The sequence below is a fragment of the Lactuca saligna genome, chromosome 2 (assembly GCF_052625555.1).
Source record: "Lactuca saligna cultivar CGN05327 chromosome 2, ASM5262555v1, whole genome shotgun sequence".
Lineage (NCBI taxonomy): Eukaryota > Viridiplantae > Streptophyta > Magnoliopsida > Asterales > Asteraceae > Lactuca > Lactuca saligna.
The window spans coordinates 183,631,741-183,703,829 of record NC_136418.1 but is presented as its reverse complement, the minus strand read 5'-3'; the positions used below and the strand labels follow the sequence as shown (position 1 = coordinate 183,703,829).

Sequence of the window (72,089 nt, the reverse complement as noted above, 5' to 3'; positions counted from 1 at the left end):
ACTTCGTAATATAAGAGATGATGTAGCGACATATCTCAGTCAAATTCCACGTGAGAAATGGACCAGGGCGTATTGCCCTACCACGAGGTATGATTATATGACCTCAAATAGTGCGGAGTCCATGAATGTTGTATCAAATAAAGCAAGGAAGTTGCCTATGTTACCACTTCTTGAGTTCTTTCGCGCACTTATGCATAAATGGTTTTACAAACGGTGGATGGTTGCAGGTATGATTATGTTTATTTTTAAATTATATGATAAATGTCATATATAATAATATATGTTTGTTTTAATAGAAAAAAGTACAACAATACTTACGAAGTGGGCTGAAGATATGGTTAAAATAATAAAGAGGGGATTCAAGGATGGTCGGTATCCGATGTTGATAATACAACATATCAAGTGCATGACTTCAAAAGTAGTGGCATAGTGAATTTGAGGGAAAAGACTTGTTCTTGTAGATATTGGCAACTAACTGATTTGTCATGTGGTCATGTGATAATGGTTTTAATGCACTTGGAAATTGATCATTGTGGGCATATGGCTATAGATGCTTATAAATCTGAAACATATCAAAGAACATATGAGCAGGCAGTATACCCTCTTTCAGAACTTAGTGATTGGGAGGTTCCGAATGACCATGGTTGTTAACCCTCCTGTAATGGAAATAAGTCAAGCCAGTAGACCAAAAAACACCAACCGTATTCCCTCTCAAGGTGAAGAACCAAAAATAAGAAGGTGTAGTAGATGCCATACCACAACTTATAAAGCAAGGATGTGTAAGGAAATCGTTCCAAATAACCAAAGTAAAAGTAAAAAAACGTACGGGGGTATCAGGGAGTGGGACAAAAGCGAAAGAAGAGGTAACCGAAGCAAGCGACCGAAAACCAATGGCAGCATGAGCCAGAGAACCAATGGACGCAACATACCGAACAACAATTACAGCAGCACCCAAACAACCAATGGGCACAACATAATGAACATCAATGGCAGGAGCAGCCAGGCAACCAATGGACACAAGAGACCGAATATTAATGGCAGAAGGAGCCACATAACCAATGGACGCAACAGACTGAATACCGACCGCATGAAGAGCCACATAACCAATGGCAGGGTTGCACCGAGTACCAATGGCAGCAACAACCACATAATTAATGGATGCAAGCGATAGTAAACCTAGTGACACAAGTAACAGAAAACCCATGGGCGGAATACGAAAACAAATTAAAGTTTTTGTGGTTCGATTTGAATGAATGGAGTTTATTTCATAGTATGTTTATTGTGAAGGTTGTATGTTTAGGTTTTCTAAAGTATGTTTTCTAACCTATAAAAGACATGGAATATTTGTATAATTTTAATTAGGTTATTTATATGCACCGGTAACAAACGTATTACATAAAATATTTCATTATTTTTAATCTTTTTTTGTCAATTTTTTACATAATAATCACATAAGGTATTAGTGTATTTAAAAAAAATTTAAAAAAAAAAATAATATTAATAAACGAAAATGAACAAAAAAAAAACAAAAAAATGAAGAAAAAATTAAAAAATTAAAAAAACCCACATTCCGCAGAGCTGTATAGGGATCTGCAGAGCTGTAGAGAGATCCGCAGAGGGTGCTCTGCATATCCTTTTATCATTTTCCGAAATCCATTTTATCTTGGTTATTTTCTTCAAACCAACCTCCTTTTTCGGTTACTGTCCGAATTTTCTCTAATTTAAAGTGTGTGTGTGTGTGTGTGTGTGTGTGTATATATATATATATATATATATATATATATATATATATATATATATATATATATATATATATAAAACCACGGTTATAAAATTAATAATCTTTTTCTATTAAAAAATTAAAATTATTAATCAATTATTTTAAATAAATTATTACTTAATAGATATTATTTTAGCTATATAAAAGTATTATTGTTAATTTAAATAAATACATGAACTCACCTTATTATATGTATTAACTTTTATTTTATTTTTTAATCTAATGCCATTAATTTAATATAATTAATGTAAGAAAATTTGAAATTTAAAATGAATAATTAGTAGGTTGATAAGTGGCTTAATATGTGACATATAATATTAATAAGGACTTCTAATAATATGACACTTGTCAATAAGAGAATAAACATATTCTTATATTAGAATACTAGGTGTGAGATCCATGTATTACATGAGTTTAATTAAAAAAACAAATATAAATTTTTAACAATTTGACACGTTTGAATTTAAAAGAAAAATGATAAAAAATTAAATTATTAAAATTAATGACACTTTAATGTATTGAATACATTACATATATAAACTCTTTCTAATTAATACTTTACATATATATTACCTTACACATTAAATGTGGAATTTTAATTTAATAAAATAAAAAATACAATAAAACGACAAGTGGAAAATAGAAATTTTAAAAATTCTAGAAAATGTCATGTGTCCAAATGAATGAGAAGATGACATGTGGCAAAAAAACCTTCATTTATTATAGGATATATATATATATATATATATATATATATATATATATATATATATATATATATATATATATAAGTTTAGGTTATAATATGAAAGAATAACTATTATACGGACATATAAGTCTAGGTTATAATGTGGATGAACAATTATTTTGCAGATATGTGAACAATGTTATTTTATGAGAATTACTAAGAGAATATGTTGTTTGTTAATGTGAATACATTCAACTATCGTCATTTTCGTGCATTCTCACTCATTTTTATTTTTTTGTTCTCACGGATAGTTTTTTTTTCTCATTTTCATTCTTACAGAATACGACTCTATAAACATTCTGACAGAATGAAAATAATAATAATAAAAGTCTATAATAACATTATAAACGATTTAATTAGTGAGAATGTGTGATAATGACAATAGTTATGTAAGATTAAGCATATTCATATTATCAAACAACATATTTTCTTTGTTATTCTCACATAATAACATTGTCTACACATCCACACAATAGATGTCAATCCACATTTGAACCTAGCTATATATATACTAGTTGAATCCTCGCACGTTGCGCGTGAACATAACTATTTAATTAAAATAATAACATTTTAACAAATTGTGATTTAATACTTATGTATGTAAAACCAATGTCAATAGCAAAACAAACTCTATGGTTAAAACATTAGTTTTATTAATTTTAATAAAGTTATATCATTAGTTATTTTCACTATTAATTCATGATTTTATAGACCGTTTTATGTTGTGCAAATTATATATCAAATGTATATTGATTTCTATGTATAAAAAAACAAAGTTGTATGAAAAAATAAATATTACAACTTTTGATGATTTTATAGAACATTTTAAGTTGTGAAAATTATACATAAAACCTATGTAGATTTGTATATAAACAAATAACAAATACCATGAAAAACACTATAGCTTTTAATAAAATAAAAATATTACAACATTATATCATTTACATCAAACAAAACTTATTAAAAACTTATAAATCATTCAAAATGAATATTTGAAAATCAACATACATTTGATATATATAAACATTGTTATAATTTTTTTTTGTTGAAATAACCATTGATGCGACAATTTTTTTTTCAACTCTTTCATTTTGAATAACAAATCTTTTCAAATATATGATTTTTTTAATCAAAAGTTACTTGTATATAGTGAATATAGCTACAATGTATATAATAAATAAGTGGAAAATAAAAAAACATTGCACATTAATAGCCATAAGTTTAAAAAACTTTTGAATGTAGTGGAAAATATAAAAACAAATTACATTAAATTTGAAATCATAATTACATTTAAATAAAAAAACTATTGAGTTATAGTGAGAGTTTTAAACTATTAATTTGTGCCCAAGAATGTGATATAAATATTAACAATTATATGTTATAAAAACAATATTATAAGTAATTATCATTGAAATAATAATTTTTATACTAAGTTGTAACTAATATTATAATAATTTTAAGTATACGATAAGAAAAGATATACAAAGTTGTATTTGAATCAAATTGTATAAAGTTTTTGATTTAAAATTATTTTATATCAATTTATAAATAACTTATTGGAATATTTTTATTTCCTATATTATTATTATTATTATTATTATTATTATTATTATTATTATTATTATTATTATTATTATTATTATTTCAAATAACAATAATTTTTAAATACAATATAATCTATTCTTTACTTTTATGTTATTTTAAACAAAATTATTACTTTCTACTAATTAAAAACTATTTATTTGAAAATTTTCATTATAATAATAATAATAATAATAATAATAATAATAATAATAAGCTATCAAATGTTTTTATTGCACTTTCAGTTTTTCTTTAAAGCAATGAAATATTGGAAGAAAATGAATTGTCTAATAAAATGATGATTTGAATTTAAAACTATAGTAATTGTTATGTACTGTGACCAATTTAAAAAAAAAAATGTTAAGAGTGACTTAAGGGAGGACGAGTGTAACATTTGAGGTATATTTTTACCACTTATAATTTCTTATGAAAATATTAATATTTTGTTTATTTTTCTATAGAACGAATATGGAAAAAGAAAATTGACAAATGTAATAAGATAAATTAATTTAGTACTATAAAAACATTTAAAATTGGGTACATCCACATAAGTTTTGGTAGAACATAAAGAATTCATTTTTCTAACACACATAATTATTGATTTTCAACAATAAAGTCACATCATATTAAAAATCATTCGTTCTAATTCGTCATTATCACCAACAGTTTGGAATAATAATTGTAAACTCTTTTCATCAAAATCAATTATAAAAAACTCTATCGATATTATTTACAACAAAATAAACGATAGAAACTAACATAGTACATACATAGCATAAAATACATATTGAATAATGTTCTATTTTACATAAAATATATTTTCTTAACATAAAAAAGAGAGGCAACATAAAGATACATACATGTTAACAAAGTTAATTGCTCTAACGGATAAATGGCTTGATCGTTGATTTATCAAAGCTCATTAGAAGTAATTATCAATCTCACTTCATCATTCTGTGATTATAGAAAGATGCATAACACATAAACTTAAAAAATAATATCAAGTATACATTTACAAACATACCTAAATTTAAACATCGGTTAATATCTAAAACTTTACATGCACCCAATTTGAGATTACGTTAGTTTATATTTGGAAAAGTTGCAATTGCTTTCTTACGTCTATATAACCACTCACATAACTCTTCAAACCCTTCAAATATAATCTATCATTTTTTGTTGACATACAAGAAAATAAAAAAATAAATAAATATACATACAAGTACCCACCCCTCCCCCTTCCCCCTCTTATATCTTCCTCTACCTTTGTCCCTCCATTCTCAGCCACTCCCGATGCCAACGAAGCCCCATCACCCCCACATTCACCTTCACCTTCACCTAAAAGAGATAAACCAAAATCGGACCAATCGATATTCCTCCTCCTCCGATAACCTCTATCAAACCCTATAACTCAAGAAGGGATTGTACATGGAATTATCAACAATACCACCATCGACGGTGGAATCATCAATAACACCACAATCACCACCACCATATCATATCTCCACTCAACCCTAAGTAGCCTTTCATTTTTATTATTCTCGGTTTGCAGCAAATTAGAAGATTGAAAAGAGATAAGGAAGTTGCAATTTAACCTTCCCCCAATTTCCTTTCTTCTTCTTCTTTGAATTCAAGCGGTCATATCTCTCGCTCTCTCACACTGACCACCAATCATCACTCAAACCTCAAAAAATGAATCCTAAACCTACAATTGAAATCCTAAATAAACCCTAAACTTATAAGTCGAGGAGGACGGAGATCCAGATCAGAGAAACGAGTTCAGATCGAACCCAAATCTTCTCCATCGACAATAGAGATGAAGAGGTGATCACATTCCAGACGGTGTTTATGATGGGTTTTAGGGGTTGATTTGGATGGAGATGGTTACTTGAAACATCCCAAAAATACGGTCCAAAAATTTCATTTTTAATTATTAATAAAACCATAGCTATTAAACATCATAAGTTATTGTTTCTCAACACATCATAAACATCTGTCGAAACATATCAGAGTAAAAACATCCCAGGCTAAAATCATGGTGTGTGCACTACAGTCATCCCGAGCACTTCCCCTTGCTACCGGAAGTACCTGAAACCAAAACTGCAAACTGTAAGCACGAAGGTTAGTGAGTCTCCCCAAACTACCACATACCATATACATAATCACATAACCACATAATAACATATCATTGGGCCTTGCCTGCTACATCGGACCTCGCCTAGCATCGGACCAAAGTCTGGCATTGGGCCCCGCCCAACATCGAGCAAAGCTCGGTATACATATAAACATATCAACAAATACATATAAACATAATCACATAACATAAACATAAAAACATTCCCCAGGCCTCGCCCGACATCGGACCAAAATCCGGAAATATATAAACATTCCTCAGGCTATCCCTGGCATCGAACCAAAGTCCGGAACATATAAAACAAGCACGTGCAAGAATCATGAAGACATCAAGCATACAAACATTCCTCGGGCTTTCCCCGGCATCAGACCGAAGTCCAGAAACATATAAACCTACACTGGGCCTTGTCCGACATTGGATCGAAGTCCGGAACATACTAGCATACACATACGGGCTGACATTGGTGCCTTCGACCCGTTCATACAGGAGGAAACTCACATCGCAAAGCTAAATATAGAATCTCTCAGTAAGGAATCTCTAACAGGTGCTCAAACGACAACACGACTATCATTGTCACAACAACACTTAGTCAAAATCCCATAATCCTTTTTAGGGTAAAATGACCATTTTACCCCCTGGTCTAATTTGGACCGTAACCCAGGCCCAATTCCATCTAATCTTTCCAAGCCCACTAATGGCCTGATTTTCTAAATTGGGCTCAACTCCTCAAATGGTCCTTCCCTTACGCCCAAACATGTCCTTGTTTGTTTTATGCATTAAACTGTTTTAAACGGTCTCTCCAGTGTTTAACCTCTTCCACTAGCTTTTTCTATAAATTTAACTAATCTATCCATATCCCCTTAAAATGTTCTATCTAACCCCCTCTATTTAGTTAGTCATTTTTATACACACATTGTATTAAAGGCATTTTTATAATACCTCTAAAAGTTCGTAAGATGTCATAAAATATTTTATAGATCAATTAAATAAAGTGACAAATCAAATTAACTAATAAATAAATTGAAAATAAATATGATAAAAGGGTAAATTAAAATATAATTAGAAGATGAGGGGGTAAAATATACAAAAAGTTAAACTATATTGACCACTCAAGATGATAAATCAATAGTAATAAGTTAAAATTAAAAAAAACAAAAAAAAAACCCCTCTTATGGAGATGTTCTTAGAATATTGTATTCAAGATGATATGATTTTCTTTTTATATTTGATATGTATTTATACTAGATATCATCCTATTTATAAATTATCAAAATAGTATCAACAGGAAAAGAAGATTATTCAAATGATGAAAATTGTTATATATATATATATATATATATATATATATATATATATTATCAAAATAGTATCAACAGGAAAAGAAGATTATTCAAATGATGAAAATTGTTATATATATATATATATATATATATATATATATATATATATATATATATATATATATGGAGTGGTTCAAATGAGAACCCAAAAAGATTAAGAACTATAAGAACAATTTTTTTTAAATGTTTTCATTCATGACATTTTGAGCAAATCCAATATTTATATTGTATTAAGCAAAAATATTCATTCCCTAGCTTACAACTAGTTAAACTTGTCGTCGGACCGTCGTTGGATCGCCGTCGGACTAACATAAATTTAGTGACATTTTTTGGTTGGTATCACAATTTAATAGATCAAACATTATAGCTCTTATTTGATTGGTAATACTTTATAACACAAACATTTCATTTTTTACAACCAAACATCCAAAAATTAATAAAAAAAAATAGAATTGTCTTGACAAATTTACTTTTTTCTTTTCTCAATAGAAGATTTCTTTAAAAAAAATATACCGTTTACAAGACATAATCACAATTTTAAACACTAGATTCGCAGTTTAATAAACATATTAATTCAATAATATACAACTTAATATTTTCATGCATACATTGATTCATATTCTAACACAAATATTATATAAAATATACAATTTAAAATAGTTCTTTATTAGTTTAATACGTAAAATTCATAGCATAATACAATTCATTATACACTGATTCACATATTCAAAAAAGTTAAATCTAAACTTTACAACCATCAAATACTGAACGCAACCACTAACCACCTGTGCCACCATCGCAATCATCATTCGTTCAAAATCAAATTTGTATATAAAATCATTAGTTGACGACTTAAATATCATGTTCACAAATTAATAAACCAATTAATTATCTTATTTAGAGTTTAATGCAAAATAATTATAAAAACTAATACATTCATACATATTTATACAACATAAGAAATAAATATATTCTCAAGAAAATTAATATAAACATTCATACATAAATCATTCACATTTTAATACAAAAGTCATTAAAAATTCACAGCTTAATACAATAATTTCACAGTTTAATACAGTCAATTTATAGTTCAATAAACAAAATTCACAGTTTAATGCATAAAAATTATACACTCACACCTATATTCTCAATTTAAAACTTACATACATACCTTCAAATATATACGCTAGTGCTATTTTCACAGTTTAATTAAACAAATATTCACAATTTAAGTTTTGCTTACTTTATTTATAATTAGATTAAATTTTACATACTTTAGCAAATAAAGAATTAATAAAAAATTTTTTTACAGTTTAATAGAATCAATTCACAATTTAATACAGTCAATTCACCAATTAATACAGTCACATCATAATTTAATACACAAAATTCACAACTTAATATAATAAATTCAATTTTTAATACACAAAAATTATACATTCACAGTCATATTTTCAACTTAAAACCTACACTTCTAGACTTTAATTCACAATTTAATAAAGTGGTTTAGGTCTCTCATTCATAGTAAAAATATAATTGATTTTGTTGAAGCGTTTCATCAAATACATTATGTGCAACACACAAATTCACATTTTAATATAGCATTTCAAGACTTTTATTCACACTTTAATAAAACAGTTTAGGGCACTCATTCATAGTATTCACAACTTAAAAACATATTAATTCATTTATTCATTGTTAAAACTAACTTTAACACACATTCTAAACTCAATGCACAACATAAAAAACATAATACACAAACTATGAATAACAATTTTGTACAAATAGTAGCAAATAAGAAAACAAACTTGGATTCACAACTTAATAACAGTTGATTCACAACTTAGTATTTTAAGCAAATATTATAAAAAAACAAACAAACTTAGATTCACAACGTAATAACAGATAAATCTAAGATTCACAAAAACAAACAACAAATTAGATATTTAAATATTAAATTCACATTTTAACAAAAGAAAAAAACGATCAAAATAGAAATATTTTTTATGACTTGGTAGATCAAAGGTGAAGCAAGAGTTTTAGAATAATAGAGATTATATTATATATATTTTTTTGAAAAATCAAACTCAAAATATGTATAATTAGTAGTTCAAAATTTTAACATTAAAAATAGTTAATTCTTAACGAAACAAACAATAAAATAAAAATAAAACTAAAAGAATATAAGAAGCAAAAGTAGTAAATATAATGTATGTATTGTTCTTTATAAATGATAACTTTTTGTTATAAATATATTATATCAAACTCTATTATGTTATTATATTATGGTTATATATTAAAATTGAAAAAAACTTATAAAAGAAACAAAAAGTAGGAATATGATTTGTAGAATATAATTCTATGCTTTGATAGTTATTTAAAAAACTATGTATCTTATTTTTTTATCGTATTATAAAAAAATATAAAGTATTATCAAAAGAGTTACCTTTTCTACTCTATTTTTTTTAAACTAAGTCCTAAGTTAAGTGATAAAAACAAAAATACATATAAAGCTAACAGTAAGCTATTACCTAATGCATAGTAACACAATAGTAGACTATTACTTAAGTCATGTTAACATTGACATATGTCAACATTGACAGAAAATTAAAAGAAACAGTAAATTAAAAATTACCTTTCTCTTTCTAAAATACTAGTTGTTGACTTGGTTATTTACTAGCAAAAACACTAATTAACCAACATGAAACACATCATTCGCTTGGAGCACATGAGCTTTGAAGTTTCTTCTTTTCCAGCGAGTAGACAAAAAATAGAGTGAATGAGCCAGACATATTATTAATACTTCATATATTATTAACACATAATCTTAACTTTGGTTTTAATTACAACTTGTAAATAACACACATCCTCATAATATATACATACAAAATAATGTATATATATAATTATCACTAAAAAAGTTACTTTATATATATATATATATATATATATATATATATATATATATATATATATATATATATATATATAATACTTGCATTACATATACATAGATCCACTGCATCGTATGTTAATATATTTCCTTTATTATATTTATATATATTCAACCTATTTAATTAAAACTAGGGAGCTATAACTACAAAATGAGTAATTAAAGTGTGAATGCAAAGAGTACTGGATAAGTCCAGCATAAGTCCAACAGGTAATACATATCTATTTTAAAACTAATACATAGACTATCTATTATATCCATGATTAAACTATATTTTAACCAATTCAAATAAGTAATTCAAATGTGTGTAGAAAAGTACCTACACAAGTGAAGCAAGCATGCATGTTGTCCTTTATATCTTTTTCAGTTTTGCAAAAGTGAAGTTTGTATTAAACATCAAATCTGAGATTTTTAATATGTATGATGAGGATCAAGGTTATCAGTGGTGATAGAGTAGATGTGAGAGTGCCATTGACATTAGCTTTTGATCCATGAGCATCACAAACGAGATCAGACCAAATCTAAGTTAAAATATAGGGATTTGTTGACTTCAGAGGCGGCGACAGTCGGTAGCTAGAGACGATCTGCAGTCGGTTGAGACAAAAATGGTAGTAGTTTAAGCTTAGATCTAGAGGCAAAAAGTGGAAGTGAACCAGATCTGAGTAAGCTAATAGATTCCAGATGTGATACATTCCAGATCTAAGTGAAAATCCGACGGTTTTTGGTGGATCCTTGCCGGAGCAAATTTGAAGCAGCGACGATGACACGGCAGTGTCTAAGGGAGGTGTTTGACATAAAGAGAAGAAGTGGAAAATGTGGAGTAGGAGGACTTGAGATCTGGTGCTCTGCTGGTGGTAGCGATCTCTGGTGGTGGTTATTGTCTTGAAGCTTTTAGAAAAGATTAACAGAACTTGAAATATAAGAGATAATATAAATGAGTAAAAGGAAGTGGGTTTGTTTTTGTAACGGTGATTTTAAAATGGACAAAAATACTCTTAATAAAAATGATTCTTAATGGTTAATAACTTTTAGGGATTCTCATTTAAACATTTACCTATATTAAATAAGAAGAGTTATAAGTTGAACGAATCAATAATAATCCATTCCCATAAAAGGATAAACAAGTACGGGTCATAAACTGTTAAACACATCATAAATTAAAATCTAAACCCATAAAAGTTCTTAGGAGTTTCGAGAAAATAAGGATTCAAACACGTCTCATTTACAAGTCTAAAAGGATAAGAGTATTTAAGAAAAATATATATTTCTGTGCACAACCGCACTACTTTAACATTTTTAAATATTTAACGTGGAATATGTAAATCAAGATTGTTTTTTAAAAGGATAAAAACATTCACTTAATTTTGATTTTTTTATGATATTTTCCATACGAGGAAACATGTTTTTAACTTGACGAATGCTTTAAACAAGAGGAATCGCTGCAAGCTTTAACATGTTTTGAAAGCCAAGGTCTCAAGATGACAAGATGGACTACGAAAAAAAAAACGAACACTTTCAAGTTTCAACATGGAACATGTGTATGGCAATTAATTTTTTTATTTTTTATAGTTTTCTAAACTTCTAGGTTCTAACTTTTAAAAAAGATTTAGAAGCAAACGGAAAAAAAAAAAAAAAAACTGTTTGTGAGTAAAAGATAAACATTTTATTTTCTAATAGAATATTTTTATTCCAAAAATATTCCAAATAACTTTTAAGAGTCTTTATTATTATTAACCGATGTAATATATGTGTCTTACACCTAATATATATATATATATATATATATATATATATATATATATATATATATATATATATATATATATATATATATATATATATATATATATAAGGTGAGGTTCAATAGAAAACCATAATTAACCAAGGAACCAAGAAACCAATCTTTTTTCAACTTTTAAAAATTATTTTTTATCAAAAAAAAAAAAAAAAAAAAACACTAAAACTACAGAAATTCATAACTTTTTATCCTTTTTCCATTGATATAAAATTCGATTTTTTTTAACGTCAAATTCACGATGTGAATATTTGAAAATTCACAACGTAAATCCGGATTCACACGATGAATCTGAAAAATATTTTTCACATTCACAATGTTAATATATAAATTTAGATATTTTTAGATTTTTTTTCCGATAAAGAATAAGTTTTAGAAATTGAAAAAAAAGATTTGGTTCATCTATTGAACTTCTCTCTCTCTCTCTCTCTCTCTCTATATATATATATATATATATATATATATATATATATATATATATATATATATATATATGTATGTATATATATATACATATATATATATATATATATATGTGTGTGTGTGTGTGTGTGTGTATATATATATATATGTGTGTGTGTGTGTGTGATATGTTGTCCTATGTTGCTTGAGCTTGGCGACAATGACTGTGAGGATCTGTGTTACACACAAAGAGGAAAACAACGTCAATTGTTTTTTGAGAGGAGGTCCCGGGAGGACACTTCGATGGTCAATTTAGTTCTCTTGAAGATATGAATCGATGAGAGTGCAAGTCGTTTATATTAAGGATTTGTAGGACACCTTTTTAGGGGACAAGAAAGACGGACCTGACATGGTGTATAAGCATTCATTGGTATGATTAATCCTCTTTTGTCCTCCCGGCTTATGATTGGTTCTAAATGAATATTGGTAGTAGCACACGTACTACTCCGTATTGTTTGTCGCCTGAAGACGCTGCTTTTGTTGCAAGGCGATGTGAGTCTTTGAGACGTGGCCATCCCTCAATAGGCCGAATGATACGTGTTATGATTGCGAGTTAGCGTGGCTTTTAGACAACGAGGCAACTTACTTATCTGGCCGTTGGATGGTCCTGCTGGTGGGAGTGACGTTGGCTCGATTGTAAGGAGTTGTTAAGATACTGTTTGATTCTTTTCCTCATCTTAGTGCATCTTAGGGGATATATATATATATATATATATATATATATATATATATATATATATATATATATATATATATATATTCCAAGCAATAATCATATAATATAAACACACACACACACACACATAAGGTGCGCACCAAATATGGTTCTATATGTGTTATAGCATATAGATAATATGATAATTAAGTATTCAAAGTATGATAAGTAAGAAAGATAGAAGAAATAATAATACCTAATACTCTATGTTAATATTTGGATAGGATTGCCTAAAATAAGAGTTGGTATTTCGAGAAAAAGCCATAAGCCTGGTGGTCTTGCCTATTAGGGAAGTAGGACTTATAAAGGATACTTAGCTCAATTAAGTTTGATAATGGGTAGTCTCATTCGGAAAATGTGTGTAAGTTAGGAATGGAGAGTAGAATCCTATTTGATGACACCTTTAGGTGTTAATGTATGGTAGCTCTGTACCAGAGTACATCTTCTTATTCGTTTTGGATGACCATAAATGGTGGGTCAAGATCAGGAAACTTAATGGTATGTCTAGTCACCCCTCAGAGTATGAGGACAACACTTGACTATTCTAGGCGGTCTGGTGAATTACGTTGCTAGTGTAGGCTCATAACCTATAAACATAGATGTAAGTTAGCATTATATTCATCAAAATTCTCTAACGACTCATATGCCTTTACGACTTACATTGGCCAAGGAAGCCCCTAATTGTTTAGTCAAACCCTTAATGGTTTGTCGGGTAAGATAAAACTTCCTGATAATCGTAGGACTAGGATATGTGAGGATCAATTAGGATGGGTAGAGGGTTTTATAGATATTTGTCACACCCCCAAATCGAAACGCTGGAAACGTTTGGGGGCGGAGGACGTCATGTACAGTATCACAACAATTGCATAATATTAATCAAAGCAAACACAACCATTACATTGATGATAAATAGTATTTACATATGTTCAAATCATAATTTGTATGACATCAAAAATGTATAACAAAAGTATAAAAGACGCGACTCTATGATCACCATCTTCACAAAACCAGTCGATGTACCTGTCTACTGGTTCCCTGAGAATACAAGTGATTTTGAAAGTGTATCAATATTTAAGTTGGTGAGTTTATAAGTATGTGTTTGAGATGGAAAACTTGTCTTGGTTCCTTGAAAATGTTATAGTGTTCTTCCAAAAAATCCAATATATTCTTTAGTGAGTGAAATGTACTCTTAATTTTTAAAACCAAAATGTAAGTTTGTTAATGTACTTTAAAATAGTAATCCATAGTCTTATTAATAAATAAAACTATATCATGAATGTCCTTGAAATAGTACATTGCTCTAGTATAATATGTACTAGAAAAGTAGTGTATTGTAATAGTGTTTGTAGTAGTGTTTGTATGAAAACCTTTTTGTATGAGTATCTGGAGTCCACCAAATGTAGTGTAAAATAGTGTACTATAGTTTCATTACTTAAAAAAACCTTAGAAGTAATGTTAATCCCGTAAACAAATGTTTTAGTTGATACTATTTTAAGTTTCATGTAACCATGCTTGATACAACTAGTGACCTCTACGACGTTCTTCAGGCGTCGGAATGTTATGACATTTTTCACCCCAGGCCTGCCGGCCTAGCTGTTGCAAGCAGCTCAGGTACGGGATTGTCAGTCTCGTATAGATCTATACACAAATTCACGCTCTCCCTCCAGGAGACTCTGGTTATAATTTATAGGACTTAGAATTGTACCTTGGTGGGTACCCCGAAGTAGTGCCTCACAACCCTTTATTAACTAGTTTACGTGTAGTGTAGTAGTGTTCTCTTGTAATTGAAACTGTATGTATCACCTTTTAGTAGTGTACTTTGTAATGTAAAATAATTATACATAAATAATTATTTTAGTAGTCTATCCTTGAGTTAGAGAAATAGAGTAGTGTTCCATAAACTATACCTATTATAGTTTATATATTTGTTCCTTTATAGTGTTGTTGAATTTGTAAAATAACGTAGCGTTTGTCAAATTATACCAATTATAGTTTAAATGTATGTCATGTAATGTACTGAAGCATTTGCAATTTAACAAAGTGTATAAAGCAGTACTAAGAGGTTTGTAGATAAATACCTTTTTGCTCGACATGCTACAAAAGGGTTAAAAATATATAATCATATTTTGATAAATGAAGTGAAACTATAGCAAATGGTTTGAAACGGTTTTGAAATCGTTTGAATATTAACACAAGAGTCTTTGTGTTTAACTTGTATCCCCCCCCCCCCCCCCCCTCAAACATTGAAAAATAGTGAAAATGTAGGCGTATGAACTCACCTCTAGTGTGTGTTCGAGTCTGGATAGCGGAACTGTAGAGATGATCCTCGAGCTAGCATACGTGGAAAGAACGCGCTCCTAATATTATTTAAACAGGTAATCATATTTAAATTAGTAAACTAAATAATTAGAGTGTTAAACAACACTTAATTTATGTAAGGATTACTTATAAAAATTATCGAGAAGTGATTTGGAGTGAAGATGAGGGTTTTCACTCTAGCCTTCACCGAAATCCCTTGATTTGGGTCTTAAAACCTCAACCGAGAACCAAGTTCACGGTCTTAAAATGTTCTCGGTCAGGAAGGATTCCGGCCTAGTGGTTCTCGGTGTGAGTGATTTCTCAGTCCAGGTGGTTTTTTGTCAGCTTGAAGATTCGAAGATTGTTCTTTGTGAAATTTATGAAGATTTGAAGGATTTTTCTTAAACATATAAAGGTTCTTGGATGATACTTAAGAGTAAAATGAGTGTGTTTTCGGTTGGAAAAGTGAGAAAATGGCTATGTTTTTTAGTGGAAACATATATATCGAGAGGGTTCTCGGTCGGAAAGGGGTTATCGGTCAGAAGTTGATTTCGGTCAAGGGGATTCTTGGTGGGGTTTTCGGTTCGAAGAGTAGGACTTTTCGCTTGTTCTCGGTTCCTATTTTGGCTCCAAATTTGTGTTTTTAGTCTAAGTGTATTTATTCCAAACATTAAAATACTTATGTAAAACATCATTTATATATTTTTGGTCATATTCTAACCCTTATGAACTTAACGAAATAAACAAATCTCGAAATTTTATTTAAAGGTTTGACTTTATTGACTTGAAAAAAAATGGATTGTTACAATATTTAAACCTTATCTATATTATTTGGTAACCGTTGGTTTTACAGGTCTGATAATTAAGGAATATTATCATGAAAATATTATGTGATTGAAATCCCAACCTGAACCACTCAGTTTATACACATCATAGGTATCAAGACTTAAGTTACTAGAACTCGATTAGGATGCTAGGTGATTAAGAGATAGCCTGTGATAGAGTCAAGATCATTAGTTCGTTATGCTATAACCTATTCTTCGGTATCGATTATGACATCCTTAGGATTTTATCGAGACAATCACTTTATACTAAAAAAAAGTTTCAAAAGTACTAGGAATTTCCGCTTCAATGATAATATAATTTTAAAAGCGTAAAAAAAGTTATAATTGGTTTTGAAAAATAAAGGATGTCACATTTTGTATACAACGTCCAACCAGAATCCTCATAATCATTATTGGTAGATACTTTAAATAACATTCTTGTCAAGTCTGGCATGAGTAATGATAGGCAAGTCAGGGGAAGATGTCAGAGTTTAACTTGGTTAATGGTAGTAACTTTTGCGTTTACTCTCACCCCCCCCCCCCACACACACACACATTCCTTTTTTTAGAAGAACATGTTTTACAGGTTGCCGCTAGTGTTTCGTTGTTGGTGTGGATCATGTTGTGAGGTTTGAGGATGTGTTGTAAAATAAGTTTAAGGGAGACTTAAATTACCAAGAAATTGATCTTCGTGAGCATCTTCCTCCTCCATGTATAGTGTTGGATCTTTCTGTTATTTGAGGGGTGCAGGAGATGCAGGGGGAATATAAGATGTGGTATAAGGTGTTGGGCTATTCGGAATTTCTTTGATTGGCACTCTTATGATTGGTTTGTCAAAGTATGACAAACCTAAAGAATATGAGTGTGTTGAAGATAGTACGAAAGTGATTCTCAGTGGTGCTATCAAGTTGCATGCCAAACAAAAATCCATGTGGAGTTCTGCGGGTGTAACAACGAATGTTGGCGATTTGCTTATTTACGAACCGCGTTACGTGGGGAAGATTGGCGGTTAGTTTAATGTCTGGGAAACTGATTTATTAGGAGGGAATTATAAGCATACCCGACGATAATGAAAACCAATCGGAGGATGATATGGAGGTGATTTAAATTGTAGCATTTAACTAGTGTTTGGTTCGATTCTCTAGGATATTTCCAACAAAATTTATATAAGAAAAAATATTGTATTAAGTATTAATTAATAGTTATACTTTATGGATTAGCAAATGTAAAAACTGGTAAAAATAGGTTAGAGTTTGTCAGCAAAACTTCCTTAATGGATATCTTGAGGAAGATGTCTATATGGAACAAACTGAAGGTTTTGTCAACCCAGATAACCTAAAGAAGGTGTGAAAACTGAAGAAGTCCATTTATGGATTGAAACAAGCATCTAGGGGCTGGTATCGTCATTTTGATGAGAATATCAAAAAATTTGGTTTCTCAGAAAGTCCCAATGAACCATGTGTATACATCAAGACAATTGGGAGCCAGATGATTTTTTTAATTCAATTTCTCGATGACATATTACTGATCGGGAAAGATATGCCAACATTGAAAGAGACTAAGGCTTTCCTTAGTAAGTCCTTTCAAGTGAAATATCTAGGGGATTCTGTATACATACTATATATTTAGGTATATAGGGATAGATCCCAAGTACTCATTGGTTTAAGTTAGAGCCCATACATTGACAAAGTCTTAAAATGCTTTTCAATGGATAACTCAAAACAAGGAATTGTATCTAAACTGCCTGACACCATTCTTTCTAAGCCTCAAAGCCCTACTACTAAAGATGGAATCAAAAGAACGAGTTGCGTAGCATATGCTTCAATAGTAGTTTCAATTATGTATGCTATCATAAGTACAAGGTCGGATGTAGCTTATGTTATTTGTCTAACTAGTAGATATCAAGATAATCCTGGCGAAAAAAATTGATAGTTGTAATGAACATACTTAAGTACTTAAGAAGGACTAAAGACATGTTTCAAGTTCTTGGAGGAGTTGAGGAATAACTTGATGTAAGATGTTACACTAATGCTAGCTTCAAAACTAATCAAGATAACTCACAATCACATTCGGGATACATGTTCACACTTAATGGAGGAGTCATTTCCTGGAAAATTTCAAAGCAAGAAGTGGTCGCACTTTCTACAACAAAATCTAAGTACATAGTTGCGTCGGACGGAGCTCAAAAATTTGATTGGAGAAAGAAATTCATCGGTGATCTGAATGTTGGTCTAAACGTAAAAAATTCCATTGTGATGCTTTGTGACAACATTGGTGCTATCACTATCGCAAGAGACCCGATGGTTACAACAAGACTAGACACATTCAACGAAAATTAAATTCCATTCGTCAACAATTGGAATTAGGAAACATATGCATTGATAAGATTCATACGGATGATAATATAGCAGATCCATTCACAAAGCCTCTTTCTCAAAACAAGTTTAAGATCCATGCAAAAGAAATCGCTCTTCGATTAGCTAGTGATTGGATTTAAAATATGTACTTTACTAATATCTGAATATTCTTAACTATGTAACAATGATATGTAATATCTTTTGATATATGAGATATATCTTTTGTGTTAAATATTATTGTGTCGTATGTTAGCATGTTATTTAGTCCTTTAGTAATGTTAATATTCAAAATTATCGATAGTTAGTCGGTGTTGTGGGAACAACTGTAAATTAAGACTAATATGAGTCACACTTGTTGATTTCAATTGGTGAAATAGCAAAGTGTTGCATCCAAATTCATATATACTTGTTGGAGAACAATTATTGGATATGAACTGCATCAAGAGTCACATCATGGATCGTTATAATAAGTGAATTTTGAGCACTGGTAAATATCTTTATCTATTTCGACCTGAGATACATATTGGAGAACTTATGTATGGAGATTTTTATAATTTGACATGGTTAAACATTGTTCGTAACTGTACAGTCATAAAAGTTTTCGTTGGGTATAACATGAACTATATAAAAGTGTATATATAGTCAAGATAGGATTTCTTCCACTTATGTGTTGAGAGTTAGACATCTAAGGCGCCTTACTTAAAGTTGGATGTCAAATGAGAATGATTACATTCCATGTCTAATATCTAACATGATGTTTGAATCAAAGAGAATATTCAACACTTACCTTATACTTAAATTGTAGATTTTGAGCTCCTAGAATATGATGTTGATTGGTGGCATCCCTTCATATGTTGTTAGGGGCAGTAGCCTGTTGCTAGACGCCAATTAATGTACATGTCAGTCTATAATAAATCTTGTGTAAATGGAAGACTGTTGGATCTATGTGCTCAAGAATCATTATTGAGTGATATTGCTATTAGGGTCACACTTTAATCAAGTTGATACTTGTTGAATATTTATTAAGTATTTGATTATTAATAAATTCAACTATTGTATTTAGTTAGAGAAAAATTATTGTTTTATGAAAATAGTAATAAATAAAAGAACTAACTAGTTATTATATCATATGGTATTATTAATAAGTCATATACACATGTTTTTGGATACTTTAGGTAACCATATCTTAACTAGTTATTTGATGCATTTGGTTAAACAAGATAGAAGATAGATTTTGTCTTCTTTAGGCACCATGGACTGAAACCTATAGGATATGGGTCATTACTTGTGTACTTTCACCTCTCTTGTCTCCCTGTGCTTTATACTTTACATTAACTTAGAATATTATAATGTAGCCCTTACTTTTCATGTGAGTATAAATGGGAGCCTCTTGCTTGAAAAAATCACTTATTTTCTTGCTTATAAAAACTCCAAAAGTCGTAGCTTTTTTCTTACATATCATTCTTATCTCTTTTGAAGATAGTTGCTTGATTTGGTGCTTCACTTTGTTTCTTCCTTTAGTTCTTATTTTGTTAAGCACTTAAAGGCTTAAAGAACAAAGTAATACAAGAGGAAACTAACATTTATTTTTACCTTACTCTTACTCTTGGTGGTGGATTACTTGTAGAAAAGTTCAAGATCCTTTTTCTTGTCATCTTCATCAACACCCCAAAACCAAGTGGATTCAAAGGCTCCAAATGTTGTCATTCTAAAACACCCTATGATTGGTTTTGTATCATTCTAACCTCTTCAAAAAATCCTTGGTGGTTTTGTTTTGAAAATATACATGAAAATTTATATATAACTTCCATTGCCTAGATTTCATGAAAAACTCTCCATTTTTATGTATCAAATTCCATCACCCTCGACTCCATATCCCCTTGACAATGAAAAAAATAAGAGAAGAAGGCTCGTCGAAAAACCATTGTCAACCTTTCCCTCGTCGTTTTCAGCCTACCTGCCACCTCTCAGTGCTCACTGATCCGATGCTCATTGATCCGACGAAGCTGCTCCAGTCAACGAAAGCTACTGGTTCGACGCAAGAAACATCCAAGAAAAGAGCACCAGCCAGCTATGCGCCACCATGGCCGTCGTCATGTCAGTGTTTCAACGAGCGACTCTAGTGGCTTTTTGGGTGTAGAAAGTATTTTTTTCGGGTTCCTTACTAGAAGACTACTAAGCATCGGGTGTTCGTTTTTCCAAAAAGCTTCCCGATCAAAAGTTGAGAAATCGTGAGTCGAGTCCCAATTTCCGAAACGATCAACTTTCATGCAACTAGGGTGAGTTTTACGGGCCACATTTATACTTTTTAAGCTTTCGGAAAAGGATACGTGCATTTTACATTTTACATTACATTTATGTATTTATTATCTCGCTATCGTTTACGTTATTTACATTTACGCTACGTTTACATTATTTAGATTTACGTTACATTTATATTATTTAAATTTACGTTACATTATGTTATTTCATTTACGTTTATGTCTACGTTATTATTTACATCATTTACATGTTTGTTTGTGTTAAGTTTATAATTATGTTCATTGGCGTTACATGTTATTATTCGCATTCATCTTTTATATATATATATATATATATATATATATATATATATATATATATATATATATATATATATATATATATATATATATATATATATATAGACACACACACATACAGAGAGGGAGAGGTAGGTTCATGTATTTTAACTATCTATTGTGTCGATGTAGGAATGATTGTGGACCAATCATTTTAAAAATCTAGATAGGGTTAAAATAGTAATATTTGCTATGTCTAATTATGATAAATAATTAAATCGTTTAATTTAATCTCCAATAAACAAGGGAAATTAGTTTTTCTAACCCAACAAAACCATACCTCCCCACACCCACATTGTCTTCCTTCCCCATCGAACTATCACAGCCGACAACTCCATTTCATCATCGTCTCTGTCACATCTTTCAAAACACCAATCGAGTCGTTCATAGCTTGTCCTCCACCTGTCGCCATCCAACTATCATCTTCTTCACCCCGACATCTACAACGGAGAGTAGGAGGGAGCGACGCCAAAAAGTACCCAAAAATTGACAATCGAATGGTCCTTCATGCAACTATCATATTTGATTGAAGGAGTGGGAGTTGAACAAATACACACGATCTCAGGGATCACACATAAAATCCGTCATTGATCCAACCCTAATCAAACATCCTCATCGTTGGTCCACCACAATAAATTGTTGAGCCGCCGCCATTGACTCACCGATGCACCAAAGAAGCATTGTTTGGTCGACGACAATGAGCCATTGTACAGTTGATGAACAATAAGTCCACAGGTTTAATTTTTTTTTTCCTAAATTCGTTCTTCACTTCCTTTAATCCTAGTTTGTTGTCTAGATGAATACATGCAAATCGGAAAGTTAAAGAGGGGATCTATATCTCCAGCGTTTTATGATTCAACCAAGTAAGAAAAAATTGCATTAACTCCACTTTTTAGTGACATCCCTAATTTTGAAAAATTCTCAGTTGTGTTCTAAATTGAAGAACCGATGCCTTTTTGGTTCCTTTCTCGCATGTTTCTAAAATGGAAATGGTCGAGGCTTGTGAAGATACATATCCTTATAAGTTGTCCAGGGCTACTGGCTAATGTAGTAAACTATAATATGTGGTTTGCTGTGGGAATGTTCTTCAACTTTGTTGTTTATAGGAGGTTCAAGAGTTGGTGGGTGAGGCATAATTATATATTATCAGTTGGGCTTGATGCTGGTGTTGCATTTATGACCATTCTTTGCTACTTGGTGTTACAAAATAGGAATACCAATGGACTAGAGTGGTGGGATTTGGAGGTAGATGACCATTGTCTATTGGCTATTTGTCCTTCTCTCCCTGGTATCCATATATTTTAAAGATGTTTTCACTGTGATTATAGTATATATCAATACTACTAAATAATAATAATTTGATATCTTGTTTTATCCAAATGTAAACATGTACAAGAGGAAATGGAGAAAATGGTGTAAAGATTTCTTGAATATGTTATTTGAGAATTATCAAGTGAACAAGGAACCCACAAATACAGTGCATGCATTCTTGTTATCATTGGTATGTTCTTTTCGAATCATAAAAGGTGTACCATGTTTTGAGATTTTTTTGTTTTGAATATTTTTACTAACATGTTGGTTGTTGCAGTTTTGGATTGGTTATGCATTATTAAAGAAGAAGCTTGATAGGAAACAAGTGTTTCTATTGTGAAGAAGCACTTCAATATTCGTTCAGAATGGATTAACAACAATATTCTATCGAAATGTATTAATGTTTTACTTAGATTTCAATGTTTCTATTTGATTGTTAATCATTCTCATTTTTATTTTTTAAGAAGAAATCGAATCGTTAACCATTATTACTTGTATTCTTTCATACTGAATGTCATTTATGTATGTTCATAGTTGTATTTGTTAAGAATGAATGTAATTACTGATTATAAGATATTAAAATTATTTTCATATAAAATATGTATGCATTAAAAATTATTAATCTTGATAATATATGTTTATACTATTCTATCAAAATTTAATGTTTTTTCAAGATAATCATAAACACATTCTTTTAAAACATCCGAATTAATATATTTATTATCCAAAAAATCTGATTTGTAAAGTTAAGAGAATTAATTATTCCCTAAAATCTATAATTTTACTTTTTTAAATTTATGTTAATTAACTAAAATATCCTTACAATAAAATTAGATGATATTTTCATTTATCTTTAATTTAATGATATGTATTAATCACTCTTTTAAAATGAGTAAAATGATTGGTCCACAATCATTCTTACATCAATACAATAGTTAGTTAAAATACAATATAAATATATACACTTATATAAATATTTGCACTTATATCATTTTATGTTATTTTACTACATAAGATAGCAATTATATATATATATATATATATATATATATATATATATATATATATATATATATATATATATATATATATGAAAAACTACAATAAAAACCTTACATATTGGTTTAATAATCGATTTAGTTCTTATATCTTTTATTTATTCAATTAAGTCCCAAAAATCATTAATTATATCCAATTTTACCCTTTTACCCGGTCAATAGGTCATCAAAATTTCAAAAATTATATTTTTGGCCCAGAATTCAAAATTAATTACAAATTTGGTTCAAAATTTATACTTTTGATCCAAAGTTAAATTTTATTACAATTTTGGTCATAAATTTACCCTTTTGGCCCAAATTTTAGATTTTTTTATGAATACATCCTAACTTTAGTTTTTTTACAACTTTTTTTTATCAAAATTTTGTTTCAAATATGTTTTTTCTTTATAAAATCTTATTTATTAAAAAAAACATATTTTCACATAAAAATCTTATATTTTTTATATACAAACTTTTTTAATTTTTTTTTTTTTGTATACGACATAACTATTTATAAAAATAGATATTTATTAAGTACATATATATATATATATATATGTGTGTGTGTGTGTGTGTGTGTGTATCTATTTAACCAAAAAAATATATACAAATACCTATTTTATTATAAATATATTTGTATACGAACACATATCTATAAAAATGTATACAAACAACAATTTCATAGTAAACGTATACATTTCTTTTGTAAAAACATATGTATATGCACCCAAATAAGTGTTTATATATAGTTTTTTTTTGTAAACATATATGCACACATACATACACACAAGCGCGCACACACACACACACACACACACACACACTATATATATATATATATATATATATATATATATATATATATATATATATATATAACACCTATTTTATATTAAATTCATTTGTATTCAAACACATTTATATATAAAATGTATACAAACACAATTATATATATATATATATATATATATATATATATATATATATGCATACAAATAGGTATATATATATATATATATATATATATATATATATATATATATATATATATATATATATATATAGAGAGAGAGAGAGAGAGAGTAAATTACACGAATGGTCCCTATGGTTTAGGGTAATTTACCTGTTTGGTCCCTAATTTATTTTTTTAACTCGGAAGGTCCCTACTGTTTGTTTTTGTTACGCGTCTGGTCCCTGTCTCACCTAAAAAGACTATTTTGACCTTGATTTTTTAACTTATTTAAATAAACACACCCTCAACCCCAACCCCCTCACATTACCCTATCTACCATACCATTTTTCTCTATTTAAATAATAGTCTTTTTAGGTAAGACAAGGACCAAACACGAAACAGAAACAAAAAGTAAGGACCAAGCGTGTAACAAAAACAAACATTAGGGACCTTCCGAGTTAAAAAATAAGTTAGAGACCAAATACGCAAATTACCCCAAACCATAGGGACCAATCGTGTAATTTACTCATATATATATGCTTATAAAAATTTGAGTAAATTACATGAATGGTCCCTATGGTTTGGAGTAATTTGCGCGTTTGGTCCCTAATTTATTTTTCTAACTCGGAAGGTCCTTACTGTTTGTTTTTGTTACGCGTTTGATCCCCATCATTCCTAAAAAGACTATTTTACCCTTGATTTTTTAATTTATTTAACTAAATACACCCCCAAACCCATCCCCTTCACCTTACCTTATCCACCACATTGTTTTTCTCTATTTAAATAATAGTATTTTTAGGTAAAATAGGGATCAAATGCGTAATAAAAACAAACAGTAGGGACCAAGCGCGTAACAAAAACAAACAGTAAGGATCTTTCGAGTTAAAAAAATAAGTTAGGGACTAAGCGTGCAAATTACCCCTAACCATAGGGACCATTCATGTAATTTACTCTAAAAATTTAAACAAACACCCTTTTCATAGTAAATGTATAATATATATATATATATATATATATATATATATATATATATATATATGTGTGTGTGTGTGTGTGCGCGCGCGCTTGTATACAAATGTATTTATAATAAAATAGGTGTTCATACATTTTTTTTTGTAAAATACGTGTTTGTCTATATTTTTTTTTTATAAAAACAGATTTGTATATATTTATATAGTTAATAAATACCTATTTTTATAAAAATATATTTCGTATATACAAAAAAGTTGTTCTATTTTTTGAAAAATATATAGAAAATATAAGATCTTTTTATGTGAAAATATGTTTTTTTTGTATACAAATGATTATATAAAGAAAAAACATACTCGAAATAAAAATTGTGAGAAAAAAAAGCAGTAAAAAAACTAAAGTTATGATGCATTCGTAACGAAATTCTAAAATTTGGTCAGAAAGAGTAAATTTTGGACCAAATTTAAATAATATATAAAATATTGCCGAAAATATAAATTTTATACCAAATTTGTAAAAAAATTTGAAATTTGGAACAAAAATGTAATTTTTGAAAGTTAGAAAACTTGTTGACCTTGCAAAATGGATAGATTGAATACGTATTTATTTCTTTTTTAAAAACATATGTATATGCACCCAAATAAGTGTTTGTATATAGTTTTTTTTTTTATAAAATAGGTGTTATATATATATATATATATATATATATATATATATATATATATATATATATATATATATATATATATATATATATATATATATATAACACCTATTTTATAGTAAATTCATTTGTATTCAAACACATTTATATATAAAATGTATACAAACACAATTATATATATATATATATATATATATATATATATATATATATATATATATATATATGCTTGTATACAAATGTATTTTTAATAAAATCGGTGTTCATACATTTTTTTTGTAAAATACGTGTTTGTCTATAATTTTTTTATAAAAACATATTTTTATATATTTATATAGTTATTAAATAACTATTTTTATAAAAATGTATTTCGTATATACCAAAAAGTTGTTCTATTTTTTGAAAATTATATAGAAAATATAAGATTTTTTATGTGAAAATATGGTTTTTTTGTATACATATGATTATATAAAGAAAAAACATAGTCGAAACAAAATTGTGAGAAAAAAGCTGTAAAAAACTAAAGTTAGAATGTATTCGTAACAAAATTCTAAAATTTGGTCAGAAAGGGTAAATTTTGGATCAAATTTAAATAAAATATAAAATATTGGCCAAAAATGTAAATTTTATACCAAATTTGTAAAAAAAATTGAAATCTGGAACAAAAATGTAATTTTTGAAAGTTAGAAGACTTGTTGACCTTGCAAAATGGATAGATTGAATACGCGTATCGATTTTTGGGACTTAATTGAATAAAAAATATATAATAACTAAATCAATTATGAGACCAATATGTCAAAACTTTATTGCAGTTTTCGTTTATATATATATATATATATATATATATATATATATATATATATATATATATATATATATATATAGAGAGAGAGAGAGAGAGAGAGAGGAGAGAGCTAGGTTCAAGCATTCTAAGTAATTATTGTGTTGATGTTGTATCCTATGAGAATGATAAAGAAAGTATATTATTTGATAATATAAATACGTTAAATCTTACATAACTATTATTATTAACACATTCTCACTAATTAAATCGTCTATAAGGTTATTATACACTTATTATTATTATTATCATTTCTATCAGAATGTTTTATTGGATCGTATTCTGTCAGAATGAAAATTAGTGAAAAACGATATGTGAGAACAATAATAAATAATAATTAACGAGAATGCATGACAATGATGATATTTTTGTAAGGTTGAACGTATTCGTATTGTTAAACAAGTTATTCTCTTAGTAATACTCGTAGCATACGATATCCGCACAATAATTAGTTACAATAAAATAACTTAAGTCTATATATATATATATATATATATATATATATATATATATATATATATATATATATATATATATATATATATATATATATATATATATATATATATATATATATATATTCAAAAGTTATATATTGATGTTTTATAACTTCAATGGTATTTTCTTTATTTTATATATTTGATTATAAGAAAAATATGAATTGGAATAAATACATGAAGTATACGTTAAACAAAGTTTAATTTATTTTGTGTTAGAAATAAAGCAACGTAAAGAGCAATTTTATGTATAACTAGGGAAGGATCCATGTTTGGCATGTGTCAGAAGGGGTTTTGTTTTTTGTTTCAATGGATAAACATAATGTAGTTATATACGAAACTGGATTGCATTTAAGAGTAGATATTACATATGTTCCTACATAAGCAGAAGATGTGAAATACATAATAGATAATATTCGAAAAAGGAGGGTGAAACTGACTATTTCGGATTGCATTTAAGAGTAGATATTACATATGTTCCTACATAAGCAGAAGATGTGAAATACATAATAGATAATATTCGAAAAAGGAGGGTGAAACTGACTATTTCGGATTGCATTTAAGAGTAGATATTACATATGTTCCTACATAAGCAGAAGATGTGAAATACATAATAGATAATATTCGAAAAAGGAGGGTGAAACTGACTATTTCGGATTGCATTTAAGAGTAGATATTACATATGTTCCTACATAAGCAGAAGATGTGAAATACATAATAGATAATATTCGAAAAAGGAGGGTGAAACTGACTATTTCGGATTGCATTTAAGAGTAGATATTACATATGTTCCTACGCCAGTATGGAGATACCTAAGCATGTTAGGGTGTCATGGTCAGTGGTGCTGGATGTTGATAGAAACTATTGCGAAAGTTATTAGAAAGTGAATGGGATTTGGCATGCAATTTTGTTTGTTGTTTCCTCTCTTAGTTGTAGTTGTTGATGTATCTGATCATAGCCAATTTGGAGATTCTTTTTGTTGTATCAGATTGTCAATTGTAGTGATCATGTTTTCTTTCACCAAATATTTTGGTACCTCCGGGTCCTGTTCCTCAGCAACAAAAACTAAAATGATTTTTTTTTTTTTTTTAATTTTAACCATTAAAAGTACAATTAGGTGGTCTATGTGCTACTCTTCTTAGCTGCTCTCTAACTTCAATTATTTTTTACTGCAAAAAGAAAAGGTAAATAAGATATATAAAAATAATACCGTTAATGGATACTCTTTTTTGAAAATAACCGTAAAAAATGTAATAAGTGACTTTTCTAAAGCTATTGAGAGCTTTACCATTGCATGGTATAAATAATCTAAAAATTAAAAATCAATTCTATGGTGATTCACATGGATGTTTTTATCCATATTTTGTAGCAAATAGATATGAAATTTTGAGAATATTGTAAACAGGGTGCGTCAATGTAAAGAGACTTATTGTAAAAAAAAAAAAAAAATCATTTTAACTTACTAACCAAACTTTTTACAACTTGCAGGTGAAACTTATTAAAAGAATCCCAAATACGAACTCCCATTTGAAAAATCAAAGAACCCATGAGTTGTTTGATAACTAACAATTGGGCGTCTTTGTTAGTAATGAAATGCAGCTCAATCCTTATAGACCCGTGTAATTCCTTTCTATTAGTCAATGTTCAACATCACATGAAATTTCCTATTACAAATTAAAACTAAAACTGAGTCACCCTTGGAAATTTAATGTATTGGAGGACTATGAGCGTTAATTTGATAATGGTTAAATGGTTTCAATAGGAAAAACATTATCATGAGAAGAAGAAAGTATATACGTACAATACATGATGTATTCGGTTTAGAAACTTTTCTCTAACAACTTCAACTTAAATGTTCTTGATGAAATCTTAGGCCATGATGAGAGGATATTCATCCATGGTCTTTTAACTACTTGACAAAAAAAAAAAAAAAAAATCATACGCCCACAAATGCACAAAATTATCAACATGAAAATTATGGAAAACTTTCCTGTACCATTAAATATTGTAAAAGGTTTGAACAGGAAAAGCGCTGATCTGAAAAAGTACTGAAGATGCATGCCATCTCAATAGCAAGTCTATTTATGAAAAAACCTTCAAAATTTTCATATAAAAGATTTTCATAGTCCTCTCATTTGACTGATGTTGATAATTAAAGAGGGAAACGAAATGGGGCATTAGGGTGGAATGAGATTTTTTTTTATCATTGTTTGATGGAACGGAATGATAAAACGTTTACTATTTATATGATTTTTTTAAAATAATTATTTTCTTTTAGTAAAATATTCTCTTTTTATCTTTGAAAATAAAAACTTAAAATGTTTTTATAAAAAATATTTTTTTTTTGGAAAAAAAAAAAAAAAAACCCTGGCTAAGTAATGAAGATTAACAAAGTGGAAGGAGTCAAACTCCTTCATTCCATCAGATAAAGATAATCAGCTTCTTTTTTCATTCCATTAGAATCAATCACCCATTCCATTCATTCCTCCAATTTCATGTCTACCAAACTACCAACGTATTTTTGACATTTCTAAAAGATTTGAAAAGAAAACTGACCAAAAATACTGGATGACCATTTTCTGTCTGATTACTCTTCATGAAAATAAATTGTAAACATTGTGTAAAATATACTCGAATAGAAAGAGAAAAGATATATGACATACCAAACTGTAATGAGTAGGTATATATGAAGATCAAGAAACCTGGAAGGGTAAGCTCACAGCCATACCAAACAAATTACAAACTTTCTGGTGCAGGTCATTGAACTTTTCCTGCAAAAATCTTTGGGATTTACAAATGAACAAAAACTAATTAATATCCATCAGTTCCAAATTTAGTGCAACCTTTTACCAATTACATGAACAAATAATGTTCTTGCCAAAAGAAGAAAATGAAATGACCTCATCAAGCAAATTAGTTTGAAATTTGATCAAAATAGATCAATTCACAGTTAAAACTTCAAGAGTAAGTTATAGTACTTGGTATGTGACAAACCGCTAAAACACTAAATATCAACGATGCTTACATTTTATCAGCTTCCCAACTACTTTGCGCCATTTACTTCAAAACCACCGATTAACTAAGGTCAATAACAACTCTTCTTTTTAATCTTTTCCAAACATTAGAAAAAGAAAACCAAGGTAAATAACCAATTAAGAAATATTGATTAACAATATCGAAGCCGATGAAAACCGATGGTTAAAAATCAATTAAGGTACAGAATGTATTAAATTGGGTTTCTTTCTTTCTTATTTCCCCCGCCAAATCAAATTCCATATACAGTTTTCTGACCCCACATGCATGCCTACAATAATCGACAAAAATAAGCACCAGCTAGAGTTTGGAGTTTCAGATGACAAGAAATCAGCGGATTTCAAGCTAAAGATATACCAAATACTTGTTGTTAGCTCCGCCTCGAATCATGTATCTGTAGACATTCTAGGAAACCCACAAATCAGCGGAGGCGGTGGAGGAGCCGACGCCCTCTCTCCAAGCGAAGTGAGCACCAACGTCGGATGCGGTGTTGCAGAGTCGTAGCCGGAGGAACTGGAATAATACCCTCAAATTAGCCAGATTCTGCCTAGGCAACGGTGCGTGGGACTCCAAACAGAAAGAAAAACCGATTAGTTTTGATTTACTTCAAAATTAGGGTTTAAATTGGAGTATTAAACCAAAGAAAGACCCAATCGATTAGAGGTGGTGGGGCGATACCTGGATTAAATTGATTGGCGGTGAATGGAATATATAAGCGATGAATGGAAATGGAAGGAGAAAAGGGTAGAATCGGAGTTTTTGTGGTGTAATCGATGTTCCAAACGAATAGCAGGACCGGTGAGGTGAGCGGTGGGAACCGAGAGCAGCAGAGATAAAAGAAGACGGTAGATCGGCTAGGGAAGATAAAATTGAGTAGTGGTGGAAAGATCAGGAGGTAGTAGAGTTGGTGGATCGGAAAAGTAGGAAAACGAACACATAGATAGCATGTAATCCACTATCAGGGCAAGGTTAAGACACATCTAATCCACTATGGTATCTGTCAGTTGAAATTGGCGGTGGTGGAACAAAACAATGTTCTACAATTAAAAGTAAAGCAGAAAAGAAAAAGCAAAAAAAAAAAAAAAAAAAAAAAAAAATCATCCAAACACATGAAAGTCTTGTTCATGTTCATCATGCACTTGTAAATTAATATATATATATATATATATATATATATATATATATATATATATATATATATATATATTTTGTTATAAATTTGATGTAATTAAAACAAGATTAGTAAAACTAAACTAAGAACCTTTAAGAAAGAAGAAAGGAAGGAAGGAGAGAATTTGATAACTTATATAAAGTATTCAAATTGATGTATCTTTTACATATGTGATAGTGCTATTTATACTAGTTAATCACTAGACATAATTAATGAGTTCTTACACATATTTGACATATTTATCATAAGAGTTGAAAATAACTCTTACACATTTGACATTAGGAAATGTTGTCATTCAATTATTTACAACACTCCCCCTTGGATGACATCATTTCAAATTAGAGTTCAACCTTGAAGTGCTGCCTCATTAAAAACCTTGCTAAAGAAAACCCAGTGGGAAAAAACTTTAGCGAAGGGAAAAAGAGTGCAGTGTATAGTTTACTCCCCCTTATTTAGACATCTGTCACATTATATTCTATGCACATGTCGCATTCCAATGCCATGGACATGTTTCCTGAATATTGCAGTAGGAAGTGCCTTCGTAAAAAGGTCTGCTGCATTGTTACTGGATTGAACATATTTGATTTCAACTTGATGGTTCTTTATAAGCTCTTGAGTGTACTCAAAAAACTTTGGAGGTATATGTTTTGTCATGTCGCTCTTGATATATCCTTCTTTCATTTGAGCGACACATGCTGAGTTATCTTCATATATTAAAGTTGGACATATATCCTTTTCAAGTCCACATGAAGTTAAAACTAGTTATGTCATTGATCTTAACCATGTACATTCTCTACTAGCTTCATTTAGTGCAATTACTTCAGCATGATTTGAGGATGTGGCAACAAGTGTTTGCTTTTGAGAACGCCAGGAAATTGCAGTACCTCCATTCATGAATACGTATCCAGTTTGAGATCTAGCTTTATGAGGATCGGACAAATAACCTGCATCTGCATAACCAATCAAACCTTGTTTTGAATCGTTAGGGTAAAATAACCCTAAATCACTAGTTCCTTGAAGGTATCAAAAAATATGTTTGATTCCATTCCAATGTCTTTTTGTTGGGGCTGAACTAAATCTTGCTAGCAAGTTTACTGCAAAAGAAATGTCAGGTCTAGTACAATTGGTAAGATACATAAGAGCTCCAATTGCATTTAGATATGGCACTTCTGAACCAAGGACTTCTTCATTTTCTTCGCATGGACGAAATGGATCCTTGTCAATATTTAATGATCTAACAACCATTGGAGTGCTTAAAGGATCTGCATTGTCCATATTGAAACGTTTCAAGACTCTTTCTGTGTAATTTGATTGATGCACAAGTATTCCGTTAGGCATATGCTTAATCTGTAAACCAAGACAATATTTGGTTTTTCTAAGATCTTTCATTTCAAATTCTTTCTTTAAAAGTTCAACCATTTCAAGGATTTCTTTATTCGTTCCAATGATGTTCAGATCATCAACATAGACTGCTATGATCACATATCCAAATGTTGTTTTCTTAATAAATACACATGGACAAATAGTGTTATTTTTATAACCTTTACTTGTCAAATAATCACTTAAACGATTGTACCACATGCGCCCAGATTGCTTTAAACCATACAAAGATCTTTGTAATTTTATAGAATACATTTCTTTGGGTTTTGTACTTAACGCTTCAGGCATTTTAAATCCTTCAGGGATTTTCATGTAGATATCACTATCAAGTGATCCATACAGGTAAGCTGTAACAACATCCATAAGATGCATCTCTAAATTTTTAAATACTGCCAAGCTGATTAAATATCTGAAAGTGGTTGCATCCATTACTGGTGAATAAGTTTCTTCATAATCAATTCCAGGTCTTTGAGAGAAACCTTGAGCAACAAGCCTGGCCTTGTATCTTACAATTTCGTCTTTCTCATTTCTTTTTCGTACGAAGATCCATCTATATCCTAATGGTTTCACAACTTCAGGTGTGAGGATAATGTTCCCAAAAACCTTTCTCTTGTTAAGAGAATTTAATTCAACTTGCATAGCTTCCTTCCATTTAGCCCAATCATTTCTTCTTTGACATTCAATGACAGATTGTGGTTCAGGATCATCATTCATAATATCACATGCAACTGAATAAGAAAATATTGCATTTATACTGTCAGTTTCATTTTGGTCACATATTCTATTTGGCTGACCATAACTTTGTGCATCATCCTCTTTTCCTGGAGGAATTTGAATAATTCGTGTTTCTCCACGAACACTTTTCTCATGATCTAGTGCATTTTCTGCTCCTCTTCTTTTTCGTGGGTTCTTATCCTTAGAACCAAATGGCCTTCCACGCTTCAGGCGTGTTTTAGACTCTTGAGTGACTTTATCATCAGATTGTCCATGTGGAATGTCAATTTGAGCTGGAACATTGACAGCGGGTATATATGATTTAGTCACCCTTTTTGTGTCAGTAAATGCATCAGGTAATTGATTTGCCATTTCTTGGAAATGCATTATCTTTTGAACTTCTATATCACATTGCCTTGTGCGAGGGTCAAGATATGATAAAGAAGGCTCATGCCATGACACATCCTTTTCCATGATCTTCTTTTCTCCACCTAATGATGGGAAATTTGCCTCATCAAATTGACAATCTGCTAGGCGTGCTGTGAAAACATCACCTGTTAATGGTTCAAGATATCTTATAATAGAGACTGACTCAAAACCAACATATATTCCCAACCTTCTTTGAGGACCCATTTTTGTCCGTTGAGGTGGTGCAATAGGGACATATACTGCACACCCAAAAATTCTCAAATGGGATATATTTGGTTCTTGACCGAAAGCAAGTTGTAGTGGAGAATATACATGATATGAACTTGGTCTTATGCGTATCAATGATCCAGCATGTAAGATTGCATGGCCCCAAACAGACACAGGAAGTTTGGTCCTCATTATCAATGGTCTAGCTATTAGCTGGAGGCGTTTAATCAGTGATTCAGCTAAACCATTTTGTGTGTGTACATGAGCAACTGGATGCTCGACAATAATTCCGACAGACATACAATAGTCGTTAAATGCTTGTGAAGTAAATTCACCAGCATTATCAAGTCTCACTCTTTTGATAGTATAATCAGGGAAATGTGCCCTTAATTTAATAATTTGGGCAAGAAGCTTTGCAAATGCCATATTACGAGTTGATAATAGGCAAACATGAGACCATTTGCTGGATGCATCTATTAAGACCATAAAGTATCTAAATGGTCCAGATGGAGGGTGAATCGGTCCACATATATCACCTTGAATTCTTTCTAGAAATCTAGGTGATTCCCTTTCAACTTTCATTGGAGAGTGTTTTACAATTAACTTTCCAAGGGAACAAGATATACATGGTTTTATGCTATTGGATTGAGGGAACTTTTGGTCTTTCAATGGATGCTCATGTGTATTCTCAATTATCCTTCGCATCATTGTTAATCCTGGGTGGCCCAACCTATCATGCCATAAACTGAATGTCCCAGGATCACAATGTTTTCCTTCGATTATCATATTTGATTCAATCATATGTATATATGTATAATGCAGACCGGAATCAAGTGTTGGTAGTTTTTCAAGCACATGACTTTTGTCTATAATATACATATATTTCTTATTTTCAATGGTCACAGTCTTTGTGTCATATCCTTTGAAATATATGTCATTGAAACTTAATAAGTTTCTATTAGACTTTGGAGAAAATAAGGCATTTTCTATACAAAAGTTTGTACCATTTGGTAATATAAAATGGGCTTTCCCGGTTCCCTTATCAAGTCTGCAGGACCTGATATTGTATGTATAATTGTTTTTGTTGGTACTAATTTTGAAAAATATTTCTTTGATTTCAGAATAGTATGTGTACTACCACTATCTGCTATACAAAGATCTCCAATCTTTTCTTGGTGTTGTGCTCCAGTTGGACTCATATTAAACTTCACATATGAAAGGAATAATAAGTGAATAAACATAATCATAATTATTATTAAAAGAAAGTTAATTTATTGAAGGAAAGGCATTACATGCAAAATAAACGAAGGAAAAACAGTTTTACTAGAACAATAATAGATTTTTTTTTTAGTTAATGTCTTCCATGTCATTGCAGAAATCGGCAACATTTAGCGGAGTAAATTCAACATTATCAATGAGGTTTGCTTCCTTTCCTTTTCCTTTAATGGACTCTTGATAAAGTTGACAAAGATGTGCAGGTATGCGACAGGTCCTTGACCAATGGCCTGTGCTACCACATCTATAACATGAACCATCAGATTTTTGTGATGTCCCAGTGTCATGTCTTGCCACTTTGGCCTTATCTTGTGTGTGGACATTGTTTCTTTGTGAATGTTGGTAATTATTCCTTTTTTGGCCACGACCACGATTATTACCTTGTCCACGACCAGAATTATGGTTCTGATTATGGCTTTGGTTTCGATTAAAGTAGCCACGGCCTCGTCCTCGACCACGACCACGCCCTCGTCCACGTGTATTGTTTCGATGACTATCAATATTTGTAGCATTTGCTTCAGGAAGTGCTAGTGATCCTGTTGGACGAGATTCATGGTTTTTCATCAAGAGTTCATTGTTTTGCTCTGCAACGAGCAGACATACATTCAATTCAGAATATCTTATGAACTTTTGCATCCGATATTGTTGCATCAAGGTAATGTTTGTTGCATGAAATGTGGAGTAAGTTTTCTCCAACATATCTTCATCAGTAACTTCTTGTCCACAATATTTGAGTTGTGAACATATTCTGAACAAAGCTGAGTTGTATTCATTTACTTTCTTGAAGTCTTGAAACCTCAGTGTTCTCCATTCATCTCTAGCATTTGGAAGTATAACTTCCTTTTGATGATCAAATCTTTCTTTCAAAAGATTCCAGAGAATACTTGGATCAGTAACATCAAGATATTCAAATCTTAACATTTCATCAATATGCTTACGAAGAAAAACTTGTGCTTTTGCTTTGTCTTGAGCCAAGCAATTATTAAATTCATTTATAGCATTTGAGATTCCCAAGGACTCAAGATGCATTTTTACATCTATCATCCATGGCACATAGTTTTTCCCGCTAACTTCAAGTGCTGCAAACTCGAGCTTTGCAATGTTGGACATAATGTAACTATAAATTTTAAACAAAATAAAAATTAAAATCCATTTATTTCAATAAATATTACACAAAAAAGAAGCGGTAAAGCTAACATTGCATACAAGCCTAAAAGTAGATGAAATTCCATATTATCTTCGATGTTAAAGATTGGGATAAAAAGTAATATGACTATTATAGTCATGATTATCACAAACGGGTGAATCATCATGAAGCTTGATTTCTTAAAATTGATTTGTTTGATAGAAGAGAGAAATATTTATTGTGGGTAAAATAAGCAGGGTAAATATGTTTATTTATAGTAAAAAAAATATAGCCGTTGTTTTTACTGTTTATAACCGTTGCATATATATATATATATATATATATATATATATATATATATATATATATATATCCATTTTGTATATTTATAAATCATTTAATAAGATTTATAACTAATACATAACTTTACTTTGTATAATTTTACTAATTAGATACATTAATAAATATTAGTAAATGTTAAAATAAAATTATGAAGAGTAAAAAATAAACATTGACATGTATAAATAAATATAATTTAAATGTTAGTATGCATAAAGAAAAGTCAGTTGCATAATATAAATGTTAGTATGCATAATTAAAAGTTAGTTGCATAATGTAAATGTTAGTATGCATAAATAAAAGTTAGTTGCATAATGTAAATGTTAGTATGCACAAAAAAAATTAGAATACATAAAGAAATGTTAGTATAAGAAATAAAAATCGTTAGTAGTCCATAATGTATAAGTTTTATTAATTCATTAGTATTATTATTATTTTAATATGATGAGGATTTTTATAATTAATAATGTTTTACTAAGTAATACATACCTTGATTAAGATAGATGTGATTTCCACTTCTAAATAACCTTTGTTTGAGCTTTCGTGCTGATAACGTGTTATAAATTTGATGTAATTAAAACAAGATTAGTAAAACTAAACTAAGAACCTTTAAGAAAGAAGAAAGAAGAAAGCAAGGAGAGAATTTGATAACTTATATAAAGTATTCAAATTGGTGTATCTTTTACATATGTGATAGTGCTATTTATACTAGTTAATCACTAGACATAATTAATGAGTTCTTACACATATTTGACATATTTATCATAAGAGTTGAAAATAACTCTTACACATTTGACATTAGGAAATGTTGTCATTCAATTATTTACAACATATATATATATATATATATATATATATATATATATATATATATATATATATATATATATATATATATATATGAGAAACGGAATATATCCCAACTAAACTTAGGTATTAAACCTCTAAAAAATATCGTTTTAACATACTAAATATACCGGGTTGGTTTTACTTGGTAATACATCATCCTCCATAACATTTCTTTCTTTCATTATTGTTTTACCATCTTTGTTTTCTTTCCTTAATTATCGTTTATTACTTCACCCAAGTGAACATTACTAAACCCTAAACCCTAAATTTAAACCCTAACCCTAAACCCTAAACCCTAACCTTAAATCCTAAACCCTAAACCTAAACCCTAAACCCTAAACCTTATTGTGTCGATCTTGAATTTACATCTTGAAGTATTAACCGTGAATCCATTAACTATAATCTTTATATAGGAAAAAATGTATTTTTAAGAGGTTAAGTACGTAAGCTTAGGTGGGGCTGTAATGTATATTCCATTTTCTCATATATATATATATATATATATATATATATATATATATATATATATATATATATATATATATATTAAAATTTGGTAATGCTTACAAAAATATTACAACCTACAAATATATTAAAATTATCCGAACACATTAAATATTTGGGTAGTGTGAAAATAGGTTTTTCTAGTATTGTAAAATTGATTCACGTCTATAAATTTAATAAATTAATGGAAAGAAAACCACGATATATTAACAAAAAAAACTTGCAAGGAGAAAATTAGTATTCAACATTAAGAGAGATGGGTGTGGACAACGGGAAACCCCGTTATAGGTGACATGACACCTAATAACGGCGCCATAACGGGAGAAACACCGGTTTTAGCCGTTATTAGGTGTTATGTTATGACGCGTTATGGTGAACACGGGAGGTAACGTTGCGATTCCGACTATGTTTTTATTCAACCGCCATAATTTCAACCATTTGTTTCAAACGGTAACATTAAAAAAAAATCAAGTTTTATTGGTGTTATCACATGTTATTAGATGTTGTCAATTTCCACCTTGGGTGTTATAACACTCATGTGAGTAGGATGCTGATTTGGCATCTTTTAGGTGTGGTAACATGTAATAACGTGTTGTTCACACCTAGTAGTCTAAACAAATGTTCAGTTCACATAAAATCTAACAATCATCACTATAACCGAGAGAAAAATTATTTTACCGAAATTCATAATTTTCATCGTAAAACATATTTTGATTATTTTCTATATGTGTAACGTATGAAATCTAGCGAATGAATATATATATATATATATATATATATATATATATATATATATATACTAGCAGTGTACCCGTACAATACGGTGGAGCACGTAAGTTCTTTTAGTGATATGTTTCCATTACAAAAATGTTATGTTCCAAAAGAAATTACAGGTTAAGGACAATATAACAAAACTATGGTGTTATTACTTATTTAGCCACTCATATGTGTTCAACTCAATAAAAAGGATGAATAATATATAAATAGATAAATGAACTTTAAATAGTTGAAATGTTTTCATGGAGGTAAACCATTTTGGACTTTGGAGGTAAACCATTTTGCAAAATAGTTGAAATGTTTTTACCAGCTGTTAAAGTTTCTTTAGTTTTAAATCTTTTCTTTGAAACACATAATTCATTTGAAAATCTGGCATAACGAGAGATATGTTTTATAAGTGCAAGATTTACCTTAACCTTATGAAAATTTTCCATAATATCTTCATCCTATCGTCCGCGCTTCGTACTCTGATGGGAATGGTACAACTGGCTTGTACTCATTCATAATCGCCTTGGTTGGTTTTGGGGTTTCTGTTCTTTCAACTTTTTCAGCTTTTTCGTCAACCAAAACTTCTTCATACTCTTCTTCACCTTCTTTTTCTGGTTCAGATACACTTGGGCCTTCATAACGTTTCCCACTTCTTAAGGAAATAACACTCATATTGTGCTTCGGATTATTTTCAGTGTGCCCCAGTAACTTTTCTTGAGATTCTAGCCGACCCATAGAAGTGGCAAGTTGAGACACCTGTATTTCCAGATTCTTGATACTAACTCTATTTTTGTTCTAAAATGCTTGGGTGCTTGTAACAATACTCTTTACGATATCTTCTAAAACCACACTGGAACTACTGGGTAGCTGATTTGAAGATTGATTCTAAAAATTCGGATTCTGATAATCTCGCTGATGATGATTCTTAAAGTTTTGTTGAAAGCCCGACTACTGATAATTTAACTGCTAATGGAATTTGGGTGGATTCTGGAATTGTTGTTTATGCTAAAAATTGTCGTTCCAGCCTTGATTATTTTGCTAATAATTTTTTTTTTTTGCTGATAACCTCCAATAGCTTCAACCGTAACAACATCCTCTAGCAATAGTGAGCACATATATGTTCAAGCGGATGTCGCACTGTTTCTTCGCCACTGTTTTTTATTTTGTCAGTAGGAGAACAATCTTCGTTTGTTCAAAAAATTGGGACTCCATATAAGCATTGCTAACTTCTTTTACTCCCCTTGGCTGATCATCATACAACTCATCTTTGTTTCTAGAATGCTTTGACTCTTCAAAAAATTGGGACTCCATATAAGCATTGCTAACTTCTTTTACTCCCCTTGGCTGATCATCATACAACTCATCTTTGTTTCTAGAATGCTTTGACTCTATTGCCAAGTTCTCGATCAGATCCCAAATTTCTATTGGTGTCATATCTCCTAAGGAACCACCCCTAGAAGCATTTATCAAACATCACTCCATGGGTGTCAGAACTTCACAGAAGCGGTTATATAATTGATTATCATTGATCCCATGTTGCGACAACGACCAATAGCTTTTTAAATATGTCCCAATAAAGTGTGTAAAGCTTCTCTTTTTTCCTTGTTTGATACCAAAGATTTCTCTTCTAAGACTCGAAACTCGTGTTTCTGGAAAATACATCTCTAAAAATCATTTGCGAGTTCTATCCAAGTGGTGATGGAACCGGATGAGAGCTCGTATAACCATTCTCTCGTTGAATCTTGAATTAAAAAGAGGAATACCTTTAACTTTATATGATCTTCGGTGACAACATGCGATTTCATTCCTGAACAAACCATATTAAATTCCTTAAAGAATTTAATTGGGTCTTTGTTTTCTAGACCTCTGAATGTGGGAAGAAGATGTATCAACCCAGATTTTGTTGGATTATGTGTCTAACGGTCAGAAAAAACCGGTTTCATTTATGCTTTTAGAATAAGTTCAGAGTAAATCCTTTTGATTTAAAAGAATTGCGGAATTTGTTCCCAAAAACAAAACGTGATAAAATAATATTTACCAAAGCATTTCATAAAGAAATGTATTTTCATTATATAATCAAAACTCGAGATGTCATGTTCCGATACAGACCATAAAGTATAAACGATAACATTACAAGTCATTCAACAAATATATACATATACAAACTTGTAAACAAAACAACTTGATGATTCATCCATCTTATGCCCTTGCGTCACTTCCTGTAATACAAATAAACTGAGTGGGTCAGGCTTGGGAGCCTGGTGAGCATATAGGGTTTTCAACCCACAATAAATAATTAAATTAATTTTCATCAACCAACAATAACCCAATTACTCAGTCCCGTTATTCACTTTACGTCCCTAAAATAACTAACACAAGGGACCTAGTCTAAGAATATTTCATTTGGGTGACAACACATGTTTTGGGGGTTTCCCAGCAATATATGTCAAATAAGGTAACCATGAAGGAGGATGTTGTACAGCGAATGAATACCCAAGTTCATTAACACCTACAGGTGGCGAGCCTGCTAGCGTTCCACAAGACTGTTTAGAAAAGTCTGTGGTCGTCATCTAAACTCCGCTAGATGACTTAATCAAAAACAACATCGAGGTCTCTCATCTGTTTATCACACATCAACTATCTACCTATGTTCTATCCAACATATTAGTAGATAAAAATATATATTTTTATACATATTTTAAAACATGTATAACATTCTCATTCAATACATATTCCAAACAACAGATGAGACACATACACATAACACGTATTTCATAGAGAATAAATCATATTTATGAGATTGAAGAAAGTGAATATACATTCACACATATAACAACAAATTATACACATAACACGCATTTCGTATAAAATACTTCATAATTATGCATTAGAAGAAAGTAACTACACACTCACTTGATCAGAAGATGATCGGACATCACTACGACTTGTAGAAGTAGTATTCTTCGGTAGATCTGGAAGATCTTCACACAAACCGGGCTCCTCGCGGACAGAGCTTCGGCTCGGAAACTCTTTTCTTCTCGGGATCTTCAGGCTTCGGGACTCGCGATGATACCGAGGCTTCAGGATATTTCTTGCATGTAAATCGAGGTAAAACGGGAGAGAGAGGAGAGAAAATAGCAACCCTAAACGGTTGACCCTTCAAATCTATTTATAGGGCAAAATTTGCCCTTGCCACGTTGTGATACCTTTTCCAAGTCGTTGGCTTGGTTGTCACTGCATGCGTCATCGCAAGTTGCGTCTGGGGGACACCAGGAGGTGTCAGAAGACTTGCCACGTCGTGGCACTGCTTGTAACGTCGTGGTATCTGACAGTTTTGGGGTTTTACACCCCGAACTTCAGAAATTCATAACTTTCGCATACGAATTCCGTTTTCAACGTTCTTTATATCGACGCGTAGGTGAGATTATGATCTACAACTCTCGTTTAGACTCCATTGGCTAATTTTGAATTTATTTTTAATATATTATAAATGTATTACTTATATATTATTTTTAGTAGGTCAGGACAGAAAAACTCCGTTATAAATTCATAACTTCTTCATCCGACGTCCGTTTTCGCCTATCTTTTTATCGTTTCACTACTATTAACGAGATCTTCGATTCTCGTTTAGATTGTTTCAGCTAAAAACCGCTCGATCTCAAATCGAGTATTCGGGCTGCATACTACTAAGTCGAAATTTCAGAAAATCATAACCTCCTCATACGAAGTGAGATTTGGGCGTTCTTTTTATGCACGTTCTCGGTTTAACGAACTCTTCAACTTTCATTTAGATTACTAAGGCTAGATATCGCTCTATCTTAAATTCGTATTTCACGTTATTCGGCGTCGTGTCGGTTCTGTCGCGAAAGTTCGACATATCATAACTTCTTCGTTATAACTCGGATTTCGGCATTCTTTATATATTCAGAAACCTCGTTTCAACTACTACAACATTATCCAAAGATACTGGCTTTATCTACTATTTTATTTTGATGCTTATTTTTATTCTTAATTCATTTAAGCCACACAACTAAACACAAAACATATAATACTCAAATAATACATTCTTATTATTTCAAAATGGGTTACAAAGGTTCACGTAGACTAATACGTTGCTATTAATGACAAGCTTAGAAACACAGACGTTACATCTAAGCCAATAACTAAATTATTATAATGTTGAATGATTAGCAAAGTCTTTTTGGGTTGTCCTAAAACCTAGTAATTGAATAGGATGACTTTTAGAGTGAGAGAGAGAGAGAGAGAGTGTGTGTGTGTGTGTGTGTGTGGTGGTGGTGGTGGGGGGGGGGGGGGGAGGGAGGGAGATTGATTTACTAATTTATTACGTGATTAACAAATTAATTAGAAATCAAGATAAATAAATTTATTCATATGTTTTGAAAATAATATATTAATTAGAAATCATATTATTTAATTAATAATTAATTAGAATTAATTTTGAGATAGATTAGATTAGTTAAAAGTCCAGAGATTGGTTATTTATTGAAAGGTGAAGCAGGAAGGCTCTAGAACCTCATGGAATGGGGTAGACAAAAATTGGCTAGGGTAAACCTAGAATTTTCATCCATGGGGTAAGAGATGAGGAGATAAGGCAACTTGATTATTATATTAATTAAACTAGGCCTTATTCCCAAAACCCTTACTTTTGGCCCCAAGCTTCCTTCAGTTATATAAATACCTCCATAGCCTTCACAATTTTGTTCATCCCTTTTCATAAGCCAAAAGTCGAAATTTTGAGCTCCCCTCTCATATCCCTTTAAGCCCCCTTGATAGTAGGGTTGGGTGTAAACCATCAGAGGCACGGAATTTCTGGTGGTAGCTTCCTAACAATTTCAAGAAGGATTTTGATTTGATTATCTACCAACATAATCAAAATGTATGTTTTTTATAGCCTATTATGATTTTCGAAAATCATTAGGTTCTTGATATTCAAATTGATTATTGCATTCAATAGTGAAAACTTAGATCCTTAGAGTATATGTAAACATAGGGTTTTATTTTTCCGCCCAAAAATATGTTTTTGTTATGTATAAAACTCATCATATTTTAGTTCGAAGTATTTGGCTTCTGGAAAAGTAATGCAAAGAGGCTGATGATTAATTTCTTACGTGACTCACTCTCTGAGAGTCTTTTATACTTCATTTCCTACTTCACTTATGGTTGGTTTTTCAGACTCTGAAGGTTATAGTGTTTCAAAATTTTCAGACTGGGTTTCAGAAGAGCATGTGTGCTCAGATTTAACTGAGGATGATATGGAGTAAGTTTTAAAGGGACTATCAGAAGGTAAAGATGGGGTACTTTCGGATAAAAGGAAAAGTCGGATCTGGTTTGTTCCACAAGGGGCTGCCTTGTGGTGTGTTGATTTCTGGAGGTACCGAAGAGGATTAACCAAAGAAACCAACTGATCATTTTTTTTCCTTTGCTGCTTCTTTTTTCAGTTTCATTGCATTTCTTTCAATTTATGGATCAAAAGCTAGCGGTGTATCTGAACGAAAATTTCTTGACAAAAACTATTAGAAGCACTGTGTCCTCGACACAACTGCATTCACTAGCCTTAGGGTGTAGGGAGTCAATTCCTCCAAATCCACTGTCACATCAGCTTTTCTCTTTCATCTCTCTTCTATCTTTTCCAACCCATAACACATAGAAACTCTATATTTCTCAACTCACTAAACTTTGAATTTTAAAGGGTGTTTGGCTTAGCTTTTGTGGGGCAAAAGTCCTTTTTGTAAAAGTCCTTTTTGTAAAAGTTATTTTTTAAAATGTGTTTGGATTAGCTTTTGAAGGGAAAAAATCAAAAGGTAAAGTGTTTGGTTTAACTTTTATATGTAAAATGACTAAAAAAGACTAAAAAGGACATGGTTTAACTTTTAGATGAGGTTATAAATGTAATTTAATGTTTTAGTTGTGGAAAAGTTAGGAAAAATCACCATTCCGAAAAAGCTTGAATTTACTCTATAGCAAAAATTGATTAAAAAGTCATTTTCATTTTACCCAAACATCTTTTGGAACTTTTTCTAAAAGATAAAGTAAAAATCAGTTTAAAAAGCCAATACAAACACCCTCTTAAAATAAACACAAACTAACAAAAATTATATAAAACTAATTTATAAAATATTAAATATATCCAAACTAATTAAAAAATACAAAATTATTATGATACAATTATTAAAGAAAGAAGTGCAAGTAATCAAGCATAGAGATTAAATGGTTGAACGGGTTGCTTAACCTACACATCGACCCACCAGTCGTGACCCGCTAGTGAAGGAATTACAACTCGGACCTCCTTCCCATTCCACTATGACTCTCTTCTTCCTTACATCCCGTGACAATGGCCACGACTCAACACCACACACGAGGTGGGGGTGATTCTTGAACGTTATACACAATACTCATACATCATTACAGCTTAATGATGATCGGAGGTACTCTAAAATATGTATTAACCATAGAAAGGGCAAACTTGTAAAAGAGGCGTATGCATAGAAGTTTTGGTGGATAGATGTGGAGTTGGTGAAGGAAATCTGGTAGTACAAAGAAGACAAAAATCTCCACATGCGCCCCATGACTAAAACTATCACCGTACATAAAGATTCCTTTTTCTATGTAAAATTGCAATCAAACTTAACCCTTCAACTTTCTCTAGTGCGCTGTTCATATCTATTCACACCAAATCTCATCCGCAAATCTTTTCCCAATAACGTTTATTTAACCACAACAATTCACAACTAGGGTAGATTTTTTAATTTATTTTATAATAACTTTTATGTGATTAATAAAGGTTGATTTCCATTTTTAGCCTTGACACCAGCACAATCCTCGGTTTTCCTTATCTTCTCCATCCGCGTCTCTCTCAATCATTTTCAGAACATCCGCCATTGAAATCCAGCCATGAGTCGATCCAGCAAACTTGATATCATCGATTACTACTTATCTGAATCATCCACTATTTTCCCCCCATTTCCAAAACCCTCTGCGCTTCTAAACCCTACTTTCCCCTTTGAAGCCACCACTGAGCTTGATCTAGCTCTTGAACTCTTAAACCCTACTTTCCCCTCACTTGATCTCATGCCTCCATTTGATGACATTGACACCATCACCGATCTGATTCACGTCGAGAGGAGGACGCCATTCGGCACCTCTACAGCTCGGAAGATCATCACCAGGCGCCGATCCACAACAGCGGAATTGTACCTTAAGTCACTTTCCGACCGCGTCTCTGCTCTCGAGCAAGGGTTTGATCTGGCGAACGACGAGAAGGCGAAGTCCGATCGGAAGTACACTTGGACGGCGGAGATCAACAGTTCCGAGAAGGACGGTTTAGATCGGAAGTTCAAGTTGACAACAGAGATCAAAGGTGGGAAGAAAAAAGAGAAGACCAGTAAATGGACGGCTGAGATTAAAAGGAAGGGAGAAGATGCACGCAAGTACACTTTCACCGCGTCAACTGCCAATGCCACCATTGAAGATGATAGTGGATCAGAGAAGAAAGAGAAAGACAAGAACAAGAACAAGAAGAAAGATAAGAAGAAAGAGAAAGGACCTCGTATCGTAGAAATCCAAGGTTCGCCTGATCATGGCGCTCTTCTCATGAAAAAGGTTTCTTCCCTGATCCTTCGATTATGTTTCCCTACCAATCCTTCACATCGATTACTCATTTAAACCTTAATTGATCATTATTTAGTTGCTATAGAGATCAAGATCTGTCTCTGTGGATAACAATTTGAATATTGTGATAGGCATTTGGTAGAGCATTGGAGAGGAACAAAGGGAAGAAGAAGGAGTTATCACCTCAAGATGCCGCCATGTTTATTCAGATGACTTTCCGAGCATATCTGATCAAGAGATCACAGACTCTCCGTGCCCTACGTGATCTAGCTGTTGCAAAGGGAAAGCTTAAGGAACTCAGGACTCTGTTCAACAATTTCTCATACCGTCGCCGGGTGGCTGTCGATGCAGAGGAGAGGCAGAAGTTCTCTGAGAAGGTCATTGTGCTGCTTCTCACTGTTGACGCCATTGAGGTAAACTTTTGCAAATTTTCTCCCATTGACATGATGAGTCTTGTAATGTGTAGTTTTTGAGGGAATGGGTTTGATTGTGGTAGGGGGCTGATATCATGGTTAGGGCTGCAAAAAGGTCGATGGTGGATGAGCTGGAAGCAATGCTAGACGTGGTGGATCCGCAGCCAGGAGGTGGTGGTGGTGGTGGTGGTGGTGGACGATCACTGTCCATGAAGAGGAGGACATTCGACATGCCAGATGGTGTGATCCAGAAGGAAATAGCACAAGGTGTGGCTGAGGTTGTACGAATGCTCGGACAAGAAGAAGAGTGATTGGTTTTGAAACCTTTGAAGCTTCTATGGAAGTCCATGTCCTTCGATGATGTCATGTTAATGAAAGACATATGCTGATGCTGAGTTATTGTGTTAATGTAGGCTTAAGGGACAACTGTAGTTTCAACTTTGTGTGTTGTTGTTGTGTGTGTCTTATGCTTCCATTTTATGGGAAGCACGTATTATTTTGTAAGGTTTGGCTAGTCTAATATTGCATCTTGTAACCAACAATTGATTCATGCTTGGTTACTTTTTTTTAAAAAAAAAAAGATAGTTTTAGCTGAAAGGGAAAATGACACAAATGCCCTAAGAATTCTTTACGGTTGAGGCCCTAAAGTTTTTGTTGGATTTTATGGGTGTCTACACTAGAATATGACCTGTTCTTTTGGTCCCTATCAATCTGTAATAATCTGTTTAGTGACATTTTAGATCAAAAAAACTCACATTGTATTCCTATAAAACCAAAAAAAATAAGTTAAACTCACATTGTATTCCTATAAAACCAAAAAAAATAAGTTCGGGGTCAATATGAATTGAATGTGAATTGGTTTTAAAAGAAAATTAGAGTTTTTTTTTTTTGTACGAATCGATCTATGAATTTATTTTTTTTGTTTTATATGGGTACAATGTGAACTTTTTTAATCTAAAATGTCATTGAACCGGTATTAGAGATCAAAAGAGCAGATCATATCTTAGTTTAAGGATCTATAAAGCCCGACAAAAACTTTAGGGGTTCAAGGGGTAAACCATAAAAAGTTTGTAGGGCGTTTGTATCATTTTCCCTAGCTGAAAATATAACTTTTGGCTTATAAGCTAGTTAATAAACTAATAGAAATGGGTAAAAAGTAACAAACTAGCCCATAAGGGAGAGATTTAAATTTTAATGACAGAAAGACATTTAGATATGTGGATTTGAAAGTATCTTAATATATATTTTTTTAAAACTTGCAGAAAAAGTTCTATAGGGTTTATCAATAAGGTATCTCACTAGTTTTTTTAAAAAACTTGGGTTATAGGCTTTTTTAGTACTCTCGTGAATGCTATGTTAGTCAAAAAAGAAGGTAGTTCATACGTGTCAACCACAACTTTAATCAACTTACATGATCATATTCTTTTTCATCGGATTGGTGCATAACAAGTTTTAGTTCCTGATCCGACTTCTAACATCTAAAATGTGGTCTTGTTAAATTTGATTTGATATGATAACACCAAGCTGGTTTCGGATTGGATCTACTTTTCAATGACTCTTTTTGTTGCACACCTCAACTTAAGAACCCTTTTTATAGTGTGTATTTTGAATTAATTGGGAACTTACAAGGACAATCTTGTTTATACATTTAGGCCTCATTAATACTCGTTGGTTCAATCTTTTGGAAAACATGAGTATTTCACAAAGATTGATGGAAAAAGTATAAAAGATTATTGTGTTAATGAAAACTGGTTTGAAGGAAGTTGTCACACAACATGAAGTGTTAGGGATATGAAATATTTGAGGCGGTTGAGAGTTCATGTCCTATGATAGCTAAAATTTAATTTACAAGTATGATTTAGAGGATATGTATGTAACGTTCTAAAAATTGAAAAGAAAACATAATTACTTAGACTATGTGGTGTGGGCAATTTGAAGTGGTGTGATAACAAGAAGCAATAAGATGAGGGGGTGGTGTTCATGGTGTTATAACACCATGTTAAGAGGAGAGAGATAGAGAGAGATAATTTGGCAGCCAATAGATGATCATGTTTCTTCTTGTCATGGAGGCAACAAGAACCACCACAACAAGATGCAACAAGAATAAGGGGTGGTGTTTTTGATGTTGTAACGGTGTTATGGATTGTCAACTCAGCCACAACAAGAACCAACACGACCCACACCGTATGCTCTTAAATTCATTATGTTTAAGTAAGTTACAAGACGTCCACTATACATTAAACATTTTTACAATCTCACTTGAATAGAAAAAAATCACATAAGGTTAGCCTCATCTATGATTTGCTCTACTCAAATTAGATTGTGCAAATGTCTAATGAATAGGGTTATGAGTTAAACACTTGTACAATTTCATTTGCAAAGAGGAAATTAGAGAGTGGGAGCCTCATCTACGGTTTCATGTAATTTATATGATATATCCTTTTAACTAAAATGAGATTTCCTCTAAGTTATTTGGAATTTCTTTTAATTAATATGGGATTTCCTGTAACTCGTGTAGGATATCTCTCACTCATTTGAGATTTCCTATAACTCTATAACTCATATGAGATTTACTCTAACTCATTTGAAAATGTAAAGATGAAGATATTTCTTTTTCAACCTTGAATAGTATGAGCTTATGGGCTCGGAGCATGATAAAATCGCAGGCCAATAAGGAGCACCTGCGTTTTTAGTGACTATTTGGATAATTTCTTTTTTTTTTTTTTTTGGCAAACATTTAATAAATTAGTCTAAATTTGTCTTTTACAACAAAGTATATGTATCACTCTCTAAAAACATTAGAATTCATGCTAGACATTAAGCAACAACAATGACAATAGCTTCTTCGGCTTATTCTCAATCTCATCGAATACTTTGATTAATATAAAATTATAAAAATATAATATCAAGCATTTCATTCTTGAAACATTCTGACTTCCAAATGCTCTACATTTGTACATAATTTCTAAGGGTACGTATATCAATACATATCATGAATTCATCTAAGACTACGGAAGCGTGCAAAAAGCTCATTTGTTATGTATTGGTGCTTTCCGGTGAGGTGGTTGATAGTCTGTTACTACAATGTCGTCATTTTCTGAATGCTTAACTTCTTCTTTTCCTGGGTAACGAGATACACTTGGTTTTTTTGAATCCTACAAATACATCAAAGACACAAATATTTTATTCTATGTGTTCATATTATTTTAAAAATCGGTTTTAGTCATCTTAAATAAGTTTTCTAGTTTGATTGCGTACATTCTAAATTTATTTATTTATTAATTTAAATATTTAAATATTGGAGGATGCTAAGGTCACATGGTCAAAGGTCAAGGTCAAAAGCCTCCTTACATTATGGAAGTCTTTTACCTTCTAACCAACATTTTATTCGGAAAAGTGGAGCCAATGTTTGGTTGATTCGAAATTCCAAGCAATAAAAAATCATATATAATTTACATCAAAATATAAGTATATATACATGAATACCTTTTTTTTCTTAAACAACTATTTATAGCTCATTTGAAAATTAAAGTATGATGTTTAAGATAGTTCGGTGTGACATATTTTAATACATTTTTAACTTTAACAACTAGTTTCTTATGAAATTACTATGATCGGTCGCAAGTGTTAAAAATTCATTTTATATATATATATATATATATATATATATATATATATATATATATATATATATATATATATATATATATATAATTGCATTAAAAATAATTCCCGACCAAATTATAAAACTTCTTATAATCAAAATTCTGAAAAGTTATAGGTAAGATCCTCCAGGTTTGTGGGTGTTTATTAAAAAAACATATATATCAAATTAATTAACTAATACCTCTACATGTTTTCCCTTTAGCAAAGCCACATGATGGAAGGAAGAAGATTCAACAATATCACTTCCTGCATCTGCATGCCAATCATTCTTGCTTAATTAGTTAAAAAAGACAATTATAAAAAACTAGATATAGTAGTTTTGGAAATAATCATTGAACTATCGGACCAAATTCCATCGAACATGCCAAATATCATTATAAATCACCAATCATACAAAACTCATTTACAAACTAACAGATTTATAAACATGACCAAAATCAATAAAATTTTGTAAAAAAATCACCATCTTTATATGTCTCATGATCATCTATAAATTTCTATAAAATATAAATCTCAAAAACGATTAACCAATTAATTGTGGGAGGGTGGACGCGTTCTTGGTCTTGAATAATCCGAATAAAGCACACCAAGATGTTCTTTGTGAGATGAAAGTGAAACAAAAGATTTGGTGTGTGGAATTAGATCCACATCACCTTCGTCTTTAACAACTACCCCACGAATCTTCTTACCGTTTTTTTCATTTCCTTTCAGCGATTCTCCAAATTCAGCCTTTGAAAATGGAGTTGCAGGAGGCCTTATAACTGGAGCCCGTGTTCTTTCAACCATCTCATCGCCACCATTAATCTTTTCTGCAATCTGTTTACAAGTTGAACATGTAAATATTAGCATTTTCTTCCTTTTATCATGAATACGATAAAACCCTAAAGTTATAAGAGGTTGTAGAGAGAAAGAGAAAGATGGAGAGAGAAACCTGAAGATGATGTGATTTTATTGAAGATTTATGTATAACGATGGTAGGAAGAAGACGAGCGTTGGAGGAATGCATGCAAATAACTAGAAAAAAGGAGGTAAGTAAAACTAGAGAAGCCATTGTAAACCAAATAAGGTCGGCACTTGGCAATAAATAGAGGAGGAACCACCTCTCACATCAAATGATCAAATGCTTAAAAAAATATTCAAAATAACTATTTTTTATTTTTTTTTTCTTTTAAGAAATAAGGTCATAAATCAATGAAAGTATGAAACAATGACAAATATGGGCAAAAAAGTTCCGATTTCAAACAGGAGAGAGCTCACAACCAAAGCACCATAAACGGGCCATGTGGCCCACGGGCCAATGTAAGGAAAACGATGGTTTACCCAAACTCAGTAATCTACCATTTTTTGTTTTCCGAAAAATCTGGAGATTCTAATTATTCATGTGTTTAGGTAAACGAGTTAATTGATAAATATTATAAAATCTGGAATGCCTGGTGATTCTAATTATTCTCGTGATATATTTATACGAGAGGGGTCGAGAGAAATTAAAAAAAAAAAAAAAAAAAAAAAAAAATGTTAGTATGTTAATACATTGATCGAGCCATATACACATTACATCCTTATATTCGGATCAACTCAAAAATAATTCTACATGTAAAATACTTAAGTCGGTAAGTCTAATAAATAATAATAATAATAATAATAATAATAATAATAATAACCCGTTTAAGTTTATAATACTAAAACTTTTGAAAAAAAGGTACATTTCCATTATTTTATGAAATAGTGAGGGGTTCGTGACATGTTTAAAAAATAAAAAATTGGGTTGAAAAGACACACACATGCAAATGAAGGGTTTTGACAAGACTTGTGAACTCCGATACCAAATATTCACACGTTCAAGAAAGGTTTGTGCCCTCCTTGTCCCCCATTTCCCCTTCATCCTTCACTTTCAACATTTGGGCTATCTATACTCGCTCTATAATTCTCTGCTCATGCTTCATGCTATATTAACCTATACTATCTAATTAATAAATTAATCATATTTCTTAAGAAATTAATGACATATATATATGATTAATCAACATTATAACGTGATATAGTTATTGTAACCAAACGATAACTAATCGTAATATATACTTTGTTGATGTTTTAAGGATCAAATGCAAAAGAACAATGTGTACTTATCTATCTATATATTTATATTATGTTGTTTTCATTTTATTACATGTATTTTTATTTCAATTTTCATATTAATGCAATGTACTTTCAATTTCCTCTTATAACGATAACCTGCTTTCAAATATCGACCAAATAGTTTGCATTTGCATTATAAGGTAGATATTTTATAACACAGTGTTATAATAGGAATAAATGATGGTAGAGCGCTCACTAAAACTGCAACTATTTTTGCATTTAAAATATGGGGGTTTTGTAAGACAGTAATACAACTCATTATATTATTTTGCTATCAAGCACCCACACATGCCATTAACAATGTATTGCACGGTTGTGAGATTTAACTTTATAATCTTCAGAAAAATTTTAGCCATTTGTAAGGCCAGTGGGACAACTATATGGGTGGTTCAAGTGAAATTGAAATTCAGTCTTATCTTATAAACCACCAATGGATAAAAATGAGTAGGGTTATAGGAAATATGTATGTGGCTTAAATTCAAAGATGAGGGGTCAACCAGGGATGCACAACCAAACTGGATCACTGATTTGAAACCGATTTGATCCGATCCGAAAACCGGTTTTGGTCAAAATCGGTTATTGACCAAACTTGATTGAATAATTCGGTAGATCGGATCCAAACTGGTTCGACATTGCAGATTGCAAATCGGATTTAACCCCAGATCGTAAACTGAATTCTCGAAAAACTGGATCTTAAACTGGTTATGTTTATAAGATCATTGATTCCAAAGATTAATAACATGATTGTTGTCAATAATTTCCATCGTATTAGTCTCATCGACATTCTATAGAAGATCATTGACAAAGTGTTAGCTATGCCTCTTGCTATTCTGATTGATTGTGTTGTTAGTTGCGAGGAGTCTGCCTCCGTGAAAGGATGCATGACATATTCTGGATAGGTCGCTCATGGTAAATGAAGTAACCGAGTGGTATAAGAAGCACTCACCGAGCTACATGGAGCATTGGGGGTAGGTACTACAACATCCTCAAATAAATTGTTTTTATGCATATAAAAAAAATTATTTGTAAATATCTTCTATGTTATTGTACCCCTAGCTAAAGAGATTATATCATGTTTTTAATGCCCCAGATATGATAATTACATAAAATATTTATTGATAATGTTTGTACCCCATATAAAAATTTTGTGCTCCGCCACTGATAAGAAGAAACAAAAAAATGATGTTATTGAAGATTGATTTTGAAAAGGCTTATGATTCGGTAAGTCGAAAAAGAGATTCTCATTTGCTAAAATTCATGGAGAACTTGATATTGGAAGTTTGTTGGATTTCATTTTTTCTCTTCTCCTGAAATAGAGGTGGAGGTTCTTGAATATTGAAAGTTTGTTTTGAGTTAAAGTAATGAAAGATTTGGATGGAGTTCCTAGTGACCTTGACTAAATCTAGAACCGAGTTATGGGTTTAAGTATTTAGGCTCGGGTTGTGTATTCTAATTATTGGTTTCATAATCAGGGTGTGGAGATGGACTCGTTTTTAAAAAGAAGATATGGTAATGGAATGGATACTAAGTTTTGACTTCATATCTAAGTAAGTGAACAATAATTATCTTCTAGGTTTCCAAGGCTATTTGGTTTAGAGATTGTTAAAGATTATTCGATGGCTAATAGGAAAATAGATGATGTATGGTGTTGGAGTTAGAGACATCAAATCTAAGGATGTGAAAAGATCAGGCAACTCACGGTTTTGTTGGCTTGTTTGGATCATGTGGATTTATCTACATAGCAAGATAAGTGGTGGTGGGATGTTGGGGATGATGGCTCGTTTATAGTTAGTGATACTAGAAGATGGATTGATGAGGTGATTCTCCTACTTCAGATCAGGAAACTAGTGAGATACTTTATTTCCTTGAAAAGTTAATATCATGATTTGGAGAGTTTTGTTATATAGGATTCCTGCTAGATCTAATCCAGTGGATCGGATTTTTATCCCTAGTTGTGTGTTAGAGGTGGAACAACTTCATCATTTGTTTGTGAAATGTTAAGTGACGGCTAAAACCTTCTGGAAAAATAAGACAGTGAAATTGTTGATTCCATTCGAGAATTCTCATTTATTTGGTTTTCTAATAGGACTAGAAAATGTTCACTTTCTTGGATTAATTGGTTACAAAACCCCATGGATTAATTGGTTACAAAACCCCATGAACTATGTGTATTGATTCACTCTATCTCTTTCTTAGTATTTTTTTTCTTTTTTTAATATATGGTTAGCGATTAAAAAAATAATTCTTTTTAATATTTGAAAATTTTTAAAACGTTGTATCAATGTTACAAGTCTAGAGACTTTACTCAATAAAATTTCCACATCTTTTGCTTTGCACAGAACAAACCTTCACTACATTCGTAACCAAATCAACTCTTTCACTTTTACTTTTAATACTTTTTTTTTTACATTTATGCTAGAATTATGGCGAATGCCAAACACTTTTTGTGGTGTAACCGATGCTACTAGTGACACATCGGGTAGTAGTGGAGGTCGACCGAATTTTCTTATCGACCTTTATAACTACCTTTTAGAGGAACAAAACAAAAGAGCACACACATTAACCCTTATTAGTGAACTTGAAATTTATATAGGGTCAAACTTCCCAAAATTAATGATTGCACCACAATTTTAAATTTTGGATCTTTTGGCTTGGTGGAGAGAAAAGAAAGTACAATTTCCAATTCTCTCTGTTATGGCCCATGATATACTAACGATGACCTCCAAAATTACACCTCCACCACCATGAGAGTTATTTCCAAATCGGATGTTGATCGAAGCGAACACCCAATCATAGATGATCCATATCAAGTTATTATGTTTTTCTAGGAAGTAATTTTCTATATTGATCTTTTAAGAAATAGGTAATCATAGTTCGTTCAGTGTCAAGGTTGTTGTGGAAACCTCTTGGCTCCGCAATGTTCTTAGAGACCTTCATTCTTCACCAACCAAAGCCTTTATCGTCTATTGTGACAATTTGAGTGACATGTACATGTATCTAGGGTAATATTAACTCCCCAAACAAATTAAGATAGACATTCACTTTGTTTGTGATCAGGTTGTTTTGTAATGAATCTAGGTCCTGTAAACTAAAAGTTGATATCAAACCTTGTACACCAAGGTAACAGAAAGAAACAAAGAGTTGATTCTCTTGTGAACACTTACAAGAAAAAAAAAACTTCATGTGATATTTTATTGATTAATTAAAAAACTAAAACCTACATATCTATTTATACTAAAGATATTAGACTCCTATTCGAGTAGCAAAATTTAGAAAAGCTATTGTCTATAATTAAAGTTTTCCTAACATAAAACAAACTTTCCTATTGACCAATTAATCCAACAATCACCCCTTTAATCGGTTAAGCCACTCGTTCAAAACACTATCGATTCCTCTTCGATTAGACCCGTTTCTTCCTTTTCCCATTTAGGACACTCGTTTTTATAGTACCCAAGATCACCACATTTGTAACATCTAACGTGACTTTTATCCCAGAAATGTTCATTACCATCTCGACTTCTCCCGGACCCTGACCTTTTCCCCAGTCACGTCCAAAGGCATCCCGATTTGAATTTCCATTGCCACAATGCTTACAAACATGTGACTTTTCCTCACTAGCCAACAACAACCCACCTTGAGTTTCCTCCACTTTCTTGGTTCCTCTTATACCCTCCTCGTATGCCTTCAATCTACCAACCGCTTCATCAAATAACATTGAATCTAACTCGAAACATTGCTCTATTGAAGCCACGATTTGAAGAAGTGTCTTAGGCATTAAATCTAGTAACCTTTTTACCAAATCACTTTCTTCAAGCTCATATCCAAGACTCCTTGCTTTTGAAGCTAAACCACATGATTTTGTCACAAATCATCAACCGTTTCACCCTCCTTCATGCGTAAACTTTCAAGCTCTCTCTTTAATGTTGCAAGTCGAGGCGTTCTCACCCGATCCACTCACAAATACCGTGTTTTCAGCCCATCCTACACTTTCTTTGGTTCGATGTAACTCGCCATTTGCAACACCATGTTTTCGGGTATCGCTTGAAAAAAAAGCAAGAGCTTGTTTTGACTTCTTTTGATCCAATGTTTCACCTAATGCCTTTGGTTCGACCGTCTCCTGTATGTCGTGTGCATCGATAATCGACTTGAATTTGAATGCCCCCACCATATAATTCGTTGGAGTCAAAACCGGAACTTGATATGTCATCGAACCTCCTTCTTTAACCAACAACATCCTTTTATCCTTAACCCCGACTTCTTTAATCAACCTTGTTCCGAGAGCACACTTCCATCGGACAATAAGACAAGGTCGCGACCACCTTTACCGTCTTCCATCACCCGCAAAACGAACCGAATCAAAGCCACCCACTTTGACGTCTTTCCGTCCATTTATTCCGCACCTCCAGTTAGTCTCTCACAAACCCGATTAAAGGAAACCGAGGTTGCTTGTAATCAACCTCGAATCACACCCCCTTCAACGAAACCGCTCTGATACCAAGTGTAGACTAAAAGTTGATATCAAACTTTATACACCAAGGTAAAAGAAAGAAACAGAGAGTTGATTCTCTTGTGAACACTTACAAAAAAAAAAGTCCTGCTATCTTTTATTGATTACTTAAAAAACTGAAACCTACATATCTATTTATACTAAAGATATTAGACTTCAATTCCAACACCAAAACTTAGAAAAACCATTGTCTATAATCAACGTTTTCCTAACATAAAACAAACTTTCTTTTTAACCGATTAATCCAACAGGTTCTCCACGTTCTTTCTAGCTCTTAGTATGTTGATATCTTCATTAAAGAGCTTCCATCATCTCTCTTTCATGAGTTCTAGTCTAGTTTAAATGTCCATGTTATACATCCCAATAAAACTACAAAGAGATGTTAGTATATAGAGATACCTTATGATTTAGGGTTATTGTCACTGTTGTCCAACAATGTTTCGTATATTTATTAAATTGTCTCTCATGTTTTATTAGTTTTATTATTTTTGCCTTTAAATGGTACGAACTTGTATTTTACCGGTTAATTCCGTACCTTTATTCATTTTTGAAGGTCTCACTACCTTATCAACTGCCAACTAAGCAGGTGAGTCAACAATGACTCAGTGGTGAGTCGACTCATTGAACTTCGGATAATCAAAATCAAGAATACCCAACATTTGGTTCCTTTGTGTTCTTCATTAGAGAGAAAAGCAAGGCACAAAATCAAAAACACTCAAACAAAGTTAACATGAAATTGACTTACAAATGCAAGAAAAAATTTCAAAAGCAAGAACACTCGAACCCTTGGAAACACTTCCTCTGTTTTCTATAGTTCTTCCACTATAAATGCACTCCCTTCTCATTCTTAATGCCAATCCACTCCCATTCCTCTACGTTATTCCCACCTCCACCGACCCCCTCATTTCCTCCAGCATATTACTCTGGTCGGTGAACATCATGCCTAATTTCCAAATTGAGACTCTTCTAAATCTCATCAATAGAATCTTCTCAACGTTTCTCACTTGCGTCTTTTCTTTAGGTTTGTTTCATCATTCTTCATTCTTCATTACCTATTCTTCATTCTTCCCCAATCCAATTTCACAATTTTAGAAATTTCCCTAACGAAATTGAGTATATGATGCAGGTGGAGCACTAATCGGGATAATCATGCACAATCAAAGGGCAAAGGGTGGAAACGGGGCTAGTTCATGGAGTCGGTGTGGGTGTAGTCACTGGTGCAATCACAACCATTCTTGAAGGTTTTCGTTTGTACCTTGTGCCGTTTCAGTTGTATTGTCTGTAGAAGCTCATGTTCAATCCAATCAAACTAATTCTATGACACTTTAGGGCGCAATGATTGTGAATGGTGAAGGAGAAGGTGTGATGTTTTCAACACCGGTGTCACCGAATGTTGAGAAATTGAACATCGCGAAAAAAAAAGTTTGGGAAGCGTTGGATTTACAAATAGAGATGGCATCCGCACAATAAGATGTTTCTCAAAATCTTTCGTATCCACACACAATTTACGAACCTCCACTACAAATCCGACCATCTGATATTGATTTTAGGGTTAAGCTTTCGAATTTGAGGGAAAATAATCATTAAAGCAAACCCTTGTTTTTTTCTTCATCACTACCGATGAACAAGTTAGGAGTAGGAGATTTTTCTAATTTGGCCGTAGCTCTCGGACCAACGTGGCAAATGGCAAATGAGGTGGATTAGTTGGTAACTAGGTGGCATATGCAAACTAGTGATTAGGATGGGATCACTGGATGACCCTTTCAAATTTTCCATAATGATTTTTAAAACCTAAAAACATAAGTTTGAACCCTTCAAAGGAAAAAATAAATAAATATAAAAATAAAATCGTAAAAAACCATTTAAACCAATATACGTAAGGCCCACGTTGGGCCTATTATGTTTTAGTACATTAGCCTGTATAATATTTCTTAAGATGTGTATACATTTTGGGTTAGAATGAAGTTATGCCGACCAAAAATCAAAATTAAACATCTTTAGCAATATACTATTGATCTTTCTATTATGTGGACCAAAATTAACGTTGTATAACAGCCAATTCTAACTTAATATCCGTCTGTTATGATGTTTTATGTTCTGATTAGAAATAAAACATGATAAGATGTTCTAAGGCGGCGTTTGGTTCATAGAATGTTTTTGAAGGAATTGAAATTTGTTGAGGAATTGGAATCTGTCTTGAATTGGAATCTAATTCAATATCTTGTTTGGTTAGCAGTAAATGGAATTTGAATTCAATTTTATATTTTTTTGATTGACGGAAAATGGAATTAGAATAGTATAAAATTACAGAACTACTATTCTTGGATTTTGCTTACTTTTACTTTTTTATAATTATATGCAAAAATATATTATATAAATTATAAAAATAGTAAACTGTGGTGGTGGCGGCAGCGATGGTGGCAGAAGCGACGGTGGTTGTGATGGCAGTAGTGTGTGGTGGTGACGAATGTAGAGGTGGTGGTAGTAGTGACATCACTAGTGTTAATGGTAGATACAGTGGTGGTTGTGGTGGTGGGTGTTAGTGGCGGCGGTGGTGGTGGTGGTGGGTGCAGGTGGCGGTGGCGGTGACGATGGTGGTGATGGCAATAGAGGTGATGGTGGTGATGATAGAGTTAGTAGTGACTACGATAGTGGTAGGGTTGTGGTGTAGGTGGTAACGGAGGTTATGGGTAGTGGTGGTAGTGGTGGTGGTGGTGACGGTGGTGGTAGTAGTGTTGTTAGCGATAGTGATGGTGGTAATGGAAGCGGTGGATGGTGGTAGCGAAGGTGGTAGCAGTGGCGACGACATTAGTGATGATGGTTAGTGGTAGTGATGGTGGTGGTGGTGGTGGTGGTGGGTGGGTGGGTGGCAGAGGTGGTGGTGGTGGGTGGTGGTGGCGAAGGTTGTGGTGGAGGTGGTCGCAAGTAGTGAAAGAGGTTTTTAATATTTAATGTAAAAAATAAAAAGGGTAATATGGTAATATTCAACACTCCTACTTGAAGGAATTTGAATTTCGTTATCTTTTAGATGGAATTTATTTTCCCTCAATGGAATGAAAGTTGGACACATTTAGAAATCCAATTCCTTCTCAAAACTTGAACCAAACATAGGAAAGTGATGGAATTAAATTCTAATTCCTTTCAATTCCAACATATTCCAGTAAACCAAACGACCCCTAATATATTACTCTATTGCATAGAGCGGAAACAAATATATATTGTCATTCTATAAATATTTAAACTATTGAAAAGAAAAACACCAACCTAAGGTGGTTTAAATTACCGGTATCTTAACAAATGCATATTTCTCTTGTCCTTTTTAACAATAAAATAAGTAAATATTAACTTGTGACACAGTGAAAGAGTTGTTTCAAGAAATTACGGTGGCTCCGTGTTTTGTTGCCGGTTTTACAATCACCATTCACGAGCAACGAAACCCAACGAGAAGATGAAAACACAAACTTAAATATTACTCTCGCAATTCAAGGACTCAATTTTATAAACTCCCACTTTGACCGCATGTTAACCAACTAACATTTATGGGTATTTTAATATTCTATATAAATTTTCAATATTTGTTTCGTAATAAATCATAATAGGCATGTAAACCGATTTGAAAACAGATCGAATCAGATCAGAACTGGAAAAAAAAAAAAAAAAAAAACTGAAAATCGAATAAACCATAAACGAAGAACCGAAAACCGGATTGAATACAACTATTTGGTTCCAGCCAATTCTACTAAAAAATATATTCTATTTTAATATTCTATATATATATTTATTTTATTTAAATACATATCACATTATGATTCGTTTAATTAATTTTCCATTAGTATAACATAATTAGCCTAAACTATGGCTAATAGCAATAGCAATAGCAAAAAAATAAAAATAAATAACTAAGAAAAGAAAAACAAAAATTTCACAGTAAACATATTCGAATTTTGTTATTAAAATTTTATTAAGTGAAAATCCATATCCACATGTGAATAGGGTAAACGGTATATATAAAGTGATGAAATAAAACTTGGAAAAAGGGGCAAGTTATTATTTTATTTGAGTTCTGAATTTGGAAAGAAGGCGACAGAAAAATATTCCTATTTTTCATATTTCTTAAGTTGAAAAAAGAAATGGAAAGTGATATTTTTTATACTTTTTCTCTTTACACATATCTTAAACTAAAAGAGAAACTTTATGACATCATCTTAAATAATCTGGACCATTGATTGTATTTCAATCTTATTTTTTCCACCATTAGATCAAATTGCTGACATCATATTCCCCATATGGAATGTATTTAATTCCAATAAATGATTTTCAATCATCAATCAATAACTTACATTCGTTGAAATGGAATGTATTTAATTCCAATAAAAACTTTCCATATTTTACATCTTGAATTTTCAGTTATGAAGATTTTAATATGATCAATTTTAAAAATATATTACTAACAAATCATTTCAAATAAGGCCTTAATATCAACCATTAATATAAATCCATTTATATTAGTAAACTAGTAATATAAAATCTTTTTTTATTAGGAAATCATTTATACCGAAAAATCATATTCAAATCATCACATACATATACGATTTATCATTGAATCCGCGACTCACATTTATTTTCAATCGTTTCTTTTCTTCAAACATTCTCATACAACATCGTTAATATTGCTTATAACTTCCATCATCATTTTCTGCTATCAACATCCGCTCTTGTGTGTTAGAAGGTCAGTACCTTCTTTCGTTTTTTATATTTTTTTCGATCATTTTTTGCTCCTATATCAAATGTATGTATTCATATATTTCGATTTTCTTTGTCACAAATTACATGAAATCAGTTAACTACTTTTCTGAAACTTTTCAAATAAACATGAAAAGGTATTAGGTACCTTTAACAAAACAAAAATTAACTATCCTAGGAAGTGACATTAATTACGAAAATTTTACTTTTATATATTAGAGATGATTATGATTTTTTTTTTAATTTTTATATCATAAGAATCCGGTTAATTTTGGCATGATTTTAAAATATCATTGAAATTATTATGTTTTTATATATCATATCAACCTACTTTTTTTATCTTCGTATAGTAACAATAAAATTTATTAATTTACACAACAAATATAGATATTTCAAATTTTGTAATATTATTATACCTTACAGAATACAACTCCTTCCAAAATAAATTTTCGTCAGTAATTTCATCCATAATTTCAACAAATTTAAATTTGTATTTTCTTTATATAATGTTTTTTAATGATCCTGATTTTTTTTCTCCAAAAGTATATCAAACATTTACGTTTTAGATAATGCTGCCCTATTATAATTATTATTTTCCAAAAGTATATCCATTTAATGAGGAATTTGATATAATAAAGGAAGTGAATGTTAATTAAAATGAGATATATATTCCATAATTATTACATGAGTTTATTAAAAAAATTAATATCAAGGTGTAAACATTAAACATTTTGAAAGTGAAATTTCAGAATACATACAAACGATAATGTTGTACAATGAAATATAAAAGTGAATAGATTAAAAAAAACACTATTAAAGCAGTCAATCTTGAAAATAACATAGTTATGAAAAATTATAAAGTAAGATTAAAATTATAAGATATTAGAAAAAATAAGAGCGTTAAGATTACTGAAAATACAATATATAAACTAAATTATCACAATAGTAATGAAATGTGATTATTTGATATTTCATATAATTGACAGATATATCAAATTAAATTAATATACTAAAATTATTCAAAGTTGCACCAAAACTAATGCAAAATTTTTACGAACACTAAATAAATAAGAACAAACATAAAAGCTAGCATTTATATTTATAATCAATTTAAAATAAACCAATCATGATTTAGAAAAGAATCCCATTGATGATATACTAAAATTAAATCTATATAACATTTAACATTTTATAAATTATATTACATAACTTTATTTGAATAAATGAAATAGTTGTTAATATTTAATGCAATAGAAAAAACGGTATATTGATTGTCAATATATGTTTAAATTAGTTAACATTATTATGCAATAAACGTCTAATTAAAATGCTTATAAATATATAAATATTATAACTATATAAGACGAGGAAAATCGTTCAACTAATAAAACAAAAAAATGATGTCTACAAAGAGATCTTTCAATGATTATATATATTTATCGTTTTCAATGTATTTTCTACATATTTCAATAATACCAATAACCATATATTTTTTTAATAATCATTATACAATATCTATAAACGATTATATGTTTTTTTTTATAACGCGGGCTATAATCTAGTATTATATTGGAAAAAGAGTTTTTTTTTTTTTGGTTAATATAGTTTTATAAAACAGTTTCCTTAATTTCCTTCTCTTACTATTGGAGATTTGGAAGATTAAACAAATAATTTTTCTCTTTTATTATTTAAAAAAAAAAAAAAAAAAAAACGGCAACTAAAGGAAATGGAATTATTTAGGCATTTTGTGTTTGTTTTTGGCACGTTTCTTAGGGGAGATGAAAATTACTATTATTTTTGCATTTCTATCTTTCCTTTCAAAGGCCTACTTATAAGTGTAAGGACATAGGAGCGGTCAAACTCAATCGATTCAAAAAGTGTTGCCACATTAAAATTAACCTTTAGAAATGGTTGTCACTAGCCATTTGAAAATTAAATTAATCTTTTTTTGTTCTGCAATGGATTAAAAAAGAACAGCTTCTTTCCCATTGAATGTCTCCATGTGTCATCACCACCATGAAACCCACTCCACACCCAACCCACCAGCCTCTGAGGTGTGCCACATAGAAAACTCACATGTGAAATGTTTTCCATACCGGATAGTCTAACCAATTTTACGTATACATTTAGCAATTAGATTTATTGTGTTCTTAAAAATAATAATATGATGGGTACCAGTGGGTTTTGCCAGTTTCGTTTCTATAATCTTTGAATTTTCAGTTATCTTCTCCGGTCAACTTTAAATTTTCCGACGAGCCCCACCCTTTTTCATCTATTGACCCAACCTGGAAATCGATCCATCATCAAGACACACAATTTGTAAGTCAGTTAAAAAGTTGGGGGATGTGAAAGTAAATACACGACGACTAAAACCAATCCATGTTCGTCCTTTTAACAGGGCTATCCACAAATCTGCAAATGAATCGATGAAAGGAGTGTGGTTTGTAGCACTCAAGGGCTTTCAAAAATCCTAAATTTTAGAGCTGATTTGTAGGTTCAAACTCGAATATAAAAAATGATTTTAGAGAGATTTGCAGTTCAAACTCGAACTCAAAATCCGATTTTAGAGCCCCTTTGCAGGTTAAAATTCGAGCCATTTTGCATCATATTTTAGAGTTGATTTCAGCTTCCATGTTCTTTGTTGGTTCTCCGTGGGTTCAGGATTTTCAGATTCAAAATCTGATGTAAAACAATCCTAGGGTTCGTCAAACTCAAACTCGAATCGTTCTTGTTCTAGGTTCAGGAACGATTTCAGATTTCTGGAAACCCCTTCAAACGATTTTGAAAAAGCGGATTCAATTTTAGGAATGTGTTTATCCCTTTCAAACGTTTTCGATTTCGAGGGTTTTGTTTCTAGTTTTCAAGAACATGATTTTCAGATTTCACGGGCTTTTGTTTCGGGAATTTTGGTAAAAACGGCCGGAGAAAAGATAACCGGAAAACTCATTTCTAGACGGAAAAGATACCAAAACCCGGCAAAATCCACCAGTACTATCGGTACATTTTAAACGATTTCAACAACTTCAATGAAATATACATTAAAAGAAAAGGAGTAGACAAAGAGAGCCTTGTTTAAGTGGTGATGTTTTGTCGGGTAGTGGAGGCCAGGTGATATGGTACCGTACCCATACCCGTACCCGGTTCCATACGGTAGAAGAGCTAAATCAAATCAAATCAAATCAATCAATATTCAATCAGAGCCTGGAATTACGTAACGCGGGACAACACCTCTTCCTTTCAAGTTCCAACACCAACAAAAATAAAGCCATTCCAAAATAAAATTTTGGACTGGACACTGTCGTTAACACTGCGACAATGACCCGCATATCGATTTCACCCATGTGTACATATATACTCATCAATATCCACAAATAAACACCTTTCCCTTACATTTAAATCTCCTCGAATCCCAAATAAGAAACACTAGACCCCAATAAAAGCAACGGGATCTCACTTGACCACCTCCACTGTCACTATCCCTGTCCCACATAATAGAAGATCCCTTTCATTAAATTAAATTATTACTTCACAACAAGAAACGCAAACCAGTTTAATTAGTCACATACATAATCTCAATCAATCATACATACAACAAATTTGTTTTTCGTTTTTCCCTAAAAGCTCAATCAGGGGGGGGGGGGGGGGCTATAGTTTGATCAACATTTTTATCTCAACTTATTTTTTCCTATATACAAAAAAACTATAGCTCTCAAATCTTACAGGACACTGTGTGGGTGGGTGGGTGGGTGGCTGACGTCAGCACACAACCTCCCTCCAATGACCAATGACCAATGACCACTGACCATGCCTTTCTTTTTATCATTATTGGTACAGAATATACGTCTTCTTTCATAAAATTAAATTAAAAAGAAAAAAAGGATTCACATTTGAAGAAGATTATTCACAGTAACAGACACCGAATTTGTTCGCTGCAAATCCTGCACAAATTTAAAACAATGAATTCATATAACGTATGTTGTACAACTCATGTCCATGTCCATGTCCAATTCAAAAAAATAAATAAAAAGGAATTGAGAGAGAGAGGATAGGTACCCGTAATATTAATTCATCAGGGACATGGGGGAGGACTTCACGAACGGTTTCAGCCATGGCGATTATGTTTGACAAGTCAACATCCAGGACAGGTGGAGGTGGTGTGGTTCTGATGAGGGACCCACCGCCAGCAGTGTGTCCTCCTCCTCCTCGGTGTCTTACAGTACTTGTGGAAGGATTTGGATTGTTTGAAGAAGAAGTAGATGTAGATGTGCTGGCCTGAGAGTGGGAGGGATTTACAGGCCACAGGTTCCAAGCAGCATCTTCAAGGGCAGTTTGGGCATACGTTTCACCAACTGCTGCCAGGTGTCTCATCATCATCTGGACTCTTCCTAAACCCACAGATCTCGATGGACCCGCCCCCCCATCAAACCCCAACCAACCTGAATCCGCCTCTAACCTCCTACTCCCCCCCCCCACCAAAAAAAAAAAAGTTATTCTTCCAAACAAAGCAGCTGGTCCACACTGTACATGAAAAAGAAAAAGAGAGATAAAGCACCTCCAATCATCATGGTGATCTAAAGGGCTCTGAATTTGATTTGGAACTAGTGTGGGACCAGGAACACTTTGCTGACGGCTTAACTGACGTGCAAGCTGTTCATCTCCTGAAACATCTACAGAATTCCCTACTACACCTACACTGTTGTTACTGTTACTATTACTGTTATTATTGTTGTTTCCTCCTTCAGGTGTGCCACGGCCAACAAACAAGGGTTTTCGACACGTCGGGCATGAGTAGTTGTCGCTTAGCCCTTGGTCCAACCTGTCGTCCGCCCACACATGCCACGTCAGCAATCCAACATAATGATATATCAACTTTAATGGAAATAAAATTAAAAAAAAAAAAATGATATGGAATTGTACCAGGATCTAAGGCAGGACAGATGGAAAAGATGGTTACAGGAGAGCTTCTTAGCCTTGGCCATTGGTTCCTGAGGATACAACACCCATAATTTTATAGATACGAAAACTGACAAAATATATATATTTAAAAAAAAAATAAAAATTAATTAACTAATTTACCCGGCAAATGGCACATTCATCATCATAAGCTTGTATCTCTTCAGATGTTGCATCAGGGAGAGCCCCATGAAGGGTTCCCAAAGCGATTCTTAACTTAATAAAACCTCTTGTACGCTTTGCAACTGCACTTACCAACGCCTGCATATCACAAATGAAAATAGATTCTTGTAACGAAAAGTAGCATCATGCTGTTTTTTTTCCATTTGTAAAAAAAAAAAAAAAAAAAAAAAAAACTTACGCGTATATTTAAGAAAAGCATTGCATCAACAAGATGGAATGTCATGCCATGAAGGCGCCATATTTGTACATAATGACCCAGAGCCATTAACAAAGTCATAATATCTAGGAAAAACCCTACATTCCTTAATATAACACTCTTCCACTCCCACAGTGAACCTGCACACATCCATTCCCATCATTTTTTTTATTTAACAACTCAATGCGAATCAGCACAACACAATGATAAAAATCACAGACCCTTACCTGCTGCCGACATATCTAAAAGCTTTGATATTTTGGAATTTGTGGTGTTGCCTGCTGAGTGGTGAACCCATATATCAACCAGTTGAAACCCATGAACCAAAATCGCCTAAAACCAAAAACATTATTAAAACCTAGAAAGTATATAAATACATAGGTCAGCATGTGTGGTGTATGTGTATGTAACATACCTGTAGTGTTTCGAAAGCAATACTCAGAGGCTCAAAGAATAATAACAAAAACATAGACGATGGTATTGTTTGGTAGATCAGTAGACATGTCCTTATCCTGCAAATAATATACGAAAGAGAGAAGTAAGCATGAATAAGGAAGTTGTTGAGATTTATGAAATAGTAGAACTGTAGAGCAAATACCAGACTGCATCGACAATGACAACCAGCAATAAAACACAATATACACGGAAGTAAGTCCATGGAGTTGCAGAAGGAGATGCATTCAATCGTTCAAGCCGATCCCTAGCTAGAGCTTGAAACATCTGCACAAAACAAAAAAAAGTAAAACCCATTCAAAAAAAAAAAAAAATTCTCCATATCTTTACTCCAAAAGCATGTGAGGTAATAGTAATAGTACCTTCAAAGAGCATAATACAGTCAACCATGTTGACCACAATCCTGCTCTAACTAATGTTGGTGGTACTACCAATGGAAGAAATGTTCCCTTGTAGATAACATAATTAACTAGTCTCTCCACCGTTTTCCGAGATTCAGTTGCATGCAGCTCATCAAAAAATATTGTCTGCATGAACAAATACATCATCAATAAAGTATCATTGACTCATTGTAAAGATTTAGGAAAGTTGAATACCTTAAGAGAGAGGATGATGAGTATAAAAATGTTGAGGACAAAATTGACCACCAATGCAACTGTGGTATAAGAACTTAACAACAGTTCCAATACACGGTTGGCAACACCAGGGTGGAGAAGGTTTTCACCCATCAAACCATCTGACTTTAGTTTCACATAAGAAACTTCTGTCCAATATTGGAGGCCTATAAAGCTCAACACTGTGCAGACTGCTGATATTGATAAATACCCCACACCCATAGGATACAATGTAAATTTCATCAGGGCAACAAAAGTTCCAGGATTTCATGAGATAAAAATATACATGATCTCCCTTGCCCACTCAACTGCTCACTATGCAGGATTATGGAGAAGCCCACAAACTATAACTTAGTTTGTACACCTCCCCAAGGTCTTGATCTCAATATAAGTCACCTGCATCAGAATATTAAAGAATAAGAAGGAACCATGCCATACTTTTAAGTTTTAGCAAACAATATGATTTTCTAACCGATTATCTTCTCATGCTCTTATCACATTACTAGAAGCTATACCAACTCTAATCAAATCCAATGTGGAGAGATTCGGTGATGATACTTGTGATTAATATAAATTGAGCAATTCATTTTCTTCTTTGTAAATTGATAGATAGATATTCAAGGAAACGCCTTCCCCTTTTCGATCAGAAAGAAAAACGGAAGCGGAGTTCAGCACTTGCTGCCCTCTTTGGATCAATTTCAAAGTGGTCGAACTAATTGAATGGAATTCGAAATTTAATCGGGGACTGAGAATAAAATCTTTGGAAAGCAGTCAAACAACATAACATCTAGTAGAAATGTGATTGTGGATCCGATAAGAAAAGTCAAACAGTAACGGTGAAACCCTAGAATTCCTTCTAGTTAAAATAAAATATCAAACAAAAACCACCAAAACGAAGAAATGAAAATCATAAAACCAAGTCCTTATATACATACAAAAATCCTGCAAGTAGAGAAGAAGAAACAGGGAGACGTATATTGATAAGCTGATTGCATCTAGATACCACGATATGAAACGATGAGGAAATCAGGTCAATAAAAAATACCGAACCTGTCTTGATCCAAGACGAAGATGTGAAGTATTGGGCGAAAAATTATCCGATCTTGGCCGAGCCTGGTGCGCACACACACGCAGATTAGAGAGAGAAAATTGGGGGGAAAGCGAAGGGAAGAAAAATATAAAAGAAAGGGAAAAGCTGAATAAATTTGCAAGTGATATGATATCTTCTTCTTGTTCCTGCGGTGCCTTTTTTTGTCCTTTACCAACTTCGTTAGGCATAATTTCCTTGTCGTTGTGGTTTTTTAACCCTTTCTGTAATTTTGACTTATCTATGAATATTAATGTTGCATGTTTGTTCTATGTTATTTTTATACTGTGTTAAAATTAGAACTAAAATGTCTGTATAAAGACGTATAAAATTAATTGAAAGTTGACTTAAATGTATTCAAATTGATACAATCTCATTAATGGTCAGATAAAAATCATTTAAATTATTATTTATAATCATATAAGTCTTGTACAATTAACTAATTATTTATTTATAAAATTTTAATAAAGAATATAAAAATTGTTCATGGATCAACCTAATATGATGTGTTTCCATCTGCTCTAAAAAAAGTTGCCTCTTAACCATTTAGTTAAGTGGAAAGGTTCAAACCATTTAGACTTTGATATAAAAAAGAATTATTACCTATAAAATCACATTGAAAGACATTTAGATTGTTTAATATGGAAAATAATCATGTCTAATAGAGTAAGTCGGAGGGGCTATAAGCTTTTAACCATTCAGCAAAAAAAAGGAGTCTGAACTAACAAGAAAAAAAAAAAAAGACAACATTTGCTTTTCCATCGATGTCTTGCCCATTGCCGATTGACATCCTCTCCCAAGCTCTCATCACCGCCTTACAAAATCGACCACTCATCACCCTCTGAACCATCGACGCCCCTAAAATAGACACTCCACCAATTAGCATATGTGAATGCAAGGATTTGTTTGGACAAGTTTTAGGAACTCAACACATTGAAATAACTTAATATCAATGATTGTTTGTAAAGAAGATCCGGTCAAGTTTGGTGAACGAGTCTCGTCTCAGAATAGATATATTCAATAAAGTGTTCAATATAGAATAATAATAAGTATGAATAATGTAAAACAAATTAAGAACAAGAAGAATTTAAAAGAATGATTCTTGATTTGATGGAGTGAAAATGTCCACACTTTTCTATCTTGATACAAAGTGTGATAACTACTTAAAGAGTCAAGGAGTTACTAAAAGACAAATCAAATAAAGTACGCATAAATTGTGAGACGATTGAAGATCAATGAACTGACACGGTCATTATTGTTGATCTTGTTTCTTGTACTATACTAAGGGGTTTTTCGGCAGGATCTGAATTTTTAAGATCTGAATTTTTAAGAGATCTGAATTTCTAAGAGGTCTGAAATTTTAAGAGCTGAATGTTTAACATGTTGTTTAGTTGGCACATCTGAATTGTTGTGCTGAATTATTAAAATGATCATTTTACCCTTCTGTTTTAATTTTTATTGAATTCAATTATTTATTTAGAAAATAACCTAATAAATTTCTTAAATATGTATTTAAAAAAATATATAAACACCATATAAAATCCAAATTTATCATAAATCAAAATTAAACACAAATCCAATTCAAACATAAATATTTTAAATCCACAAAATCATAATAAAATCCCAATAAAATCCTACAAATTTAATTTTATTCCAATTGATTCGCAATCTGATCACGCAAATTATCCATGTATTCATTCTCTCCCGCTTGTTCTTGAGCATTGTTCTCCTCGAACGCCATAAATAACTCATCATGAATATCGTATTTTCTTATGAAATTGTGGACTGCAAAACAAGCAACGACTATATCTCTTTGCACTGAAAAATGAAAAGGAGCCATTCATTTTAGGATTGAGAAT

General features: G+C 31.6%; 4 protein-coding genes and 1 long non-coding RNA gene across 12 annotated transcripts; 1 reads left to right on the top strand and 4 right to left on the bottom strand.

Moving 5' to 3' along the window:
- Positions 1 to 28,271: 28,271 nt before the first annotated feature.
- On the bottom strand, positions 28,272 to 31,963 carry LOC145028482 (uncharacterized). Of its 7 annotated transcripts, none has more exons than XR_013676022.1 (4): positions 31,570 to 31,963; positions 29,660 to 31,458; positions 29,326 to 29,522; positions 28,272 to 29,027 (listed from the first exon to the last, which is right to left on the bottom strand). It is a non-coding gene; the product is annotated as an uncharacterized LOC145028482 (long non-coding RNA). The 7 variants fall into 7 exon arrangements; XR_013676019.1 differs by having other exon boundaries at positions 28,272 to 29,522; positions 29,660 to 29,767; positions 29,855 to 31,458; positions 31,570 to 31,962; XR_013676020.1 differs by having other exon boundaries at positions 28,272 to 29,522; positions 29,660 to 30,639; positions 30,884 to 31,458; positions 31,570 to 31,961.
- Positions 31,964 to 36,139: 4,176 nt separating this feature from the next.
- LOC145030490 (uncharacterized) lies at positions 36,140 to 40,322 on the bottom strand. Its single transcript, XM_078978851.1, has 2 exons — positions 40,129 to 40,322; positions 36,140 to 37,184 (listed from the first exon to the last, which is right to left on the bottom strand). Exons 1-2 carry the CDS (start codon positions 40,320 to 40,322, stop codon positions 36,140 to 36,142), a joined length of 1,239 nt encoding a protein of 412 aa, XP_078834977.1.
- A 6,076-nt stretch (positions 40,323 to 46,398) lies between these two features.
- Positions 46,399 to 48,234, top strand: BAG7 (BCL-2-associated athanogene 7). Its single transcript, XM_078977175.1, has 3 exons — positions 46,399 to 47,270; positions 47,411 to 47,692; positions 47,776 to 48,234. The coding sequence occupies exons 1-3, from the start codon at positions 46,563 to 46,565 to the stop codon at positions 48,001 to 48,003; spliced, it is 1,218 nt and encodes a 405-aa protein (XP_078833301.1). The 5' UTR covers positions 46,399 to 46,562; the 3' UTR covers positions 48,004 to 48,234.
- Positions 48,235 to 50,525: 2,291 nt separating this feature from the next.
- On the bottom strand, positions 50,526 to 52,426 carry LOC145029423 (uncharacterized). The gene is made up of 4 exons (XM_078977964.1): positions 52,290 to 52,426; positions 52,048 to 52,174; positions 51,540 to 51,610; positions 50,526 to 50,847 (listed from the first exon to the last, which is right to left on the bottom strand). The coding sequence occupies exons 1-4, from the start codon at positions 52,407 to 52,409 to the stop codon at positions 50,722 to 50,724; spliced, it is 444 nt and encodes a 147-aa protein (XP_078834090.1). The 5' UTR covers positions 52,410 to 52,426; the 3' UTR covers positions 50,526 to 50,721.
- Positions 52,427 to 66,281: 13,855 nt separating this feature from the next.
- Positions 66,282 to 70,381, bottom strand: LOC145028480 (E3 ubiquitin protein ligase RIN2-like). Of its 2 annotated transcripts, none has more exons than XM_078977173.1 (12): positions 70,194 to 70,381; positions 69,126 to 69,539; positions 68,892 to 69,056; positions 68,675 to 68,796; positions 68,492 to 68,588; positions 68,304 to 68,409; positions 68,059 to 68,216; positions 67,821 to 67,958; positions 67,662 to 67,729; positions 67,297 to 67,560; positions 66,798 to 67,200; positions 66,282 to 66,682 (listed from the first exon to the last, which is right to left on the bottom strand). In XM_078977173.1, exons 2-12 carry the CDS (start codon positions 69,384 to 69,386, stop codon positions 66,626 to 66,628), a joined length of 1,839 nt encoding a protein of 612 aa, XP_078833299.1. In that variant the 5' UTR covers positions 69,387 to 69,539; positions 70,194 to 70,381; the 3' UTR covers positions 66,282 to 66,625. The 2 variants fall into 2 exon arrangements, with proteins under 2 accessions (XP_078833299.1, XP_078833300.1); XM_078977174.1 differs by lacking the exon at positions 70,194 to 70,381 and adding an exon at positions 69,616 to 69,982.
- Positions 70,382 to 72,089: the final 1,708 nt, after the last annotated feature.

Excerpts from the sequence above, each read along its gene's own strand:
- LOC145030490 (XM_078978851.1), bottom strand. The coding sequence starts at position 40,322 with ATGAGTGTTATTTCCTTAAGAAGTGGGAAACGTTATGAAGGCCCAAGT. Across the intron at positions 37,185-40,128 it reads GTTGTACCATTCCCATCAGA|TTACATTATGTCCAACATTG; the intron begins GTACGAAGCGCG and ends TAAAATTTATAG.
- BAG7 (XM_078977175.1), top strand. The coding sequence starts at position 46,563 with ATGAGTCGATCCAGCAAACTTGATATCATCGATTACTACTTATCTGAA. Across the intron at positions 47,271-47,410 it reads GCGCTCTTCTCATGAAAAAG|GCATTTGGTAGAGCATTGGA; the intron begins GTTTCTTCCCTG and ends ATATTGTGATAG. Across the intron at positions 47,693-47,775 it reads TCACTGTTGACGCCATTGAG|GGGGCTGATATCATGGTTAG; the intron begins GTAAACTTTTGC and ends TGATTGTGGTAG.
- LOC145029423 (XM_078977964.1), bottom strand. The coding sequence starts at position 52,409 with ATGGCTTCTCTAGTTTTACTTACCTCCTTTTTTCTAGTTATTTGCATG. Across the intron at positions 52,175-52,289 it reads TAAAATCACATCATCTTCAG|ATTGCAGAAAAGATTAATGG; the intron begins GTTTCTCTCTCC and ends ACTTGTAAACAG. Across the intron at positions 50,848-51,539 it reads TAAAGGGAAAACATGTAGAG|GATTCAAAAAAACCAAGTGT; the intron begins GTATTAGTTAAT and ends ATGTATTTGTAG.
- LOC145028480 (XM_078977173.1), bottom strand. The coding sequence starts at position 69,386 with ATGAAATTTACATTGTATCCTATGGGTGTGGGGTATTTATCAATATCA. Across the intron at positions 68,797-68,891 it reads CTGTATTATGCTCTTTGAAG|ATGTTTCAAGCTCTAGCTAG; the intron begins GTACTATTACTA and ends TGTTTTGTGCAG. Across the intron at positions 67,201-67,296 it reads GATCACCATGATGATTGGAG|GAGGTTAGAGGCGGATTCAG; the intron begins GTGCTTTATCTC and ends GGGGGGGAGTAG.